This window comes from Bos indicus x Bos taurus, chromosome 20 (genome assembly GCF_003369695.1).
Source record: "Bos indicus x Bos taurus breed Angus x Brahman F1 hybrid chromosome 20, Bos_hybrid_MaternalHap_v2.0, whole genome shotgun sequence".
Taxonomy (NCBI): domain Eukaryota; kingdom Metazoa; phylum Chordata; class Mammalia; order Artiodactyla; family Bovidae; genus Bos; species Bos indicus x Bos taurus.
This window is the reverse complement of record NC_040095.1, coordinates 40,866,601-40,938,689: the sequence shown is the minus strand read 5'-3', so window position 1 is coordinate 40,938,689 and position 72,089 is coordinate 40,866,601. Positions and strand designations below refer to the sequence as shown.

At 42.6% G+C, this 72,089-nt stretch overlaps 1 protein-coding gene across 1 annotated transcript; it reads left to right on the top strand.

Moving 5' to 3' along the window:
* Positions 1 to 45,805: 45,805 nt before the first annotated feature.
* SUB1 (SUB1 homolog, transcriptional regulator) lies at positions 45,806 to 67,756 on the top strand. The gene is made up of 5 exons (XM_027520027.1): positions 45,806 to 45,911; positions 48,473 to 48,545; positions 52,018 to 52,140; positions 62,959 to 63,067; positions 64,744 to 67,756. Exons 2-5 carry the CDS (start codon positions 48,474 to 48,476, stop codon positions 64,821 to 64,823), a joined length of 384 nt encoding a protein of 127 aa, XP_027375828.1. The 5' UTR covers positions 45,806 to 45,911; position 48,473; the 3' UTR covers positions 64,824 to 67,756.
* Positions 67,757 to 72,089: the final 4,333 nt, after the last annotated feature.

Genomic DNA, 72,089 nt, shown 5'->3' with positions numbered 1-72,089 from the left:
GGGTAATATCTCAACCCTCAAAGGCTTCTGAAACCCAACGCTTTTAAAAAATTTATTTTATTTCATTTAACTTTTCATTTTATATTGTAGTATAGCCAATTAACAACATTGTGATAGTTTCAGGTGGACTATAACAATTTTGTGGTAGTTTTAGCAAAGGGACTCAGCCATATACAAACATGTATCCTTTCTCCCCCAAAACTCCGCTCTCATCCAGGCTGCCCCCAAACATTGAACAGAGTTCCCTGTGCTATACAGTAGGACCTTGTTGGAGAAACCCAACACTTTGAACCTTCTCCACCCAAGAAGGGGCACGTCCTTTGTCTTAAGGAGGCAGTTCCTCTTTTGGAGTTGGAATTGTTTCATGTCCTACTTCTCACTTTACTATGCCAGTAACTGCAATCTAAATACAGCATGGCCTGGAGTGGAGCAGGGTGGGGCAGACAGGATGTGAAATGAGCCAGGAAATGATAATAGAAAATGATGAGATTTAGACAGATGAGGTTGCTCAGAGCGGGAGTTGATGAGTCCACAGGCTCCACTCACCCAGCCCCAACCCGACCAGGGCAGGGAACACTAGCTCTACATGCTGGGTAACCCGTTGCTTATTTACATTTTAAAAAGTCCCAGTGATGCTTCAGAGAGTGGATTGGAGGGTGATTAAACAAGGGTGATGGAATATAGTGTTAGTGTGGGCCAATATGAAGCTATGAAGTAAAGTATTTGATGCAAGTGGGAGAAAAATGGTTTAAAAGGACAGATTTAGCAGCAGTTAGACATGGGAAGTAACAAAGGAGGAAAGGTCAAAGACAACTAGTTTTCTAGTTCAGGGGACTAGGTAGATGATGGTCCTAGTAACTTTAGGAAGGACCACAACATTTCCTTCTTTTTTCCTTTCTTGGCTTTGAGGTGTGGCTTGCAGGATCTCAGTTCCCTAACCAGGGAATGAATCCGAGTCAGGACGGTGAAAGCTCAGAATCCTAACCATTAGGCTACCAGTGAGCTTTCTAATGGTTTTGTTTCTTTTCTTCTTCTTTTTAATGAAGGGTTTTGCTTTCTTTCTTTCTTTTTTAATGTATTCATTTACTATTATTTTTTTGGCTGCACCAGGTCTCAGTTGTGGCCTGTGGGATCTAGTTCTCTGATCAGGGATCAAACCTGGGTCATCTGCATTGGGACCTCAGAGTCTTAGCCACTGGACCACCTGGGAAGTCCCCCTAAGAGTTTTGCTTCTAACCAACCAAGTTTTGGGTGCATGTGTCATGGAAAGATTAGAGGCCAAGAGACAGTGGAAAAACAGTCTGGATATCTGGTGGCAATTCAGATGGCACATAATCACTGCTTTCAATAGTGAAAACAAATTAAATATTGGTAATGGCTGGCCTAGTAGGAATAACATGCTACTCTTTGTAACACATTAGCTAAGACTCTTGACCCAGTGATAAGGAGCATCATGGTGCAAATGATGAATTTGCAGCATTTCACCTACTTATTTGCCTGACGATTCCTTGAAATCAGTGACTTCAACTTGCAAGATAATTGGATAGGTTGGGTTTGGGACCAACATCCAGAATGATGTCACATGTTGATTTCTGGATCCTTCTCCCTAGCTTCAGTTGCAGGAACCTTCCCCTTCTTTGCCTAAATGTCACAAAAATCCCTCTTCCCCAAGTGTGTGCTTGTGTGCTAAGTCGCTTCAGTTGTGTCCGACTCTTTGTAGCCCATAGCCTGCCAGACTCCTCTCTCCAGGGGATTCTCTAGGCAAGAATACTGGAGTGGGTTGCTGTGGCCTCCTCCAGTGGATCTTCCTGACCCAGGGATTGAACCCTAGTCTCTTAGGTCTCCTGCACTGGCAGGCGGGTTCTTTACCACGAGCCACTTGCCCTGAGTTTCACAGGACAATTTGCAACCACGTTCTTTTTCAAAAATGTTTGTTTATTTTTGGTGGCGCTGTGCTCCTGCTTTTTCTTGTTGTGGCAAGTGGGAGCTCCTCTCTAGTTGTGGAACATGGGCTTAGATGCCCAGTGGCATGTGGGATCTTCCTGGACCAGGGATCAAACCCTTGTCTCCTGCATTGGCAGGCAGATTCTTAACTACTGAGCTATAAGAGAAGTCCTACAACCAGGTCTTAAGTTGTATCTATGTTAAAAGAAGACATGTCATATCCTCCCTGTTGTTTTCTTCTTCCAAACCCATAGCCTCAGTCTAATTCTGAGAAGACATCAGACACATCCAAACTGAGAAGCATTTTATCAAATACCGGGTACTCTTGAACACTGTTGAAGTCAAGAGAAACAAAAAAAGAAAGAAACAAGCAAAAAAGACTGAGGAACTGTTACAGGCTGGAGGAGACTAAGGGGACATGACAAATGATGCAAAGTGGGATCCTGAAATGGATCCTGGAACAGAAGAAATGATTCTGTGGGAAACTGAAACAAATGGTTGTTTAGTTAATAATACTGTTCAGTTCAGTCTCTCAGTGGTGTCTGACTCTTTGCGACCCCATGGACTGCAGCACATGGATTGTAGTCATGTATGGATGTGAGAGCTGGACCATAAAGAAGGCTGAGTGCTGAAGAACTGATGCTTTCGAATTGTGGTGTTGGAGAAGACTCTTGAGAATCCCTTGGACAGCAAGGAGATCCAACCAGTCAATCCTAAGGGTAATCAACTTTGAATATTCATTGGAAGGACTGATGCTGAAGCTGAAGCTCCAATACTTTGGCCACCTGATTCGAAAAGCCAACTCATTGGAAAAGGCCCTGATACTGGGAAAGATTGAGGACAGGTGGAGAAGGGGACTACGGAGGATGAGATGGTTGGAGGGCATCACTGACTCTATGGACATGAGTTTGAGCAAGCTCGGGGAGATGGTGAAGGACAGGGAAGCCTGGTGTGCCAAGTCCAGGGGGTCGCAAAGAGTTGGACATGACTTAGCAACTGAATACCAACAACAATCATGGTATGTAAGATGTTAACACTGAGAAAGCTAAAAGAAAGCCCAACATTTGATGTAATAAAATAAGTAAGATGCAAGGGTCGCCTAGCTTCTGGCTGGTGAACACTTCCTACCTTATGAATAATGAATACAGCTCAGTCGTGTCCGACTCTTTGCTACCCCATGGACTGTTGCCTACCAGGCTCCTCTGTCTATGGGATTTTCCAGGCAATAGTACTGGATTGGATTGCCATTTCCTTCTCCAGCGGATCTTCCTGACCCAGGGATTGAACCCGGGTCTCCCGCTTTGTAGACAGACGCTTTACCGTCTGAGCCACCAGGGAAGTCCACTTCCTACCTTAGTTCTTAGTAAATGACAAATCCTGACTTTAGATCCTAAGTTCCACACTACTTCTTTGATCTTATCTTGGGCCATCTTTCCTTGGATCAACTCTTCTCCAGCCACCATGGCCTTCTTCTAGTTCTTGGGACATTTTGAACCTGGTTCCACAGCAGGGTCCTTGTGCTTGCCATTTCCTTTGTCTTTTCCTCCCCTTTTTTGCAGGACTGGGTCCTCTCCTTCAAGTCCCAGCTAATGTCTCCTTCAGCTTAATGTCCTTCAAGGAAGGAGGGGGTCGCTCTTGACTGCCCCTCCCATTAATCTCTGTCTTGGCTTCTTATGTATTTTCTTCATTGCCCTAATCACAGTCTATAAGGGATTGGTTTATTACTGGTTTTCTCTCTTCCAGAATGTTGCCTTCGTGAGGACAGAGACCTTGTCTACCTTGTTCTCTGTTACATGCCTTGCCCCCTTGTGTGGTGCCTTGCCTATAATAATTGTTCAGCAAATACTTGTTAAATGAATGCTGAAGGATGTCCAAGAGTTAAAAGCATGACTGTCATCAAACATATAGTGAACATGTGTGATATATATTTAACTCATTCAGTGAAGGAAACGGCAAAATAGTAAAGCTAGTCCAAGGAAAATTCTAATAACAGTGGGTTATAGAGATCAGGAGCTATGATGAGATAGCTTTTGTGTGTGCTAAGTCACTTCAGTCACGTCCAAAGATTTGTGACCCTATGAACTGTAGCCCTCCAGGCTCCTCTGTCCATGGGATTCTCCAGGCAAAAGTACTGGAGTGGGTTGCCATGCCCTCCTCCAGGGTATCTTCCCAACCCAGGGTCTCCTCCATTGTAGGCAGATTATTTACCATCTCCAGGGGATGCTATCCCTTCTCCAGGGGATCTTCTCCACCCAGGAATTTAACCGGGATCTCCTGCATTGCAGGTGGATTCTTTACCATCTCAGTTACCAGGGAAGCTGGTTTAATGTTAGGACACCCTGTTCCTATTGTAACCCTTGCTTCCCAGCTTATATTTTTGTTTTGTGGATGTACACGAGACATTATCTGGGGATTCCCAGAAATAACTGAAGTGGGGTAAGGATGAGACTTTGAAGTTGAGAGTCTGTCCCTGCAAACAACAGATGAGGGCCGGGCAGAGGTCAGGGCAATGTAAGCAGAAACATAAAGACGTTTGTATCCCACCAGGGAGACCAGCGGCACGCTGGTTGGACAGTATTAGAACTGCTTCCTCTCAGCTCTCTTGGTCCCGTGAGATGCTACTCTGTGAAATGGGTCCAGAGGTTAGCCTCACATGTGTATGTTTCTCTAGCTTTACCGTTAATTTTTTTCTTTTTTCAGCCACACCATTTGATATGCGGATCTTAGTTTCCTGACGAGGGATTGAACCCATGCCCCTTGCAGTGGAAGCACGGAGTCTTAACCATTGGACAGCCAGGGAAGTCCCCCTTCTCTAGTTTTAAAATTGACTTTACTTGGTGTCGGGAGGGGGGTTGGTCTAACAGTTTTAGGAACCAAAGTCCTGAGCATTGAACCAGGGACTATCCTAAGAAGAAATCAGTTCCAAGGCAAATAATGATTCAACCCTAAGCTGAAAACAGACCCCTTAGTACCTCAGAAGGGATCTTTTGACAAGTGGCATCTTGCCAGGGAATTGACTCAAAACAAATCTCTAGCAGCCCGGAGGTGCTGGAGAACAGTTTCAGAAACAGCACAGAGAGGGCTGTGCAACAGCTTACTGGAATTGCCTCACTCACGCTTTGATGTTCATCCTCTGCAGAGCTCTGCTCATCTCTGCAGCTTCGAAACCACACACAGGACGCAGAGCTGCTGACGTCAGGAGACCTCAGAGACCCGCTATCGCATCTGTTTCATTGTACAGGTAAGGAAGCTAAGTTACAGATTAAAGGATTTGCCCAAAGCTACAGAGCAGAGGACTATGAGCAGAACCCAGATCTCTTGTTTCCTAGTTCAAATATCTCCAATCCGTTTATCTTATATATTATTTAGGTAGAAGGTGTGGCAACCACATGGATTTGGTTTGTTGCTCATATATATCTCTATTCTTGGTGCAAAGCTCAAGCATCAAGCAACAGTGGGAAGAGACAGATGTGGCCCCCATGTATGGGAACAGCATGTGACAGTGTCAGCACAGACATGATTTAAAGCAGTGCCATGGCAACCAGCATTCACTCTGGCCCCAGACAGTTCTGCAAGCTATGGAATGTAACTGAAAATGGCTTCTCGCTTGCTGAGCCCAGAGCGCAAGCTTCTGCTTCTCTGGCCGTGAGTGACTCTAAAATAGAGCAAACTCTGAGTGCAGAAGCAGGGCTCGTCCAGTTCCTTTACCAAAGTTTGGGGGTTTCTCACAGGAGAAATAAACTCAGCAGCCTTGGGAATCCCCAAGAATCACTGTTTCTGGTAGTATGGTTTTGCTTCCTTTTAGAGCAAATGCATCATTTCAAAGTGGGTTCTTAGAACACCAACGTTCCAAAGAGATGCCCTAGATGATGAGGGAAAGGTAAGGGGGAGGGGCACCACTGCTGGTATCTTTCTTACACACTGAAAGTTCTGCTGCTACCAAAAAAAAAAAAAAAATTCATAAATCAGGGCAGCAGACCAGGAGAGGTCTGGACTGCATTTAACTCTTGATTTTAATTTGAATGTGCCTGTAATCTGTCCACAGAACTCCTGAAACAGACAATTTGGTATCCCATGATATGTGATCCCTTTTCTTTTTCTGAGTTTGTAACTGGGCACCTTGGAATTAAGACGTCCAGCTTCTCCGACACGTAGTAGGTATAGCCCCGTGACCAGTTTTGACTGTTGCTCTGTGAGTGGAAGTTCGACTTTCCAGACGGTGCCCTGATCTTGGGACCTGTCCCTCTTCTCTTTGGCTGGGTACTTATTTACTCATATTTTGGCTGAGCCAGGTCTTTGTTGCTGTGCGCCAGCTTCTCCTTGCGGCCGCTTCTCTTGTTGTGGAGCGTGGGCTCTAGGGCACGTGGGCTTCAGTAGTGATGTCTCATGGGCTTAGTTGCTCCGTGACATATGGGATCTTCCTGGACCAGGAAGCAAACCTGTGTCCTCTGCATTGGCAGGTGGTTTCTTAATCACTGAACCACCAGGGAAGTCCCCACTTTGGCTGATTTTCCACTGCAGTGATGATAAGTCATGTGCGCCATGAGCATGAGAGCAATACCACAAAAATGGCAGATCAATAAGACATGCTTGAATGATAGTCAAAAAACATTGCTACTTATTTGATCAACACTAAAAGTAAACTAAATGTGAGGTACTCAATATGCTAGATACGTGAAGGTGAGTTCTGGGCAAAGCTCTTGAGCATGAACTGTCCTACCAGCTCCCTCTGTATATGTATTTAAATTCTTTCTATGTTACAGTGGAACCAATATCCTATAATATCCCTACCTAAACTGCCATTGCTAATGCTACAAATATTATTTCGGATGCTTTCGGCCATAAGCAACAACCAGCCTTGTTGAAAAATAGCTTAAAAACATCAGAATTTAAAAAACGAGGTCATTTCACAAGAAATCCAGAGGTAGGGAGTTCCCAGGGTGGGCTCAGTGTTAGGTTGTTGCTGACAAGTTGCTGCTCTGACAAATTGTCACAAACCTGATGGCTTAAAACAACCAAATTTATTCTCTTACAGTTCTGGAAACCAGAAGTCTGGAATCAGTTTTACTGGATTCCAGTCAGTTGGCATGGCTGGATTGTTTTCTGAAGGTTTTAGGGGAGAAGCTGTTTCCTTGCTTTCTTTAGCTTCTGGAGGCCTGCTGCTTTCCTTGGCTCATGGTCCCTTCCTTGAATCACTCCAACCTCTTGCTTTCTATTTCTGTACTCAAATCACCCTCTGCCTCCCTCTTTTAAGGACCTTCATGACTGCCTTTAGGCCCTGCCCAGATAATTCAGGATAATCTCTTCATCTTAAAACCTGTAACTTATTCACATCTGCAAAGTTCTTCTCCTTACCTAAGGTAAGATTTGGCTTCCCAGGGGTCTCAGTGGTAAAGAATCTGCCTGCTAATGCAGGAAATGCAGGACTCGTGGGTTCCATCCCTGTGTCGGGAAGACCCCGTGGGAAAGGAAATGGCCACCTACTCCAGTATTCTTGCCTGGAGAATCCCATGGACAGAGGAGCCTGGCTGGGTGCAGTCCCTGGGGTCACAAAGAGTCAGACACAGCTGAGTAACTGAGCACGCACGGATGCACAAGGTAAGATTTTCAGGTTCTAGGTATTAGATTATGGGCATCTTAAGGTCATTTCTCAGTCTATGACAGTTTGTTAAGCAGTCAGGCTCTTTTATTTTCTTGCTCTGCAATTCTCAGGATTTTGGTGATATTTGCCTTCATGGTTTTAAAATCACTTCGGGCTCTGAGCATCATATCCTTACTAGTCCTTTTCTCCAGCAGCAAGGCAGGGGGCTTCCCATCCTCTCTTCCATCATTAAGATGGACCTGCTTTCTCAGAGCATCTCAGCAGGAGCCACAGCAGGTCCCAGGAGCCAAGACAGGGTCACCTGCCTGTGATCTTGCTGCAATCAATCCTGATAATTTGTTGGTCTGGCATTTTTAACATCTACTGCAGGACACAGATGCTGCTGCCAGAGGGAGAATGCCAGCTAGGGAGGCAATGACTCACTCTTGAAGGCCCTGTGTGAGATTCCACCAAAGCACGAGCACCAGCATAGAGCCCTCGTCTCTATTTTTCAAATTAAGTAATTAAATTAAAAAAATTGGCCACACCCTATGGCATATTAGATCTTATTTCCAGACCAGGGATCAAACATATATCCCCTGGATTGGAAGGCAGAGTCTTAACCACTGAGTCACAGGGAAGTCCCATGAGCCCTTGTTTCTAGGCAGCCATAAAAAAACACCTGTGCTAAGAAGATAGCTATGTTTACTGCATTTATAAAAGAGTTTTCTATTTAACTCTAAACTGTGAATGGAAGAAAAGATGTTTAATATTTGTGTGTGCGTGCAAAGCACAAACATAATATCTAACAATTTTGGTCATGAAACACAAGGATAATGTGGGACAATTGAGTTGTCCTTTTATTTATTCAGTTGACATTTGAATCACCTTCTCTGTGCCACACTTCTTCATCCAGGGCTGAAGTTACAAATATGAATAAAAAAAGATCCCTGGTGTCAAGGAGATCCTGGATCCTTGTGAGAGAGACAGATACTTTCACTGAAGGAGTCATGTAGCTCCGATGGAGACAGAAGATGCTGGGATGATGCACAATGATACTTTATTGAACCCAAGGGCTGTCAGACTTCAGGAAGTGTGGAAGCAGGACATGAAGTATCCAGGGCCAGGACTGGGTGGTCATCTCTTATTTTCCCATTTCACAGTTTCTTCCCTCTGTGCCTTATTTCCTTTTCTCTTTCTCTATCCAGCGACCTTTCAACTAATGGGCCCCCTACAGTGGGCTGTCCCACTATAGTGCGTGAGGTCATACTATAATAGAGATGCTGCAGCCGAAACAGGAGGCTTGAAAGGCACCCACAGGTACCTCTGAGAGATGATAAAAGGGAAGAGCAAGTGGGGGGCAGGCAGAGGACAGTGGTTGTAATCTGGGTCACTTAAGTTAGCTGTCTGTACCCAGTTTCAGAGAGCTTGCTTCACTTCTTTGAGACTGGGAAAGAGGGAACAAAGATCTTGCCGGGTTTGGAGGCAGGAGGAGCCACCCACTGCTTTCTCCAGGGAGACACTGGTGCAGGGGCTTCCCAGGTGGCACAGTTAGTAAAGAATCCGCCTGCCAATGCAGGAGGCACAAGAACCACGTATTGGATCCCTGGGTCAGGAAGATCCCCTGGAGTAGGAAATGGCAACTCACTCCAGTATTCCTGGCTGGAAAATTCCATAGACAGAGGAACCTGGAGGGCTACAGTCCATAAGGTTGCAACAAATCAGACACGACTGAGCACACACACACACACACACACTGGTGTACGCTGCCAAGTTGAGGCTCAGGGCAAGTGTGGAGGTGCAGGGCTGGCATAAAGGCAGAGCCTGTTGTTTTTTTAGGACTGAGTAGGAGAAGTTCCTGCCCAGAAACCATAGAGACTGGAGAATGTGGAAGGGGGGATTTTCTCTTACCTTCAGGATGTTTCTATCTTCATCCTGGCCTCGCTCAGGAAGGAGGAGGTTGGGTCGCCGTTGCCACTAGCAGTCACTGTTATTCCTGGAACGTGAGCACAAGTTTCACTTCCAGGACTGATTACAGGGCAAGTGCTTTCAGTAGGCATTAGTCTTTTGGGGGGTAGATATTTCAGGTCGCAAAGGCCCAGAATGGTTAGGAATGCTGACCTTTGTCACTGAAGAAGGTGAGAGGGGTAGAAATGGGGACGCATCATCTTTGCTGTGATTAGCTGGCGTTTTTCCCAAAAGATAACACGGATTTCACCTTGACTTCATTAAAAGCAACCTTGGTGAGAATACTTGGGAAGTAGATGGGAAAGCTCAGTTTATTATTTTTTTAATTGGAGGGTAACTGCTTTACAATGTTGTGTTAGTTTCTGCTGTACAACGAAGTGAACCAGCTGGAAGTATACATATGTCCCCTCCTTGAACCTCCCTCGTACCCCCTCCATCTCACCCCTGTAGGTCATCACAGAGCACTGAGCTGAGTTCCCTGTGCTACATAGCAGCTCACCACTGACTATCAGTTTGTTTTAATGAGGAAACATTGCATCCTTTCTCTGCAGGGCCAGGAGCATCTCAGGTCCGCTTCACCAGGGAAGGTGTTCACTCAGACTTCTCTTCTCTCCAGGGAGGGAAGGTCAAGCTGTGTGTTTTGAAAAACTGGCTTCTCCCTTCCCTGGGAGGAAGTGGGTCAAGGGAGAAGTGCTGTTTCTCCCCTGTTGTTTATGATCTTTATTCAAAAGGGTTATGGAGGTTGTTCCTACTGGGCCATTAAAGGCAATTTTGAGGAAACTAAAAGAAAGAAAGAGAGAGGGAGGGAGAAAGAAGGGAAGGAAGAAAAAAAGAAGAAGAAAGAAAGAGAGACTTTCCTGGTGGTCCAATGGTTGAGACTCTGTGCTTTCCCTGCGGAGGGCATGGGTTCGATCCCTGGTCAGGGAACTAAGATCCCGTGCACTACTCAGAATGACCAAAAAAAAAAATGGGGAAAAAAGAAAGAAAATAAGACATTTGGGGAGCAAAACTGGGGATTCTGAAGTGAAAATTTGGAGGTAGTGGGAAGAGGGGTGGCTGCCTCAGAGGTGCCATGTGAGGGGCCCTAGGAAAGGGTCATTTGGAGGCTGTTTTTGAGCTAAAATCCTATCAGCCTTCCATGTGGCTTGCACAGTGTTTGGTGCGCATTCTGGCTTTCTTTATTTTCTATAACAACTTGATTCCAAGTGCCTAATCCCCTGGGGCTTCACCCTTCACACGCCCCTTCTACTGGCATCTGCCATTTGTTTGAGTTGAATCTGCATCTGCAGGACTTGTGAGACCCAAGGCGTGGTGGTGGTGGCAGTGAAGGCCGGGGTGACCCTCCAGGCCTGGGTCTGGTAGGTGTCCACCCGAACTGTGCCTCCTACACACGGGTTCAGGCAGGCTGCCCCGGGACACCCCTTGCTCCTGTCCGCTGGGTTCCTTCACGTCCTGGGGCCATGCTCTTCTAGGAGGGCACAGGAATCGCCCGAGATTGGTGCTTCCTCTCTGCCCTGGTCAGGGCTCACAACCTCAGTCTCTGGGCCTCAGGGACATCTGTCCAGTGGCATCTATCTGTCTCTCCTTTCCCCTGGAATGAAGCAATGTTCTTTTGGTGTGGAGCAGTCTCCTTTTCCCCCAAACCCACTTCTAAGCATTCAGTGCCACCCTGGGCTTTAGGTTTTCAGAAGCTGCTGTCTGGGATCAGTCTGTCTCTCTCATTTTCTTTTTCTTTTTTTTCCACTTTATACTCATGGATCAGCTTTATTGTCTATACAGAGTAAGGCACAGCAACAGACTTGGTGGCTTGGCTGGTAAAGAATCCATCTGCAATGTGGGAGACCTGGGTTTGATCCCTGGGTTGGGAAGATCCCCTGGAGGAGGACATGGCAACCCACTTCAGTATTCTTGCCTGGAGAATCCCCATGGACAGAGAAGCCTGGCAGACTGCAGTCCATGCGGTCACAGTCAGACATGACTGAGAGACTAAACACATTGCACACAGCAACAGATGAAGAACACAGGTTGATAGAAGTCCAGGATCTTAGGCACGGACTCAACTCTTCCACTGCTGTGTTGCCCTCTGCTCTCACACTGCTGCTGGCATGCGTGTGAAATACTTCAGTAACAGAAAGCCCCTAAGACTGCTCCTGATCACATAGGTGCATTCTAACCATGATGTTTGTGGTTGTTTAGTCGCTGAGTCATGTTGGACTTGCTAAGTTGTGTCTAACTCTTATGAACCCATGGACTGCAGCCCACCAAGCTCCTTTGTTTATGGGATTTTCACGCTGGAGTGGGATGCCATTTCCTTCTTTTCCAGGGTGTCTCTCTCATTTTTCTATAGCTGTCCGTTATCTCTCCTATCCCTGCCAAAAGACTACAGGCACAAAATTGATTACTTGCTGGAAATGGGGAATGGGCAAAGAGAAAAATAGGTGGACAAATCAGTTAAGGCTTCAAAATATTATTCTGTACACAAGTAGCGGGGAAGCTCATGTCAACTGCCCAAGACTAAACCAGTTGAACATCTGGAAGCAGCGTCATCTACTCCTGAGTTGTGCTTATTCTCAAGCTGGTTCTGAGCACCATTTAATGTGTGTTCAAATCACACAGGTATCTTGTTCAGTCGGGTGGTGGGACTTAAGATTCTACATTTTTCACGAGATCTGCTGGTGGTTGGAGGACTGCACTTTGAGTGGCCAAGGTCCTCTGCAGACCTGTGAGGCCGCCCTGAGACTGCTGCTCCGGTTTCTGGTGATTGTGGTTCACCGGCGCTGAAACTGGACATTGCTGTACCCTCATAGGGTCTTCCCAGGTGGTGCTAGTGGTAAAGAACCTGCCTGCCAGTGCGGGAGACAGAAGAGATGGTGATTCATTCCCTGGGTCGAGAAGATCCCCTGAAGAAGGAGGTGGCAACCCACCCCAGTATTCTTGCCTGGGAAATCCCATGGACAGAGGAGCCTGGCGGGCTATGGGTCATGGGGTCACAGAGAGTCAGACGCTACTGAAGCGACTTAGCACACACATATGGACACTGTCATGGACACTGTGCTTTGTGACCCAGTGGTCATCTAAACCCACTCTGCCTCCCGGATCCCCCTTCTTCTTCCCTCCCCAGCCGCCTACTCCCACCCTCACTGCTACCTCTTCTCTGCCTTACGGGACAGTTCCACCTGTGCCCTCGTCTTCCTCAGCTGTGGGGCTTCTCTGACAGTAGATCAATAACTGGACAGCTCTAGAGAATCTTTAAATGTGCTAATACGAAAAAAGTCCTTCTTCCTTCAGAGAGAAAAGAGGAAGTGAAACTTGAGCAAACAAGTAAGGGTGAGTCAGGAGTTCTTTTTACTCTCTGGGTACCTTGTCAGTGGAAAAAAACACTGCAACTTTCTATACTAGCCTTGACTTTGAAAGAAGAACCGAGCCTGTGGGAACTCCTGCCCTTTTCTGATAGGCGGAGGGAGGAGGGCGACTGACCCTATACTTGCTTGCATGGCCAGTGTTTGTCCCTCAAGTTGTTGGGAAGTGGTGAGCAGAGAGTTACAGAGTAGAAGTGGTGAGTTTCTTTTCTGCAGCCCTGGGAAGTTTCTGGTGTTCAAACTAGCCTGGCTTTAATCACTGTTACTTAGTAATAAGAAAGCAGGTCTAAAGTAGAGGAATATGGTAAGACTGACCTGGACTGTAATGCCAGTGGATCCAGAAAGCGACCCTTGACCACGTGGTTGCTGACCCGTGACTCTGGACCAGAGTGAGAACCCATAAGGCCTGAGGAGCAGGGGAGCCATAAGAGTCACTAGCTCTGTGGCCAGACAAAGACACCATTTCTCACACCAATGGCACCCAGACTAAGGTCTTCTTTTTTTTTTTTCCAGTAAGTTTATCTTTGCTCTTAGCTTTCCATGTCCCTGGTTTATGCAGTGAATTTTTTTTGGCCTTGTGGCATGTGGCATGTTAGTTCCCCAAACAGAGGTTGAACCTGTGCTCCTTGCATTGGAAACATGGACTCTTAACTACTGGACCTCCAGGGAAGTCCTCCAGACTAGGATCTTCAGAAAGCTCCATCACCATCATCTGGGGAGATTTGCTAATAATGACCTCAATGCCTATCCTAGAGAGGCTGATTCAGCAGGGCCCAGTGAAGTGTATTTTAAAAAGTACTGTTGGGCAATTTTTGACATATAGTCAGTCAGTGCCTTAGCATATGATTTGCCAAATTTTTGCAGAAAAATTAATTTACTAGACAAATACTTATTGAACAACTACTGTAAGCCACATATTGTTCTAAGTCCTGGGCAAGCTGTGAATAAGACAGATTACTAGAGCTTCAAAATATGAGACAGATAAAAGTGAGGAATGGCTTTTTTGGGAATTGTTTGGCAGAAAAAGCCTTTTTTTTTTTTTTGCTGAGCCTCTGGAGCACCATCAGATTCTGTGGCATGGTTCTGAGAACCATTGCCATGGAGACTTGGGAAGCAGATTGGACCAGTAAGACTAGCCCAGGCTTCAGTTTCCAGGCAGTTAGGTGGGGACACCTATGGTCTTACTTTGTGCACATAAAGCATGGGGTACATTAGGCTTCCAGAGGGCCCTCGTGGTGTTTATGTTCTCTTTCCCTTCTCTTTGCTTTGGGGCAGGTTACCTGATCTAGCCGGAAAACAGGAGGAGGAAACAAGAGCCTAGAACCTGGAGGTGTGTTGTAAGAGGGATCTGCAGATCAGGTGGGGTAATGAGGAGCACAAAATGCAGAGGCCAAGAAAGGGCCCAAGCGCTACCATGGCAAGGAGTACCCACAGTGCCGAATGGTGCAGCTGCTGTGGGAGACAGGGAGTTCCTCAGAAAAGTGAAACACGGCATCGCTGTGTGACACATCAGATCCAGTCCTAGTCACAGAGGCAAGAGAAAGGAGGACACATGTCCACCCGAAACCCAGCAGTATTCAATGTAGCCCCAAAGTAGACACAAACTAAATGTCCCTCAAGTGATGGATAGATGATAAATATGACACTTCATATAGTGCAATAGTATTGAGCCATAGAAGGAACAAAGCACTCATTTATGCAACAGCATGGATGAACCTTGAAAACACTGTGGGAAGTGAAAGAAGCCAGTCACTAAAGACTAGATGTTGTATGATTCCATTTAGATGAAATGTTCAGAATAATAAAATTGAGGGAAACAGAAAATGGATGCCTGGTGTTCAGAGGCTGGGGAAGGAAGGGAGGGGGAATGACTACTACTGGGTATAGGCTGCCCTGGGGCTTAGCTGTGCCATGAAGGATCTTCAGTTGTGGCTCCTGGGCTCTTTAGTTGAGGCATGTGGAATCTAGTTCTGCGATCAGGGATTGAACCTGGGCCTCTTGCATTGGGAGCATGGAATCTTAGCCACTGGATCATTAGGGAAGTCCCTGGTCATGGGGTTTTTGGTGGGGGGGGGCGGGCGGTGACAAAAACATTCTGAAATTAGTAGTGGTGATGGCTGCACAGTCTTGTGTATATACTCAACCCCCCTGAATTGTATACTTTAAAAGGCTGAGTTTTATGGTATACAAATTATATCTCAATTAAAAAGAAGAAAAGAGCAACTGCAGAGAACAAAGACAACTCACATTCTATGGCTAAAAACTAAAAGGATGGGCAGAACCTTTTGTACTGCTGCGAGAATCCACAAGAGACTGCAGAAAAGGACCCAGGGTTCAGAAGACAAAACTGGTCGGGCCCAAGATTGCCTTTCTTTGCTGGAACTTGAAGAATGTATCCATGTCTCAGAAAAGAGGGATCAGCAATTAACAAAACTATGCCTGTTATAATACTGGGTTGACTGAAAAGTTCTTAAGATCTTATGGGAGAACCCAAATGAACTTAAAAAAAATTATGTATTTATTTTTGGTTGCACTGGGTTTTCATTGCTGCCAGTGGGCTTTCTCTAGTTGTGACGTGTGGGGCCTCCTCTGTTGTGGTGCCCAGGCTTCTCACTGTGGTGAGTTTTCTTCTTGGGGAGCACAGTCTCTATAGTGGGAGGGCTTCAGTAGTTGTGGCACACAGGCTTAGTTGCTCTGTGGCATGTGAAATCTTCCCAGACCAGGGATGGAACCTGTGTCCCCTGCATTGGCCGGAAAATTCCTATCTACTGCGCCACCAAGGAAACCCCCAAATGAATTTTTTGGCCAACCCAGTAATTATCTGGAGTGGGTGCAGCCTACGTTGATCATTTTGGGCTTCCCTGGTGGCTCAGTGGGAAAAAAAAAAAAAAATCTGCTTGCAATGCAGATGACATAGGAGACTTGGGTTCGATTCCTGGGTCAGGAAGATCCCTTGGAGGAGGAAATGGCAACCTACTCCAGTATTCTTGCCTGGAGAATTCCATGGACAGAAGAGCTTGGAGGGTTACAGTCCATGGGGTCGCAAAGAGTCAGAGATGACTGAAGTGACTGAGCACCCATGCTGAGCACATTGATTGTTTACATATGTTGGCATTCCAGCTATTGGAAAGCACTGTTAATTTTGAAGTTTTAATTTTTCAAAGACAAAGATTTCAAGTACTTAATTTTTCAGAAATTAAGATTGTCAGGAGAAAGATCAACAACCTCAGTTAAGCAGATGATACCGCTCCAATGGCAGAAAGAGAAGAGGAACTAAAGAGCCTCCCGATGAGGGTGAAAAAGGACAGGGAAAATGCCGGCTTAAAACTTAACTTTCAAAAAACTAAGATCATGGCGTCTGGTCCTATTGCTTCATGGCAGATAGGGAAAAAGTGGAAACAGTGGCATATTTTCTCTTCTTGGGTTGCGGATAGTGACTGCAGCCATGAAATTAAAAGATGCTTGCTCCTTGGAAGAAAAGCTATGACAAACCTAGCCAGAATATTAAAAAGCAGAGACATCACTTTGTCAACAAAGGTCTGTCTAATCAAAGCTATGGTTTTTCCAGTAGTCATGTGAGAGCTGGACCATAAAGAAGGCTGAGTGCCAAAGAACTGATGCTTTTGAATTGTGGTGCTGGAGAAGATTCTTGAGAGTCCTTGGACTGCAAGGAGATCAAACTGGTCAATCCTAAAGTAAATCAACCCTGAATATTCATTGGGAAAACTGATGCTGAAGCTGAATCTCCAATACTTTGGCCACCTGATGTGAAGCGCCAACTCATTGGAAAAGACCCTGATGCTGGGAAAGATTGAGGGCAGGAGAGAAGGGGGCAGCAGAGGATTAGATGGTTGGATGTCATCATTGACTCAATGGACACGGGTCTGAATAAACTCTGGGAGAGACTGAAGGATAAGGAAGCCTGGCATGCTGCAGTCCATGGGGTTGCAAAGAGTCAGACACGACTTAGTGAACAACTTCAACAACAACTTAATTTTTCAAAGACTAGTTCTAGAAGCCCATTCAGATTGTTAGAGAAATTTAACACTGGGTCTGGTGTAGTGCAGGGTGGCAGTCTTGGGGACTAGACAGAAACTATCTTTTTTTTTTGGCTGCATCAGGTGTAAGTTTCAGCATGAGGTTCTTTAGTTGGGGTGTGAAAACTCTTAGTGGCGGCATGTGGAATCTAGTTCCCTGACCATGGATCAAACCCAGGCCCCCTGCATTCAGAACATGGAGTCTTAGCCACTGGATCACCAGGGACGTCCCTACACATAATCTTTTATGTTAGCTCACCAGATGACAGCACACAGAACTGCTTGAAGAAGTCTCACGGGCTCCTCCTGGGAGTATTATTATTTTTCAGGAGAAGCAACTTGAGATTTACACGCTGTATGAAAATGCATTAGGGGGATGGACGGTATTTTAAGCATGAGGCATTTGGATCACGGATGGGAATAAAGGCCTGTTAGTGAATGGTAATTCCACTCTCCGGCTCCTGATTGCCTTTGGGTTCTTCCCGGTGAATGGTTCTGGCGATCCATTTTACTGGATGTGTCACTGTCACTTCCGAGCTGCTGCACATGCTCTGCTGCACATCTGGGATGACTGTGTCAGGTTTGCGAAACTGATTAAACAAAGAAATCCTCTCAAGTTTGCCTTTGGTGTTCTGCAAGGAGCGTCCTCACCATCTGTTTGTTTATATGCTCTTGTGATTGTTTTGCACATTATCAATGAGTAGCATGAAATTACATCATCATAACGGCAAGTAGTAAACTGAATTCCCAGCAGGGCATTTCTAGGGGAAGAGATGTACAGTCCTAGTGCCCTGAGGAGACTCCTCCGTTAGACAAGCCAGTGGCTCCAGGGAGATGAGGGCCCTGCGGTCAATCACTGAAGCCTGGGGTATGCTGGCAACCCTCATCAGGTCATTAGGCAGCAAATCTCAAAGGCTGATGGGGCTGCCAGGCTGAGGATTGCCAAGAAGACCTGTCTAAACCTCTCTGCATTTCTTTCTTTTTTTTTTTCTCTCTGCATTTCTGATCCAAATTATTCAGGATAAACCTCCCTTCTGGAACTGATGCTGAAATAAAATGATCCCAACAATCCAGATATAATTAGAATCTCATTTGTTCATTCATTTTAAAAAACAGCTCTATTGAAATATAATTCACATACCAAAAGAGTCGCCTTCTAAAGAGTATACTTCAGTAGTTTTTAGTAGCTGTAGTTTTCAGTTTTAGTAGTTTTCTGAACCTCTGGAAACCACAAATCTACTTTCTGTCTCTATGGATTTGCCTCTTCTGGACATTTTAGATAAACAGAATCATACAATATGCAGGGTTTTCGTTATTGTCTTCTTTCAGTTGGTCTAATGTTTGCAAGGTTCATTCATACTGCAGCATGAATTAAAAATTTTATTCATTAAAAAAATTCATTCATTAAAATTTTTTTACGGTTATGGTAAAATACATTTAACATAAAATGTACCATTGTAACCATTTTTGTGTGTAGTTAAGTATTGTTAAGTGCTTTCACATTGTTGTACAATCAATCTCCAGAAGGCTTTTCACCTTGCAAAGCTGAAAATCAATACCCATTAAAAAACAGTTCTCCATTCTTCCCTCCTCCCAGCTGGCAACCACCAGGAAAAACCAACTACCAGAAATCATTCTGCTGTCTCCATGAAAATGATTATTCTAGGTACCTTAAATGAGTGGAATCATCCAGTATGTATCTTTTTGTGACTAGCTTCTCTAACATAGCATAGTATCCTCCAGTTTCATCCATGCTGTAGCATGCATCAGAATTTCATTCCTTTTTTAGGGCCGAATAATATCCCATTCATTCATTCTCAATGGCCATCTGACATGTCATGCTAGATGAGTTGGGGGGGCGGCGCTGTCAGAAAAGAAAACATGTAAGCAAGATAGTAAACATACTCTTTGCTTCAGTCTTTTAATAAAAATTTTTTTTAATTTTAACTACTTGGTTTATCTGGGTCTTGGTTGTGGCACAAGGAATCTTTGATTTTCTTTGAGGCATGTGGGATCTTTAGTTAAGGCATGCATCTTTAGTTAGCTGCCACGTGTGGGATCTAGTTCCCTGACCAGGGTTGGAACCCAGGCCCCCTGCACTAGGAGCACAGAGTCATAGCCACTGGACTACTGTGGAAGTCCTGATCCTTGCTTCAATCTTAGAATCCATTTAGGGAAGTAAGATAGTAATTTCAACTTCAAGATTTTAAATTAATTACTATGTGCCAGACACTGTGCTCAGTTCTTAGTGCGTTTTCTCTCGTTTAGTCCTTCCAACAGTCCTGTGAGGTAGATACAATCGCTGCCACCTGAGAGGGCAGGAAACTGAGACATGCCAGGGATTTACCAAATATGTCCAGGCCAGAGTTCAAAGCCCAGGTGAGCTACCTTTCATTCTGAAGCCTCTTTGTTAATCGGAGGATGAAGTTAACCTGATCTTGCAGGGCTGGAGGGACGGGCTCCACTTTCAGAGGTAAAGGACAGACAATGCCAGGGCCCGCATCTGACACATTAGTTATCTTCTGTGATACACTTTTACTCTGCTATCTAGAACTGGCGCAGGATTTGTAAGTAGGAAGGGACACAGAATTCACCGAGATGCCTTCCATCCTCTCCATTGCTATTTTCACAGAAGAGGGAAAAAGTAACCCAGACCTCTAGCTTGTGTCTTAACAAGCACTGTACAAGGAGACAGGAAGAGGTGGGGGCCAGGATCAGAAAGTTGGCCTATTGACGAGGCTGATTCTTGCTTAATCTAGGACTGTATTGCTGATTCATGCTTCTTAAGCACTAGACCACCAGGAAAGTCCCTGACTTTTTGGTCAGCTAGAGGTACCCAGAGATGGACTGTTATGGAACCCATCTCCCTTCTTCAAGATGAGACTAGGGTTGGGCACATGACCCAATTCCAGGTGAGAAGATATAGGGGAAGTCTTTTGATGGGCACCTGGCAAATTTTTTTCCTTGAGAAAAAAATTGGAGCCTATCTTGCAAAACTCTTTTCTTTCCTTATGCCTTCTACTTTCCTTCTCAGTGTACTAGTGTGAAGATATACAGCTTGGAGTTGTAACAGCCACCATGTGACTGTGAGGTGACAAACTTATGGATAAGAGGCCAAAAGGATGTTAGATAGAGGCTGTGTCCTTGAAAAGAGTGGATATCTCTGAAACCCAGAACTGGCTCCAGGACTGTGGACCCCCAAACTTCTTGAGGTTGCAGATAAACAAAGATCTAGGGGCCTTAAGCCATCATTGATCAGGAATTCTGTTTGCAGGCAAATACATCCTAACCAGTTCATTACCCAGCCAGGTTTTAAATGTCCTGAAGTCAGGATACTGTATTTAATATCTTTGTATCTGTCCTAATACCACAGAAGGTTCTCGTCCATAGAGTAGGCACAAATTTATTGAAGTAATACATGAATAGGTAGAATAATAAATAATAGCTGTCCACAATGCTCCCTCTTAAAATATGGGTCAGATTGGCCATGGATTAGGTGGAGCGTCCTGCAATCAGAGACCACATGCCAGTAGGCTCATGAAATCAGAGTCTTAGAGCTGGAAGAGACCATTGCTAGATAACTGGGTGGGCTTCCCTGGTGGTTCAGACAGTAAAGAATCTGCCTGCAATGCAGAAGACCCAGGTTCTGTCCCTGGGTTGGGAAAATCCCCTGGAGAAGGGAATGGCAGCTTTGAACAAGATGGCAGTGGAGAAGGCACGAGGCTTCTTGCACTGGCACTGCAGTAATTTTTGGACTAGACCCAACTTGAAGGCTGAAGCTCACCCTCCTGACTTTGAATGAGTGATGAAGACCAGCAAGCAGTCGGGAGCAGCCTTGAACAAGATGGCAGTGGAGAAGGCATGCGGAAGGCAGAGCCTCTCATTAATCTTCAGGTTCCCCATACCCAGACCATTTCAGAAAGACTCCCTAGAAACAGCTTGCCTGTACTTCAGCTCTGATTCAAGTCCCATTGAATCTAGTCCTATTCCACTAGGTAGGAATTTAGGAGTGCCCTGATGTTCAGTCTTATGTGTCAACCTAAATAGGTCATGTCTAGATGAAACACCAGTTTAGATGTTGTTCTAAAGGCATTTTTTAAGATGTGATAAATGTTTAAATTGGTTGACTTTGAGAGCATCAGATTACTCTCCATAATGTGGGTGGGCCTCATCCAATCAGCTGAAGGCCTTAAGGGCAAAGACAGAAATTCCCCAAGAAAGAGGGGATTCTGCCTGCAGTCTGCCTTTGTACTCAAGACCGCAGTATCAGCTCTTCCCTGGGTCTCTAGCTTGCTTTGCAGATTTCAGACTTGCCATCCCCTACAATCATGTGTGCCAATTCCTTAAAATAAATCAATCTCTCTCTCTTGCTCTCACTACACCCTCTCTCCCTCCCTCCTGCTCTCTCTCCACACACACACACACACACACACACACACACACACACACACACACACACACTATTGATTCTGTTTCCTTTGGAGAACCCTAATACAACTACCCTTAAGTCCAAACATACATGGCCTTTCTATAATTTGGTGTCAGCGAGGATATTTATAGCTGGTGGGGGTGGCTTTGCTCTCAGGCCTGATCTCATTGAGGATAAGCCTGCAGGAAAAACCAACAGGAGGCATGGGAGGAAATACAATGCACACTGATAGCCCAGTTTAAACAGTACCAGGAACCTTTATAGCAGCCTGCTTTGAAAGAACCTTTTTTAAAAAAACTGTGTCCTTTCCCCCATTATAGCTTTCTGTCTATTCATCCTTCTGACACTGTTTGTTTCTCCCACTCTTGTGGGGAATCTGCGATATAGCAGCCCACCTCCCAGACTTATTCATGGGGTAGATGGTCAAGGCAACAACAGCCCATGTCTGTTCTATACCAGAGCTCATCACCAGGCCAGCTGTATGGGAGGCAGCAGGGGAAGTGCTATACGGATGCTCAGAGGCTGGCTTAATGCAATTGAAATTGATGCTCCTGAGAGGAGAGAGCCGCAGAGCTGGAGCTGCAGATAGAATCAGTAGGGGAGGGGACTGGGCTAGAACAGGGACAGAGGGAGAAGGTGGGCCTGGTGGGCCAGGGCCTCCTTTTGAGCAATGTGATTACCTTGAAAGCCATGAGACAGGACATAAGGGCTGCAGAGAGGGATAGGCTGACAGGCAGTTTCTCCCCTTGCACATCCTCTCTGGTCACAGAGACAGTTAAGGGACCATTATCCCTAAACCATCATAGATGCCAGATGCACAAGACATGCTACTAATCCCTTTCCTGCACCCAGTGAAATGACTATGTGGAAGCACTTGAAGCTGTACTAACACCATCCATTTTACTATTATCTTTGGTACCTATAGGTGGGTTGCCATAGCAACATACAAGCAATAGCATGCTTAGTTGCTCAGTCCTGTGCGATTCTTTGCGACCCCAAGGATGGTAGCCTGCTAGGCTCCTCTGTTCATGGGATTCTCCAGGCAAGAGTACTGGAGTGGGTAGCCATTCCCTTCTCCACAGGATCTTCCTGACCCAGGGATCGACCAGGTCTCCTGCATTGCAGGCAGATTCTTTACCCTCTGAGCCACCAGGGAAGCCCAATACTATATATATCTCCTTTGCCGAACTATATGTATGTGTATATATATATGTATTATTTTTGCTGAACTTCTTTGCTGAACTATATATATATAATTCAGCACTTTAAAAAATTACCATCTATGGTAATAAAAAATTACCATCTATAAATCATCTATGATGATTTTCATTGAAATTCCCTGAATTATAAATTTTAAAAGATAATTAGTTGTAGCCCTTGACATCACTTTTCAGACAAGAAGGACAGGATGAGGGGACGTTTGTGGGTGAGGTTTTGTGGACGGAGAGTTATGTGGTGTTTGGAAGTCTTTGTGAAGGGTATAGCAGGGCCTCTCCATCCTTCCTCCTTACTAAGTCAGAGATCTCATATAATATATAAAAATAAACAGTTGTAATATTCTTTTAGATATCATTTTAGGATGACTAGAATGAGTTACTATGCTGTGATATGTCATGGAAAGAATACTTTCTTCTCATTCAGAATTCACAGGAATGTCCTATAATGGGCAAGTTACTCTGCTTAAGTCAACCAAATCCTTGGCAACCCCCCAAAAGTGGAATTCTCAAGCAGAGACTACTTACCCCCCCTCACCGCAGGGGGGTGTTTGGCAATGTTTGGAGACATGTTTTGGTTTTTGTGACTCTCTGTGTGTGTATACTCAGTCCTGTCTGCCTTTTGTGACCCCATGAACTGTAGCTTGAGAGGTTCCTCTGTCCATGGGATTCTTCAGGCAAGAATACTGGAATGGGTTGCCATTTCCTTCTCCAGAGGATCTTCCCCAGCCAGGGATCAAACCCTCATCTCCTGTGTCTCCTTCACCCCCGAGCCACCCGGGAATGCACCACTCAGGACTGGGGGAGGGATGCCACAGTGAGGAGAGACCAGAGTTGCTGCTAAATGGCCAGCAGTGCACAGCCCCCACAGCAAAGAATTATCTGGCCCCATATCAACACTGTCAGGGTTGAGAAAACATTCCCAAGAACAAATTCTTCAGAGGGGCCCCTCTTCCCAGCCTTGTGGAAACATGAACTTAAGGTGTAATTACAAACATCCCTGGCTTCTCTCTTTCTCCTGCATTCTTGGCCCCTCTTCTCCTTTCTCCAGGACAGCCTCCTCAGGAGAAACGGCACGTTTTTAAAAGGAATAAAAACAAATACTCCTATTTAGACTTTGCTACTTTTAACCCTTGTCTTTCCAAGCTTGCTCTGTTTTGCCCCTGAATCAACCAATGAGCTGTGCACAGGCAGTCCAAGGGGTCAAGGTCACACGGGTGTGTGAATGGCCAGGCTTCCTACATGCCTCCTTTGGTCCTCAGAGAGATGTGTGCAAGGCCCCAGTTCGGGGAAGACTCCATCAGGCTGGGGCTTCCTTTTACCTTTTTTTTTTTTTAAAAAGGCACTTGAAATTTAAAGAATGTGAACTTAAAGCAAATGGCAGGAGACATCCAGCTTTTGTTTGAGGGCTCCCCTGGGTGAGGGGATGCCTTGCCTCATCAAAACTGTCATTCTTGCTGTTCAGTTGCTCAGTCGTGTCCGATTCTTTGCTACTCCATGGACTGCAGCACACCAGGCTTCCCTGTCTATCACCGACTCCCGAAGCCTGCTCAAACTCATGTCGGTGATGCCATCGGGTCGGTGATGCCATCCAACCATTTCATCCTCTGTTGTCCCCTTCTTCTCCTGCCTTCAATCCTTCCCAGTATCAGGGACTTTTCTAATGAATCAGCCCTTCACATCATGTGGCCAAAGTATCAGCTTCAACATCAGTCTTTCCAGTGAATATTCAGGGTTGATTTCCTTTAGGATTGACTGATCTCCTTGTAGTCTAAGTGATTCTCAAGAGTCTTCTTCAGCACCACAGTTCAAAAGCATCAATTCTTCGGTGCTCAGCCTTCTTTATGGTCCAACTCTTCACATTCATACATGACTACTGGAAAAACCATGGCTTTAACTATATGGATCTTTGTTGACAAAGTAATGTCTCTGCTTTTTAATATGCTGTCTAGGTTTGTCATAGCTTTTCTTCCAAGGAGCAAGCCATCTTTTAATTTCATAGCTGCAGTCACCATCTGCAGTGATTTTGGAGCCCAAGAAAATGAAGTCTGTCACTGTTTCCTTTGTTTCCCCATCTATTTACCATGAAGTGGTGGGACCGAATGCCATGATCTTTGTTTTTTGAAAGTTGAGTTTTAAGCCAGCTTTTTCACTCTCCTCTTTCACTTCCATTAAAATCGTCTAGACTCAGAAATAAAGGTGTCTGTCAGGAGTCAAGATGGAGGAAGTTTGATAAAGTACACTGCTTACAATATCTTTCTTGATGTGGCTTAGGCCTTGCTGTACTCCTCAGAGCCTAAGCAAGCCTTGCTTATCTAGAAGCTTCCAGAGCTGAGACTAAAGTAAGAGAGAGTGGTTTGCTCAGGGCACAAAATTCATGGAGACACTCACTCTCAAGGTCCTGAAAGCTCAGGTTCAGGGCAGCACCTGTCTGAGAGTGCCCCAGGCAACTCTTGTTTCATTCTAGTCCTGACCCTGAGATTGCCCAATCCTCACAAGGGCCTGGAGCTGCCTCATGCCATTGGCAGGACATAGGAGGATACAAAACGTGAAATTCCCCAGGATTGTGAGTGACGGCAAATGTCCTTTTGTCCAGCTTTGGAAATAAACCCTAACAAGGTCTCTTAGCCTCGCATTCTTCTTCTCAGCTCTCACCGAGCCTATTCCAGGATTATTTTATGTGGTTCTCTAAGTTGTCTGTACTATCTTTCCATTTCCAAATCATTTATATACTCCTCTTTCTGACTATACAAGCAGTATCTTTCTTTTGACCTTCTGAATCCCTGTAGTGCTCAGTTTGTTCCTTATTTAAGGTACTTGCCAACGCTGTCATCCTCTTTTTCTTGGCACATTATTAATTTCTAACTTACTATTTGTGGTAGGTTAAATAATGGACTGCAAGGAGATCAGACTTGTCAGTCCTAAAGGAAATCAACCTTGAATATTCATTGAAAGGACTGATGGTGAAGTTGAAGCCCTGATACTTTGGCCAACTCACTGGAAAAGACCCTGATGCTGGGAAAAGATTGAGGGCGAGAGTAGAAGGAGGCAACAGAGAACGAGATGGTTGGATAGCACCACCGACTTAATGGACATGAATTTGAGCAAACTCTGGGAGAGAGTGAAGGACAGAGGAGCCTGGTGTACTGCAGTCCATGGGGTCACAAAGATATGGAAATGACTTAGCAACTGAACAAGAACAACAAAATAATGGCCATGTCCTAATCCCTGGAACCTGGGGCTTTTACCTTATGTGGTAAAAGAAGGGATTTACAGATGTGATTAAAGATCTTGAGATGGGAGTTTATCCTGGATTATGCAGATGGGCTCCTAAGATGATCACAGATGTCCTTATAGAAGGGAGGCAGAGGGAAATTTGACTACAGAAGCAGGAGATGATGGAAGCCAGAGGTTGGAGTGATTTGAGCAGGAATTATGAGCCAAGGAATGTGGGCAGCCTCCAGAAGCCAGAAGTGAGGAAAACAAGGAAACAGATTCTCCCCTCAGAGACTGCAGAAGGGAGCTGCCCCGTCAATACTTTGACTTTAGCTCAGTGAGACTGGTTTCAGACTTCTGGACTCCGAAGCTACAAGAGACGACATCTGTGATTTTGTCTTTAAATTTTTATCTGTTTTTAGCTGCACTGTGTCTCCGTTGCTGTGCGCGGGTTTTCTTTAGTGGTGGTGAGCAGGGGCTACTCTCTGGTTGCAGCCAGTGGCTCAGGCTTCTCATTGCGGTGGCTTTTCTTGTCGCAGAGCGCAGGCTCAGTAGTTGTGGTGCACAGGTTTAGTTGCCCCATGGCGTGTGGAATCTTCTCGGACCAGGGATCAAACCTATGTCCCCTGCATTGACAGGTGGGTTCTTAACCACTGACCACCAGGGAAGTCCCGATCTGTATTGTTTTAAACCACTAAGTTTATGCCTATTTTTTACAGCAGCACCAGGGAACCAATACACAATCCTTGTAGTTTAGTAAATAGTACACATGGTGTTCTAGACCACGTACTCCGTGAATCAGTGTAGCCCAGGGTTAAAAGTACTGGTTTAGAAGCAACCAAACCTGGGTTCAAATTCTGGCTGACCCATGTAATCAGATCAGATCAGATCAGATCAGTCGCTCAGTCGTGTCCAACTCTTTGCGACCCCATGAATCGCAGCACGCCAGGCCTCCCTGTCCATCACCAACTCCCGGAGTTCACTCAGACTTACGTCCATCAAGTCAGTGATGCCATCCAGCCATCTCATCCTCTGTCATCCCCTTCTCCTCCTGCCCCCAATCCCTCCCAGCATCAGAGTCTTTTCCAATGAGTCAACTCTTTGCATGAGGTGGCCAAAGGACTGGAGTTTCAGCTTTAGCATCATTCCTTCCAAAGAAATCCCAGGGCTGATCTCCTTCAGAATGGACTGGTTGGATCTTGCAGTCCAAGGGACTCTCAAGAGTCTTCTCCAACACCACAGTTCAAAAGCATCAATTCTTCGGTGCTCAGCCTTCTTCACAGTCCAACTCTCACATCCATACATGACCACAGGAAAAACCATAGCCTTGACTAGACGGAACTTTGTTGGCAAAGTAATGTCTCTGCTTTTGAATATGCTGTCTAGGTTGGTCAAAACTTTCCTTCCAAGGAGTAAGCGTCTTTTAATTTCATGGCTGCAGTCACCATCTGCAATGATTTTGGAGCCCAGAAAAATAAAGTCTGACACTGTTTCCACTGTTTCCCCATCTATTTCCCATGAAGTGATGGGACTGGATGCCATGATCTTCGTTTTCTGAATGTTGAGCTTTAAGCCAACCTTTTCACTCTCCACTTTCACTTTCATCAAGAGGCTTTTTAGTTCCTCTTCACTTTCTGCCATAACGGTGGTATCATCTGCATATCTGAGGTTACTGATATTTCTCCCTGCAATCTTGATTCCAGCTTGTGTTTCTTCCAGTCCAGCATTTCTCATGATGTACTCTACATATAAGTTAAATAAACAGGGTGACAATATACAGCCTTGATGTACTCCTTTTCCTATTTGGAACCAGTCTGTTGTTCCATGTCCAGTTCTAACTGTTGCTTCCTGACCTGCATACATATTTCTCAAGAGGCAGATCAGGTGGTCTGGTATTCCCATCTCTTTCAGAATTTTCCACAATTTATTGTAATCCACACAGTCAAAGGCTTTGGCATAGTCAATAAAGCAGAAATAGATGTTTTTCTGGAACTCTCTTGCTTTTTCGATGATCCAGTGGATGTTGGCAATTTGACCTCTGTTTCTTCTGCCTTTTCTAAAACCAGCTTGAACATCAGGAAGTTCACGGTTCATATATTGCTGAAGCCTGGCTTGGAGAATTTTAAGCATTACTTTACTAGAGTGTGAGATGAGTGCAATTGTGCGGTAGTTTGAGCATTCTTTGGCATTGCCTTTCTTTGGGATTGGAATGAAAACTGACCTTTTCCAGTCCTGTGGCCACTGCTGAGTTTTCCAAATTTGCTGGCATATTGGGTGCAGCACTTTCACAGCATCATCTTTCAGGATTTGGAATAGCTCAACTGGAATTCTATCACTTCCACTAGCTTTGTTCGTAGTGATACTTCCTAAGGCCCACTTGACTTCACATTCCAGGATGTCTGGCTCTAGGTCAGTGATCACACCATCGTGATTATCTGGGTTGTGAAGATCTTTTTTGTACAGTTCTTCTGTGTATTCTTGCCATCTCTTCTTAATATCTTCTGCTTCTGTTAGGTCCATACCATTTCTGTCCTTTAGCGAGCCCATCTTTGCATGAAATGTTCCTTTGGTGTCTCTGATTTTCTTGAAGAGATCTCTAGTCTTTCCCATTCTGTTGTTTTCCTCTATTTCTTTGCATTGATCGCTGAAGAAGGCTTTCTTATCTCTTCTTGCTATTCTTTGGAACTCTGCATTCAGATGCTTATATCTTTCCTTTTCTCCTTTGCTTTTCGCTTCTCTTCTTTTTACAGCTATTTGTAAGGCCTCCCCAGACAGCCATTTTGCTTTTTTGCATTTCTTTTCCATGGTGATGGTCTTGATCCCTGTATCCTGTACAATGTCACGAACCTCATTCCATAGTTCATCAGGCACTCTATCTATCAGATCTAGGCCCTTAAATCTATTTCTCACTTCCACTGTATACTCATAAGGGATTTGATTGAGGTCATACCTGAATGGTCTAGTGGTTTTCCCTACTTTCTTCAATTTCAGTCTGAATTTGGCAATAAGGAGTTCATGGTCTGAGCCACAGTCAGCTCCTGGTCTTGTTTTTGCTGACTGTATAGAGCTTCTCCATCTTTGGCTGCAAAGAATATAATCAATCTGATTTCGGTGTTGACCATCTGGTGATGTCCATGTGTAGAGTCTTCTCTTGTGTTGTTGGAAGAGGGTGTTTGTTATGACCAGTGCATTTTCTTGCCAAAACTCTATTAGTCTTTGCCCTGCTTCATTCTGTATTCCAAGGCCAAATTTGCCTGTTACTCCAGGTGTTTCTTGACTTCCTACTTTTGCATTCCAGTCCCCTATAATGAAAAGGACATCTTTTTTGGGTGTTAGTTCTAAAAGGTCTTGTAGGTCTGCATACAACCATTCAACTTCAGCTTCTTCAGCACTGAAGCACGTAATAGACTTTTGCAAATAACTTGCCTATTGGGCTTTTGAACTTTCCTCCTTTATAAATAAGCAGACAATATTAGGTGTGCACTTTCCACTTTCCATTACAAACAGAGCTCTGATTTTGTATATGGTGGTAAATGTGACTATCTTAAGAATCAGCACACTGCATGGTCTCTCTCAAGGCTACAAGCAGCCATGGATACTTCTTGCCAGTGGTCATTTCTGGGAGAGACTTGAGAGAAGGCTCTTTAGAAGAGAAGTTGAGGTTGATTTATCTGGCATGCTCCTTTGTCCTTGGACTTATCTTCTCAGAATGCCACATACTAAGAATGGTGGGGGGAAAGGTAGACTTACCTTGGGTCCCTAATGGAATCATAGAGTGTTCTAGCCCTGATCTGCTTACCTCTAGTCTTCTTGCTTTGTGAGAAGAATAAGCCCCTTCTTTGGTTAAGCCCCTGTTTTTTGTGCTCTGTGTTTCGTTAATCCTATGATTCATTGTTGGCTCCATTCTTGTGGGACTTGTTCTATCTTTGATTCTAGTATTCTAGTACACTGTGCCTGGATCTCTCATTGAGTCCTAAACAACCTGAAGGGGTATGTTACCAAGTAACAGCACAGGCTCTGGGGTCCAGTAGACCTGGTGTGTTGGTCAGGATGAGTGGTGCCAGGTAACCCAGCAGATGGAACTCAAAGTCTCTGTGGCCTCACACAATAGAAGCACGCTGTCATTCAGGAAACTAGGTCCTTACCATCTTCTAGCTCTTTACAAATGCCTAATCTCATTAGCCCTGGAGGAGTGCATGGCAATCCACTCTAGTATTCTTGTCTGGAGAATCCCATGGGCAGAGGAGCCTAGTGGGCTACAGTCCATGGGGTTGCAAAGAGTCAGAGATGACTGAAGTGCCTTAGCAGTCTCATTAGAGTAGTTTTCTGGTGTATGTAATTATGAACTTGGACAGATAGAGGTACTTATTAGATTCAGCTCTAAGAAACTGACATTTGAACAGAAAAGTAGTCTACAAAATAGCAGTTTCATGTGATTCTACCTAATTTTGATTTTAAGCAAAAGACTCTACATCCATTTCTTTAGCTATAAAATTGGATACTAATACTCCCTCCTTTTAGGGAGCTTATGAAGATTCAATAAAAGGACTTTGCATAGTATCCAACATACAGTAGGAGGCTCAAAGAGTTAATATTTTTTACCCAGTTCCTAGCACAGTGTCTATGGCACATACTAGCCACTCCTTAATTACCTTTAAAAAAACTGAGATCTGTATAATTCACATACCATAAAATTCACCCTTTTAAAGCATACAGCTCAGTGGTTTTTAGTGTATTCATAAAGTTGTACAGAAATCACCACTAACTCCGGGGCATTTTCATCATCCCACAGAGAAGCCATATACCCAATTAGCAGTCACTTTAATTATCTTTTGAATGAATAACCTTTATCTCAGAATGGCTGAGAATATCTGGCTCATAGGACCCACTCAGTATTTATTGATTTTATTGGCCCTTACTATAGAGAAGCAGTCCTTGTTTATTCAACAATTTGATAACCTAATTTAGTATGAGGGCGTGCGCATGATCACTGGCGTCCCACATTTAAGCTCAGGATGTCAGCTTCCCCCACCTGAGAGTAATAAAAAGGCAGAATAATAACAAGCACCATAATGACGTTGGTAGTAATCCTGGCTGTGTATTGAAGACGACACGAGGGAGCTGTTGTGGAGTGGTGAGGCTGTGGGGCTCTTCTCCAAGGCCAGGAGAAGATTCCCTGGGGAGTTTGGGAGGCGGAGCTCCGATTTCCACATTCCTCTCACCTGCACTGACCTCCTTCTTGTTCTCCTGCTGGCAGTCGCTGCAGCTCTTATGGCTGCAAGAGAAGAAACTGAACCAGTGTTCAGGAGGGTGCCTCGAAAGCTCCTCACTTGTATTAATCGTTTACTTCAGAACATTTTATAAATAGCTCTATTTTGGGCACATACAAAGAAGGGCAAGTCAAAGTGAAAATAGCCTACTTCTTCTTCTTGGCTAAGAATGCCTACCTTCCACACCTGTCCAACCGGATGGGATGTGTCATAGGGGGAGTTGGTCTGATTCTGTTCAGATTGACAGCTGCAGAAGCAGATACATCTTTGCCTACTTTACATTCTTAAAGAAAGGTCATCCTGGAAGACAGCCCAATTTAGTATTTGTGTTACTCTGCTTGGTTCATTGTTTCAAAAGATTAATCACGGTACTGTATTTATTCTGGAGACGGTTCATTGCTCTTACGCTGAAACAGTCCAGTTCTCTTTTGCACCTGCTGTGGCTACGAGGGCATCCTTCCGGCTTGGGTCCTTCGTTAAGGGTGCGGACTGCTGTCAACTTAGAAGGAACAAGAAAGAGTGTGCACTGCATCAAAATCGAAAGATAGGCCGACCTCAAGAGATATTTCATGTTCAGTTCCAGACCACTGCAATAAATTGCATATCGCAATGAAGCAAGTCATGTGAATGTTTTGGTTTCCCGGTGCATATAAAAGTTATGTTCACACTAAGTGAAAATCACTCAGTCATGTATGACTTGTTGTGACCCCATGGACTATACAGTCTATGGAATTCTCCAGACCAGAATACTAGAGTGGGTAGCCTTTTCCTTCTCCAGGGGATCTTCCCAACCCAAGGATCAAACTCAGGTCTCTAGCATTCAGGCAGAGTGTTTACCAGCTGAGCCACCAGGGAAGCCCAAGAATACTGGAATGGGTAGCCTATCCCTTCTCCATTGGATCTTCCCGACCCAGGAATCGAACTGGGGTCTCCTGCATTGCATGCTCACATTATACATAGTCTATTAAGTGTGCAATAGCATTATATCTAAAAAAGTACATACCTTAATTTAAAATACTTTATTGCTAGAAAAAAATGCTAACTATCTGAACCTTCAATAAGTTGTAACGTTTTTGCTGGTGGAGGGTTTGAAATATTGTGAGAATTACCAAAACATGGCACAGAGACATGAAGTGAGCAAATGTTATTGGAAAAGGGCATTGATAGATTTGCTCAATGCAGGGTTCCCACACTTCAATTTGTAAGGAATGCAATGTCTGCAAAGCACAATAAAGTGAAATGCAACAAAACAGGTTATGTCTGTAGTTCCATTATTTTAACACCTGGTGCCTGAGAATGAATAGATACAGAAAAGAGATGCTTAATTGTGGATGTAAGTAACTCAATGACAAAACGTTAAAAAAAAGAGGAACAATCAAAATAAAACTTGCTGGCAGAATAAAGAAACAAAAATGAAAATAAAAACAGCCCATTGGTTACAATTGGTTACACAGTTGTCTTGAATCACATGGAATATTTAGTCCGACCTTTGACAGAACAGGAAAGTGAGGGTCAAAGAGGTGAAATGACTTGCCCCAGCCCTTTTCTGGTCAAGACCACTTTTGGCCTCTGGTCTCTGCTCTTCAGCATTTTTCTGTCACTCTATATAGTCCCCCACATATCAATTCTGAGTGACAATAATAGAGTTCGGGCACTTCTAATCCTTCTTTCTCTTCACATATAAGTGATATTTAATGGTATTTGTCTTTCTCTTTCTGATTGACTTAGTTCGATAATCTCTCGGTCCATCCACATTGTGCAAATTGCATTATTTCTAAAGTAGCCTTTTAAATAGGGCGAGAAAAAGTATTCATTCATGTTTTTCATCAAAAATAAATAAGACAGAAGTGATGGTGTTGATTTCTTCACTTTGCTATGTCCCTTTGTGTGCAGGTCATGTTTTCCTCATTGGTTTTATACCCTAGTCGGACTTATACATGACTTAGACATACTTACACATGACTTTCCAAGTTCAGCATTACTGGGGATATAAAACTAACAATAGCCTGGACCCTACTGTGGAAGAGCAAAACTATTTAGTTCTTACAGTCTAGGCCTGATAGTCTAGCAGAAGTCACTGAGGGACAAGCATGTCACATATAAAAAGTGTTACTAAAAAGTAGGCCTTTTAAAAAACAGAGACACCAGAAGCGATGTACTTGTCTTCCTTGGTTAATCATAGTTGAATTTTTGAAACTGAAAGTAATAAGCTGATTTTTTTGAACAACATGTTTACTAAAGAGACTGTACTTTGAAAAGACCACAGTTCTGAGTGAGGGAAAGTGGCGTTGTCATCTTGACCCTCAGCTGTTGGTTTCTGTGATGGTCCAGAGTCAGACATCCTGAACTCCAGTATTCTAAAGTGTTGCCTGATTGTTCTTTTTTTTTTTTTTCTTTTTTGAGTTTTCTCAACACAGGCATCATTTAGGTCTTGGGTTAAGTGTCTTTAACAGGGCTGTTGGTGGGTTGAGTTCTTGTTTCAGCAAAGACCTTGACAGATTGGATTGTCCTTCTAATCACTGTGACTAACGTACTGGTTCCTATATTCGATAGTTCACGTGGTGCTTCTGAACAGTCTCCCTACGGATGTGACGGTTACCCAGCCAGGTAAAGTCTTGCATCAGACCCCAGCTAAAGAGGAGAACGCTTGGATTAGATTTTCATATTGGTTTCATATGCCACAGGCATAGCAACATAGGATGCATGTTAAGTTATGAGCAGTCCAAAAAATTTACCTAAGCAAGATGATACCTTTATGTACTGTCTGCCATAGCAGTCTCCTTGGGAGGTGATGCACTTGTTCAAACAGTAATAACATATTTACACCCACCTCTTTTTTTGAATTGTCACTAAGGCAAATTAGTGATCCATATAAAGACTTCATTTTATAAATGTCTTAATTACTCATCCATCATGAATCTGAGACTTTTTTTGGTTTTCACAAATAGAAATTGACCTCACTTGGACTTCCTTGGTGGTCCAGTGGTTAAAACTCTGCACTTGCAACGCAGGGTTTGTGAGTTTGATCCCTGGTCAGGGAACTAAGATCCCACATGCCCTGTTGCATGATCAAAAAAGAAAAAGGGATCATACTGTCTGGTTTTTGTCCTTCTTACTTCTTCATCTTGGCGTTTGTTGATATGTTCTTTCTTCTGTCCACTCTATTCAGATCAAGGCTGGTGAGATCTCTTTGTCAGGATCTTCTGGCTGTTGGTGCCACATCTTTGCTACTCTTGGCGAGTGAGGAAGATATCCTGCTGAGTGCTACAGCACCCCGAGGGGTTCCAGGATTCAGCGAGGCTGCCTTAGGCCTGCCATCCTTGACGCGTCACATAGACATTTCCACGCACACCCTGGGGGTGCAGAGGACCTCCGAGAGGGTGCCCATCTGGAAAGATAGGCAATGATTTGCTTTGCTCCCAATCCCCAAACTCTCTGGGGATCTTCCCCCAGGGCTGGCCTGGGGACAGAGAACAACTGCTTCTCAAAGGCACTAAAGACATTCCATTTCTCTTCTCTCGCAGACTAGGGAAAATCTGCTAGTGGGAGATTTCCCTAGTGGGAAAATCTCCGGTGGGAGTAGGGGCAGACAGGTTAGAATGTGACTAATTACATGTTATTTTAAATCTATAATTTATGCCTGGAATCCTAAGATTTTGAAAGCTGAAAGCCAAGAATCCGACCCCCTTGCTCTGCTCTGACATTCTTCTCTTTGTGGAATGATGGGAGTGAGAAAGTGGGGGTGGGGGAGAGAGGGTCAGGAGGGAGGAAGTGCTGGGAACTGGAGCCAAAATGGGTCATGTTTCAATATAATATCCTGCTGCTTGTCTAAATCTTTTCCTGAAGTTTTGGGAGGAATGAGTAATAGAAGGTATTAACAGTGCAATGAAGTGTGAGGAACCGTTTGAAAGTTTCCCCAAACTCTCTAGCAGGTTTCTAGGAGTTTCTTGATAGCCGTCTCTTCCTCAAGTTCTGGTCTTCCGTGGTTACTAAGTGCTTTCCCTAGCTCTTTTCCTTCTCCTCTCAGCTCCCCAAACCGCCTCCCTTTCTGGTCTACCTATGGATACTCCAATTTCAATTCATTTCCTTAGCCTTCTTCTCTTTCTTTTGGTGGCACCACCAGGCATGTGGGATCTTAGTTCTCCGACAAGGGCTCGAACCCAAACCCCCTGCACTGGAAGTTAGAGTCTTAACCACTGGACCACCAGAGAAGTCCCTAGCCTCCTTTTTTTGTTTTTTAAAATTTTAATTTATTTACTTAGTTTTGGCTGGGCTGGGTTCTCGCTGCTGTGTGGACTTTTCTCTAGTTGTGGTTAGTAGGGGCTACTCTCTAGCTGTGGTGCGAGCGCTTCTCATTGCAGTGGTTTCTCTTGTTGCTGAGCTCAGGTTTAGGGAGCAAGGGTCAGTACTTGGTGCCATGTGGTCTCAGTAGTTGTGGTTCCCGGGCTTGGTTGATCTGAGGTAAGAGGGATCTTCCCAGATCAGAGATTGAACCTGTGTCTCCTGCATTGGCAGGCAGATTCTTTACCACTGTAGCACAAGGGAAGCCCCCTGGCCTTCTTTTTGCATTATCCACTGTTTCTAGACCCAGACTTGAACCAGGAACTCTAGTCCTTTCATATCCAAAGATTCCCTCTAGGAATTTTTTGTGAAAGGAGCAACTCCCATCACCATCCTGTAGAAATACATGCAGGTTTTGGAAGCAACTGCAATCCTATTTTGCTGTAAATAAAATTTCTCCTTTCTCTTTTACTCAAATGTAAATTTTTTTGACATTATATTTACTTAAAAATAATAGAAATCACTTCTGAACAAAGATTTCCTAATAGTTTTGCCAGGAACCACAACCCAGGAAAATGGAACCAGCTACATTTGCATGCAAAGCATCATATCTCCCTGCTTCTAAAAATTCATACTTCCTTAACCATTCTCCACCTCCTGAGGCTCAGAGAAATGAAACCCAAACCTACCACAGGCACACCACTTGGTCCCCTCAGTGACACAGACTGAATGAAAACTTCTGTTAAAGGGACAAGGGATGGAGGTGCAGAGGATTCTATGTTCATTTATGCCTGCTTGGTTTACCTGGAACATTAAGCATGATTTTGAAGGAAAACAAATATGTCATCCCAAAATATGCCTTAATATTGACATCAACATTATTTTGAGCTAGAGGCACTTAAAAAAAAAAAAGAAAACAGCAAGTACAAGAAGGATGGATTTCCCTGGTAGTTTGGTGGAAAAGAATCCTCCTGCCAATGCAGGAGACTTGCAGGAGACAAGGGTTCAATCCCTGGATAGGGAAGATTCCCTGGAACAAGAAATGGCAACCCACTCCGGTATTCTTACTTGGAAAATCCCATGGACTGAGGAGCCTGGCAGGCTGTAGTCATGCATGGTTACTTTCAGTTCAGTTCAGCTCAGTTCAGTTGCTCAGTCGTGTCCGACTCTTTTCGACCCCATGAATTGCAGCACACCAGGCCTCCCTGTCCATCACCAACTCCCGGAGTTCACTCAGACTCATGTCCATCGAGTCCATAATGCCATCCAGCCATCTCATCCTCTGTCGTCCCCTTCTCCTCCTGCCCCCAATCCCTCCCAGCATCAGACTCTTTTCCAATGAGTCAACTCTTCGCATGAGGTGGCCGAAGTACTGGAGTTTCAGCTTTAGCATTATTCCTTCCACAGAACACCCAGGACTGATCTCCTTTAGAATGGACTGGTTGGATCTCCTTGCAGTCCAAGGGACTCTCAAGAGTCTTCTCCAACACCACAGTTCAAAAGCATCAATTCTTCGGCCCTCAGCTTTCTTCACAGTCCAACTCTCACATCCATACATGACCACTGGAAAAACCATAGCCTTGACTAGACGGATCTTTGTTGGCAAAGTAATGTCTCTGCTTTTCAATATGCTATCTAGGTTGGTCATAACTTTCCTTCCAAGGAGTAAGCGTCTTTTAATTTCATGGCTGCAGTCACCATCTGCAGTGATTCTGGAGTTTCATAAAGTATGTTTTTTTAAGGAATTAATTTGTATTTTTGCCTATATTTTTAAAAAAGTCAAATAGCACTAGAAGGGTGAAAAGAGTTTCGGGAGGGATGTTTTCACATTAATGCTCAGACTTTGACTCCATCTTTGGTAGTCTATTTTTTCCTTAACTCTTCACACAGACCCTCTCCTTCTCCCCCAAAAGATTTAACTGCCTTCTCCTCCAAGGGTGGGCTGGATGTGCACCATGGATCTAATTGCTCCATTGTTGTTGTTCAGTCACTAAGCTGTGTCCAACTCTGTGACCCCAAGAACTGCAGCACGACAGGCTTCCCTATCCTTCACTCTCTCCCTATACTTGCTCATACTCACGTCCACTGAGTCAGTGATGCATCCAACCATCTCGTCCTCTGTCGTCCCCTTCTCCTCTTACTGGAGAAGGGAGCTTCAGCTTCCACATCAGTCCTTTCAATGAATATTCAGGGTTGGTTTCCTTTAAGACTGACTGGTTTGATCTCCTTGCAGTCCAAGGGATTCTCAAGAGTCTTCTCCAACACCACAGTTCAAAATCATCAATTCTTTGGTGTTCAGCCTTCTTTATGGTCCAACTCTCACATCCATACATAACTCCTGGAAAAATTGTTCACCTTTTTTTTCACCCCCCCACCCCGCACCCCAAGACTTCCATGCCATTTCAGGTTTGTATTCTGAACTCTTCAGGATTCTGCTTCTATTTTGCCAAATCTCTGAACATCCCTCCACTTGTCCTCCCTCTTCATATTCTGGACTTCTGCACCCCATACATTCTCTGCCATAGTGGCCCTGAGAGGACTCTTCTTGGACCACTTGCTGCAGGGAGTGAGATGGATCCAGGGCCTGCTGATCACTGTGGAATGCTGTTTTTACCGAGTGTCATCCTGCTGGGCCCATGGCCTCCTTTCTCTCCTAGGTACATGTCCTTTCCTGTTGCACATTGGGACCTAAGAGTTTATTTTTGGTGGCCACCTTGAGACCACACAGTTCCACAACTGTGCAATAATCAGTGGCAAAGAAGGAAGGTTGCCTCTCTCCTCTCTGCATTCAGGCAAATGAATTTCAAAGCAGAATTATCTGGACCCAGCGGTTTAAGTTTAGAAGAACAGACCTTCCTTTCCCTTATTACTCCTAGTGCTCCCTCTGTTGGACCTGGACAGGGGCACAGACAGCTCAGCTGGCATGCATGCGTGCCAAGTTGCTTCAGTCAGACTCTTTGCAATCCTATGGACCATAGCCTGCCAGGCTCCTCTGTCCATGGGATTCTCCAGACAAGAATACTGGAGTGGATTGCCATGCCTTCCTTCAGGGGATCTTCTTGACCCAGGGATCGAACCTGCAACTCTTCCATCTCTTGCATTGGCAGGCAGATTCTTTACCACTAGGGCCATCTGGGAAACCCATCAGCTCGGGCCACGTGCAAATGAAAGTGACTCTGATATTCTAGGAATTCATCACATCTTACCATAACAGAACCACCTCCTCTGTAGAGTGTCTAGTTTCCAGTTCTTTCTTCTTTTTTCAGCCTATCAAGGAGGGGAAATTTCCCCCCTGTTCCTCTTGGTTCTTCTGGCTGGTCTAATAATTAAATTGACACAAGACAGATTAATAGGAGAAAACCAAATTTAATTTGTATGTGCAGGAGCTTATAGAATAGGAGATTTAAAGAAGTGACCAAAGCGGGCAATTTCTTTAATCCTTTTTAGACAAAGGAAAAATAAATTTGTGAAGAACTGACAAGACAAAAAAGTTTGGGCTTGGGAATTAGTAAAGAAGTAACAAGGTTTTTCCTCCAACTTCTTGGCCTTGAAGTCCCTGTCTCTGGTGATAAAGGATGCCTCTCTATCTCTTGCTCCAGGGAGGGTACTTTTCACATGGGAGATTTATTTCCTGCTCACAAGTGGACAAAGGAGGGTCAGAATGTCCTTCATGTATTAGCTGTTTCTTAAGTTATTTTAACTTAAAGTAATCCATGCAACAAAGTGGCACATTTTAGGGCTGCCTGCCCTGAACCCCAAACCGCATCTCAGTCCTTTCTTTTACCATGTGACAAAATCCAAACTCCTTGCACTTCATTAAGGGCCCTCTGCCATCTGGCTTCACTCTGCTTTTCCAGATGAATTTCCTATTGTTCCTCCATGCTCTCTTTCTACACTGATAGAATCCACTGCTCATAGCCTCTCAATGTACCTTACTCATTTCGTGGTCATACCTAGCTCAGAGTCTTCCTCTATTCCCACTTCAAAGGTTCTCTCTCCTCTCCCTTGGTCAAGCTTAAGGCTGTTTTCCTCTTCAAAGCATTCTCAGTCTATTCCAGTTCAGAGGCCCAGGTCTCTGTGAAATTTTATAGTATTTGTGGTTGTAGCTTTCACTTGACAGTTACACGGAGTCTTGTACCGTTTCATGTATGTGAAGCGAAAATTGCTCAGTTGTGTCCGATTCTTTGCAACCCCATGGACTATACAGTCCATAGAATTCTCCAGGCCAGAATACTGGAGTGGGTAGCCGTTCCCTTCTCCAGGGGATCTTCCAAACTGAGGGACTGAACCCAGGTCTCCTGCATTGCAGGTGGATTCTTTATCAGCTGAGCCACCAGGAAAGCCCAAGAATACTGGAGTGGGTAGCCTATCCCTTTGCAGGGGATTTTCCTGACCCAGGAATCGAACTGGGGTCTCCTACATTGCAGGCAGGTTCTTTACCAGCTGAGCTACCAGGGAAGCCCATTTCACATACACTGATACCTCAAAGAACAAACCCTTGGCTAACACAATCTATTCCTCTGGGCACAGAACCCACAGGAGGGAAGCTTCGGGATTCCTTGGTGCTAATTAAGAGGAGTGATGAGTGAGGAGGAAGAGGCAGTGGTGCCGTCTTGGATCTTCGAGAAAGGCTAGAACTGGGCTCTGGTGACTCTGCAGAGCTGGCATTTCCTGGGGCTTGGGCAGTCCTGGCATTGAGCCTGGGGAGCTGCCGTGTGGGCTCCCCCTCTGTACAGCCTATGGTCTCAAGTGGGGTTCTACGTCAGGAGAATATGCTGTTATTTAAACTCGTCTCAACCTTAGGGCCTTAACACATGCTGCTTTCTCTACTTCGAACCCCTAGCACCTAAATTTTAGCCTGGTTGTCTCTTTTCATTAGGGTCCCTGCCTGAATACTCCCATTTCACCCCTTTCAGGGTCTAAATTAACTTCACCCCAACACTCTTTACTACTTCATCTTGTTTTTCTTTTATTTTTTATAGCACTTATCTGAAATTACCATCTCTATTTAATTCTTTATTTGCTTATTGTCTGCTCCATGAGTTTACAGTGAACCAGTCAGTTTTGTTCATTCCTGAATTCTCAGCACAGAGCAGTTCTGGCATATGGTAGATGCTCAATACACAGTTTATGAAATGAGGGAATAAACTGGGGAAGGACCTTTGGGCAGTTTCCTGAACTTGAGTAAAGAGAGGTGTAGCTCTTTCTATCTTGGAGGAATGTGTGCATGCTAAGTGACTTCAGTCTTGTCCCACTCTTTGTGACCCCATGGACCATAGTCCCCCGGGCTCCTATGTCCATGGGATTCTCCAGGCTAAGACAGTGGAGCAGGGTTGCCATTTCCTCCTCCAGGGTATCTTCCAGACCCAGAGATGGAACCTGCGTCTCTTATGTCTCTTGCATCACCTGGTGGGTTCTCTACCACTAGTGCCACCTGGGAAGCCCGTCTTGGAGGGGAGGGAACAGATACCGTGAGTCAAATGACTCCACCCAGTTTCCTGGACTCTGTCTTTCCATAGCCAGAGAGAACCATATCCATAGCTTTCAGCGCCCAGGCCACCCAATGATCCTCTAGTTACCCCACTACATAAGCTCAGTCCAATCAAACACCTCCTACAAAGCCCCAGGGCACTACTGGCCCCAAGGGAACTCTAGTTGGCTGGTCATAGTCAGTGAGGGTGCTTCCCTAACTACCTTTGGGTGTGTAAACTCCAGGCTTGCAAGCTACCATGCTGGAACAGTGGTTCCTGAGTGAGTTTCATCTTTTTACAGTTTAATTTTCATATTTTTATTTTTGACTTTTTCATTTTTCTCATTGAAGTCTATTTTATATATTGTAAAATACCCAAGTATCAAATGAAATTTTACATCTGAATGGGCTTCCCAGGTGGTGCTAGTGGTAAAGAACCTGCTTGCCAATGCAAGAGACAGAAGAGATGGAGGTTTGACTCCTGGGTTGGGAAGATCCCCTGGAGGAGGGCATGGCAAACCACTCCAGTATTCTTGTTGGAAGAATTGCATGGACAGAGGAGCCTGGTGGGCTTCAGTCCATGGGGTTGCAGAGTGGGACATGACTGAAGCGACTTAGCATGCATGCGTGCATGCATTACATCTATATATGCCTATCTCTTGCTGAGGGTGAAAGAGGAGAGTGAAGAAGCTGGCTTGAAACTCAACATTCATTGTACAAGTTTCCTAGAAGTCTTTGTGCCTTCACAAAATAGAACAGGGCTCATTGGCTTTAAGAGACTGTAAATGAAAGAAATAATTTGAAAAGCAGAATGGAAACAGACTACAGCAAGACTCAGACTCAGCAAGATGCACTGAGAGAAAAATAAGCTACAATAAAACATCGTTAATTAAAAATTCATTATGGCAAGGCAAGTTTGATTAGGTGAAAAATGTTCATAAATTAAAAAAACAATTTAAATCCTCCATTAAATATGTGTGTATATCTATCAGGTATAAAGCGCAAATTCAGTGCATCTAAATAAAGGTGTGGCCACATAAAGATCGTCATGGAAGGTATTTTAATATAATTGACGAGAGTGATTAGAAACTATGCATATCAAGTGGAAAAAGGGTGATTTTTAAAAAGCATTTAAGTAGTTCAGACCCATCAGGCTTCCTTATGTACAATTAATTTGCTTTAGCAAACTCTTCAACTTTAAGTCATTATCTTCAATTCCAGGAGGAATCAGTGAGGTTTTACTGTAAAAGTAGAATAACATTTCAAATGATAAAGAGTCCAGCATCACCCATACCAAAAAATTAGTCACGAATCTTCAGTTTGGAAAGCTATTACTATACAATATAGCAAGAACCAAATATTCACACAGCTGGAAGCAAAACCAGGTAAGTAGCAGGAAATCCTCACAGTGTTGTACCTCTGGTTCCTTTACTCAGTAGAAATACAACTGCAATTTACAATCAAGCAGTAGAACCACTGCTTATTAAGAGGCACTAAATTGTAAGCATCTCAGTGGGGAGACAGAGGAGTATTTTTGAACGCAGTCACAGTAGGGAGCTGTGGAAATGGGGTTAGGTAGGATTCAACACGACACATTAGGAGCAAGATGCGTCTGCACTTTAGGTTTCTGAATGATATGATTACAGGCACAATCGAGCAAATAAAAACCAGAACAACCAACATATGAACCCTGAGCTTCCACATACCCCTTTCAGGTGAGACGCTGACACAGACCATCATTATCTAGGAGAATATGGCTTTCATTAAATCTCAGTGTGTCTCCCAAGTGGAGTGCTTATAAAATAAGTTCTTCTAAACCATGTACACGTAACTTTGAAATGGAGACACACAGATACATGTAAACATCAAAAGAATCACTCTGTTCCACGTCTGGGTCCAAACCAGTCCAGGCTTGGTGGAATATTAAGAGGCTGGGGCCTGATTAAACAATGAGGATGCAGGAGCTCAGACGGTACTAAATAAATCATTAGGAGACAATCAAGAAATGGCTTGTACATTAAACCATTTCAGAAAACCAAGTTTGACTAAATACTTTCAAGTTTGTCTTACTTTAGAAAAGCAGAACATTTAAAATCAAAATTATCTGAGTGTATTTAAAATTGCCACCCTAGTTCATAGTAATTTTCTATTTTATTACTTTTGGGCTAAGGATTAAATATTTTCTTAGGCAAAAATCTTTTCTATGTTCTCAATTATCATGCTGTGAACAATTTTTGTTTCATGGTTCTTTTGTTTTTTTTTATTACTTACAGTTTTGTTCATCTTCATTGAATTTCATATTTGAGAGACTCTTGTCTTGATTGAAACAAATTTGCAGGACCATTGCTTTCCTCTGGTTTGGAGATAAGACTCTTACATGGCCTTGTGGACCGCCTAGAGATCACGGTGCATTGACCTCCACCCTTAGATTGTAGTAAAGGGGAGAATGTGAGCCCTTACTTTCTCAGACTTGGGTCAGGGAGCTCAGCAGGGCCGTGTCTTTTTGACTGACCCCATAGGGACTTCATTGTTTCTTTATGACTTCAAGAATAGGGATCCATTTTGTAACTCCTCAGAGGAACTGTTCTTTGGCTCATAACTTGTCCTTTTCTCCATGGATTAATTTTCTTGCCTTAATTTCACAGGAATGTAAGCTTCAGGAGCTCTGTAAGGGCTGAGGTTTTTGTCTGTTTTCTCTTCTGCTGTATTTGTACCACCAGCATCTGAGTCAGTGGCTGGTGTACATAGTAGGTGCTCAATAAAAATGTGTTCAATGAATTTCTAAAAAAAAAAAAAGTCAACATTAAAAAAAACGAACAGCATGGCATTCGGTCCCATCACTTCATGGCAAATAAATGGGAAAAAAGTGGAAACAGAGGCAGACTTTATTTTTTTGGGCTCCAAAATCACTGTGGATGGTGACTGCAGCCATGAAATTAGAAGATGCTTGCTCCTAGGAAGAAAAGGTATGATAAACCTAGACAGCGTATTAAACAGCAGATACATCACTTTGCCAGCAAAGGTCTGTATAATCAAAGCTATGGTTTTTCCAGTGATCACGTACACATGTGAGTTGGACCATATAGAAGGCTGAGAGCTGAAAAATTGATGCTTTTGCACTGTGGTGCTGGAGAAGACTTGAGAGTCCTTTGGACAGCAAGTAGATCAACCCAGTCAATCCTAAAGGAAATCAACCCTGAAAGTTCACTGGAAGCACTGATGCTGAAGTTGAAGTTCCAATACTTTGGCCACCTGATGTGAAGAGCCAACTCATTGGAAAAGACCCTGATGCTGGGAAAGATTGAAGGCAAGAGGAGAAGAGGGCAGCAGAGGATGAACTGGATAGCATCAGCGGCTCAATGGACATGAGTTTGAACAAACTCCAGGAGACAGTGAAAGACAAGGAAGCCCGGAGTGCTGCAGTCCATGGGGTCACAGAGACGGACATGACTTAGCAATTGAACAGTGCTCATCTAATTACTACCCAGACCAAGATATATTCAGCATCCCAGCAGATTCCTTCATACTCACTCCAAGTGATAGTCCCCTGAGGCTAACCTGACCTAGATCGCTATGGATTATTTTTGCTTTTTTTGTGCTTTGCATAAAAGGAACTAGACAGCAAGTATTTCATTTTTAAGAAGTAGTCATGTAGCCTGATGTTGCATGCATAGAAGTGGGCTAGAGTGTTTGAGGTCTCCCTCAGCCTGCAGCATCCACGGTTTGACTCATGACTCATTCTCTGTATCACCTACAGCAGAACTCATTTAACCTTGTAAACCCTTGGTTTCTTTATAAAATGGAGAGAACAATCATTTCTACACTGGAAAGTGCTTATTAGGACGAGTGTTATATGTGAAGTGCCTCACTGCAGTGCCTGGAACATAGTGGATGCTTGATAAATGTGTGTTGAATATGTATTCTTGGCTATAATAGGCATTAATTAAATATAGATTCAAAGACTCTATGAGTCATATTCCTGCTTATGGCACGGATATCTCTTGCCTTCTGTGAACTCACATTTGCAGAACTTCAGTTTAGGTACATTTTTTTTTTTTGCCCCACAACTTGCAGGATCTTAGTTCCCTGACCAGGGATTGAACTTCAGGCATCTGGCAGTGAAAGTGCCAAGTCCTAACCACTGGACTTCCAGGGAGTTCCCAGAACTTCAGTTTAGGAATAAGTGTGTGGGTGTGTGGTAAGGACTTCTGGGAAGACTTTTTTGCACTTTCTGGAATTAAACGTTATGACTGTGGCTTCCTTCCTTTGAATTCTACCAGCCTGGATCAAATACCAGAGTAGGGGGTAGTGGGCAAGGATCATTTCTTGGAAAATGGGCCAGAAGTGTTGTACTTTTTCAGATCTTTTTTCAGACATTTCACTTTAATACAAGAAACATGTACGGAACAAGTGCAAAGCCCGGTGCTCATCAGTTTAGTCGCTCAGTCATGTCGGACTCTTTGCCACCGCATGGACTGCAGCACGCCAGGCCTCCCTGTCCATCATCAACTTCCGGAGTTTACTCAAACTCATGTCCATTGAGTCAGTGATGCCATCCAACCTTCTCATCCTCTATCGTCCCCTTCTTCTCCCGCCGTCAATCTTTCCCAGAATCAGGGTTTTTTCAAATGAGTCAGTTCTTCGCATCAGGTGGCCCAAGTATTGGAGTTTCAGCTTCAGCATCAGTCCTTCCAATGAGTATTCAGGACTGATTTCCTTAAGGATGGACTGGTCGGATCTCCTTGCTGTCCAAGGGACTCTGAAGAGTCTTCTCCAACACCACAGTTCAAAAGCATCGATTCTTCGGTGCTCAGCTTTCTTTATAGTCCAACTCTCACATCTATACATGACTACTGGAAAAACCATCGGTGCTCGTCATTCATGTTTAATTCGTCCCCTCTTTCACTCACAGTCAAATCCAATCTCCGCTGCATCTTTCCCGGTGTCACTTCAGGATGAGGGGTGGGCCCTTTAAGGCCCTGGAAAGGGTTTCGGTGTCGGTTTTTGGCGAGGAAGCCACGCCCCATCGCGTGTGCGTAATCTCAGCGGGGCGGGGCCGGCGTCTCTCTGCTGTCGTCACTTCCGTTTCTCTGTCAGTCGCTAGTGAGAGAGCAGGAGGCAATTCGGCTACTGGAGCGGAGCGTGAGTGCACGGGACCCCGCCCCCACTCCTACCCGTCGAAGCACCGCTCAGCCGACCCCTACCTTCCCAGCTGGGCCGCTATCCGCCTGACGCCCGGGTTCCTTGTCGGCTACGGCCGCAGGAAATGGCGGCGCTGCCTGATCGCCCCCTTCCCTTCCGCGGCCTTCCCGGACCCTCTCCTCCGTCCCCGACTACGAGCCCCACACATTTCAGGCCCCTTGGCGCCTGAAGCTGGCTCCCGGGAACGGCCCCTGGGTAGCGCGTGAGGCGATCTCGGGCGGCGGGTGCGGCCGGGCGGGGCCGAGGAGCCATGGGAAGGGGCCCGGGGCGCCCCCGGGACAATGCAGCAGCGGCCCGGTCCCGGGCGGGGGCGCGTGCGGGGCCTGCGTCTCTGGGGTCCTCATCCTCTCCCCGGAGCAGGGACGCTCTAGGGGCGGGAGGGAGCGGACCGGGTCGGAGGAGGCCGGGGGTGCGGCGGTGGAGTCCGGGGGTGGAGGAGTGAACGGCTGGTGTGTTGGGGGGCAGTGAGCTCTTCGAGGGAAGAAAATGGCGCTTGGTGCAAGTCCCTCCTCTTCCCACTCCGTCTCCTCTGCATTTCGCCGCCTCCTACGCCCCCTCCGACCAACCTGTCTCCCACCGCCCCAGCCATCGCCAGTCCCGGGGTTCGGGCGGCTTGTTGGCATCCCGGGACCCGCTTCCCCCGTTTGGGTGCTTACCACCCTCGTGTTGTACCGAATTCTAGTGCCCTTTAGTTCTGGTTTATCTTTACCTCTTATTTTCTAATCCTTCTTCCCCCAGGCCTTTATCAAAGATCGATTTCCTTTTTTTTTTTTTTTTAAGCTGTTTTTGTTATTTCTGTATATTCCGCACGAGCGCTTTCGGTGTTACTTTGCCTGAATTACGAGCCACGCCGTCCCCACTCCCCGCTCCCGAACAGTAAAGGCTCATTAAGTAAAAGTGAAAATATATTTTGTTAGTAGTTCAAAGAATAGTTTAGTTACCACTACCTGGTTTTCATGACGGAGGGACTTATTTGGGTTAAACACGAGGTGGTTCTTTGAAATGATCTTAGCCACCCCGGGCACCTTTAATGAGCAGATGGTGTAGTTATGCTTGACCGTTTCAAAGTGAAAAATAGGTTATGTTCAATTTAATTACCTTAAAAAAAAGCTTCTTGGCATTATTAGCAGCTAGCATACAGAAACGACTACATTGATTTTGGAGATGAGGCTGTAAAGTGGAGCAGTAACTGGATTAATGTATAAAATGTGGTTGTAAACGTTGCTGGCTCTCCTCTGAATTTACTCTTCTTGTTGTCAAGAAATTGCCAGTTAAAATCAACATGGCTGGGTGGCATGGTTTGAGCTTTTTGAATTTAGTGGCTAGAGTAGGGATGGCCCATTTCTTTTACCTTGACCTCCTCTTGTGAGACACATTGAATGCCATTGCTATGCAAGTTTAGTCCAAAGTTGAATTATTTATAGTTGTTTGAAGTCTTTTTTTTTCTCATTTATTCAGCAAACATTTACAGTGTCTGTTGTGTATATTGGGCCCTTGAGGGCATATAGAAATTAATAGGGCTCAGTCTCTTCTGAATTGGAGGTGTAGGGAGCAAAAGATACTTGCTATGAAAATATATGGAGTTTTACCACTTGGTATTACAAGTGCTTTGAAAAGAGGTACAGCATGAAATTCCTTGAAATTTGGGAAACATAGAGGCACAAGACTCTGCTTTAGGTTCAAGCACTCTGTAAACTCCACAGGGAAGACACTAGCCTATGTACCTCTGTCTGGGGGGATATCCAAAATCTAGGGAACTAGGGTCATAGAAGGAATTGGAGGAAAGGATTTACCCCTCCCGTAAGCAGGTTCTTCAAATTTTAGTTATATTTCAGAGTAGAAAATCAGTGTGAAATGTAAGTGAACATTAATTATGTATAACTTTGAATCAGAACTTGCTCGTTTGATTGGAATGGTCAAAACGAAAAAATTAACCTATACAGAACATGAAAAGTATGATTATAATGGTAAAACTAATTAGATACAGACAGCTATATAGTACAGTTGTCCACCATGCTATGTGTACATTGGGATTAATTCCTGCAATGAATAATTGTATGTAAGTCTCATTGGTAGGAAATATAAAGCAATACTGAGAATTGTTCATATTTCTTCCTGGTTTGACAATGATTGCTGTCAGCTGTCTCTTTGCAATTTACTCTATCTGTAAACATCTAACTCTTATCCATAAGCATCTAACCCTGCTAAAATGAAGTATGAAAAGACCCACTGACTTTGAGAAAGAAAGAGATGTAGGAGTATGAGATGTGTATGACATTTAGTTCCTTGCTGGGTTTAGAACTCTTCCCTCTGCATGTTATTTTCAACATGGAAGAGCTTTAGATTAGAGCATAACTTCTATAGCATGTGCTCAGTGTAACAACTCCAGTGCCACACAGTGGTGGAATGAACTGTGGAACTTCTTGACTCTTTGGGGGAGAGTTAAGTTGAAGGTAATGAAAAAGTTTATGAATTATTTACATAATGTATTTTTCTTTCAGAATGCCTAAGTCAAAGGAACTTGTTTCTTCAAGCTCTTCTGGTAGCGATTCTGACAGTGAAGTTGACAAAAAGGTGACTATTACTACACCAGGTTGTTTTTGTGATACTTAATTCAGCAGTATTGGTTCTGAAGGACAGCAAAGTGTATCGGAACCCTAAAATGAGAGCCTGGATGGATGTTTCTGAAAGTGCAGGTGGCCCCTGACCCACTTGACTGAAATGCCTAGATGCTTGTGGTATACATGCAGGCCACGCCCTGAAGTCAGACTTGAGCAAGTTTTCTGACTTCAAAGTTTCCTGTTGAGGCTTTTTAGGAGCCTTACAACCACTACCTTAGACCCCGGGGGAATAGCACTAAGTTTAGGCCAAAGCCACTATTAGCTATTGCTTAGTAGGCTTCTTCAACTGTAGGTATTCTTTATAGTGCTTGTGCATTCTAAGTCATGTCTGCCTCTCTGCAACCCCATGGACTGTAGCCCACCAGGCTCCTCTGTCCATGGGATTTCTAAGCAAAAATACTGGAGTGGGTTGCCATTTCCTCCTCCAGGGGATCTTCTCTACCCTGGAATCAAACTTGAGTCTCCTGCATTCGCAGGCAGATTTTCTACCTGCATTAGCAGACAGATTTTCTACCTGGGAAGCCCATTCTGTATAGTAGTTGAGCCATATTATATGAACTTTTTGAAAACAGGTATCGGTTTGATAGTCTTCTTAGCCTTGTTTATCCAGCCTCTGAAGATTACATAAAATTTGGCTTGGTACATTTTAAATTAGAATGTTATTTACTCTGATCCTCTCCTTTTAGTTAAATCAGCACTCAGCAAAGCTAGCATGAAATTACCCATTTTGATAGAAAAGAGTTTTTCTGCATTAGATGATAATTGTGCTGTAAGCTTAACTGTGCATTCTGCTTAACTGAGCATCTCACACTGTAGTGAGGGCTTCTTCCACACAGAACTGTCCTTTATCTTCTAGTAGCTTACATAGTTGTGTTCTGAGCTCAGTTAATAGTATTAGTTAAAAGAGAGCTTCTATGAGAATCTTGAAATACATATCATAATTTCGCTTGGAAGATTGAAAAAAGCTTCAAAGAGCATGCATAGCTATATTTGAGAAGGAAATGTCTTTTAGTTTTTAATTTGCACACAGTATATCATTTGAACACATTGATTTAACAGATTCTTTACTGAGCTTTTACGTGCAGGGAATGCACCAGTCTACAGGGACTATACAGAACTGATAAAAAGAGTAATTGCTTAGTGAGCTAATTTTTGCTATTTATCCCAAATAGTACCATTAATCATGCAAGTACTTCCATTAGATGAATCCACTCTTTAAGTTTGTGTACATAAATATATACATTTTATTTTGCCTAGTATCATATAATTTGGTAAAACAGTAATAATTTATACCTTCCACTAAGGAACTAAGGAGCTTCCCTGATAGCTCAGTTGGTAAAGAACCTGCCTGCAGTGCAGGAGACCCCTGCATTCCCTGGGTCAGGAAAATCCACCTGAGTCTGGAAGCTCCACCAGCCTGCAAAGGGATAGGCTACCCACTCCAGTGTTGGGTTTAGGGAACGAGGGGGTGGCTCAGCTGGTAAAGAATCTTCCGCAATGCGGGAGACCTGGGTTCAATCCCTGGGTTGGGAAGATCCCCTGGAGAAGGGAACAGCTACCCACTCCAGTATTCTGGCCTGGAGAATTCCGCAAACTGTATAGTCCATGGGGTCCCAAAGAGTTGGCCACTTTCACTTCACTTCACTTCAAGGAACATGACTGCCCTCTACTGTTTGAATTGGGAACTCTATCGATTTTCATGGACTGTTGGCTCTTTTTGAGAATGCTGCTGCTGCTAAGTCGCTTCAGTCGTGTCCGACTTTGTGCGACCCCATAGATGGCAGCCCACCAGGCTCCCCTGTCCCTGGGATTCTCCAGGCAAGAATACTGGAGTGGGTTGCCATTTCCTTCTCCAATGCATCAAAATGAAAAGTGAAAGTTAAGTCGCTCAGTTGTGTCTGACTCTTCGTGACCCCATGGACAGCAGCCTACCAGGCTCCTCCGTCCATGGGATTTTCCAGGCAAGATAATGAGTCTATCAGATCAGATCAGATCAGATCAGTTGCTCAGTCGTGTCCGACTCTTTGCGACCCCATAAAGCGCAGCACGCCAGGCCTTCCTGTCCTTCACCAACTCCTGGAGTTCACTGAGACATCCATCGAGTTAGTGATGCCATCCAGCCATCTCATCCTCTGTCGTCCCCTTCTCCTCCTGCCCCCAATCCCTCCCAGCATCAGAGTCTTTTCCAATGAGTCAACTCTTTGCATGAGGTGGCCAAAGTACTGGAGTTTCAGCTTTAGCATCATTCCTTCCAAAGAAATCTCAGGGCTGATCTCCTTCAGAATGGACTGGTTGCATCTCCTTGCAGTCCAAGGGACTCTCAGGAGTCTTCTCCAACACCACAGTTCAAAAGCATCGATTCTTCGGCTCTCAGCCTTCTTCACAGTCCAACTCTCACATCCATACATGACCACAGGAAAAACCATAGCCTTGACTAGACGAACCTTTGTTGGCAAAGTAATGTCTCTGCTTTTGAACATGAAAAGCTTTTTATATAGACTCATTTTTTTAAAATAATGAGTCTATATAAAAAGCTTTTACAGTAATGCTGCTTTTAAATGTTTTGATTTTGAATGCTGGTCTAACACATTGCTGTCTAAAGTGATTTTTTTGTGATGAGGAAGTTTTGTGATGAGTTGTTGACCTCTGGTCTCCAGTACAAAATAGCTTTCTTAGCTTTCCCTACTCAAACTCCCTGAACCAATTTAAGTCCCTTTTGGTTTTCTCATCCTTTTTTTTTTTTTTTAAAGTATTTTATATATTTGGCTGCAGTGGGTCTTAGTTGTGGCACTTGGGATTTTCTGTCTTCCTGCGACATGCAGAATTTTTTCTTCTTCTTTTTTTTAGTTATGGCATGTGGGATGGATCTAGTTCCCTGACCAGGGATTGAACCCTGGCCCCCTGCAGTGGGATCACAGAGTCTTAACCACTAAACCGTCAGGGAAGTCCCAGTCCCTTTTGGAATAGGCAGGCATAAATAATCATAAATTGGTTGTTGTCTTTCTAATTAGTATGTTTTTCTTTGTAAAAAATAACTAGTAGACTTGTGGTTTCCAAAAGTTTTAAGTGCATTTAAAAGCAACAGTAGCCCCCCTCAGTCTTTTTTTCCTCACAGAGAAATATTATGTGGGATCCCAATCTATAATATAACTGTTGGTCTGGTGAATACCACTCTAATGCCTGAAGTATCTTGGTTTTCCAAGAAGCCCAAAAGTTTGAAAACATTGTACTAGATAACAGTGGTATGTTAGTTGCATAGTTCTGTTGTCAGGGAAAACTTAAAACTTGCCTGTGTATATATTTATGATTTTTTATTAAGGTAATCTTTTGATCCTCTAAGTCTTAAAAAGTAATGCAATCTTCTGAAGCTGAGATACGTTTTGTTCTTATGCAAATTTTAACCATATTTTTGTTTTTCTTTCAAGCTAAAGAGGAAAAAGCAAGTTGCTCCAGAAAAACCTGTAAAGAAGCAAAAAACTGGTGAAACTTCCAGAGCGCTGTCATCCTCCAAGCAGAGCAGCAGCAGCAGAGATGATAACATGTTTCAGGTAAAACTGGTATTTCCTTAATCCAGAAGAAGTGTTACCCAACTTGATCTGAAGAATATGAAAAATACCTCATCTAATAATGCCTACTAATCTCTTCTGTATATTATTCTCTCGACTAAGGATAGTCCTTGAAATATAAGAAGAAGTTGGTAGAAATGAAAGCAATTTATATGATGCTAGATTTTTGTTACGATCTAGAGTTCTGTGGTTTTTCTGTATTTAAAACACAGGGAGTTTAAAAGTTAGAGGAATCAAAAAAATAAAGATTGAAAACTGCACATTTATAGAGCACATTGGAGGAGGTAGGTCTAGCATTGGGCTGTGCAGTGTGGATAGGACATTACTAGAGGGGAGACTGCAATATGACCTGCCTAATTTTGGCTTGATAACAGAAAAGGTAAATGAGAAAATGAGCCTTCTGTTTATATATTGGGTGGGGTGGGGGGTTAGAAATAAGGTTGAGTAGTGAGGGAAATGCATTAGAGGGCTTTGATGAAATTACTGATACAGCTTTTTCCCTTGGGTTTCTTATCTTGTTTTAGGGAGACTTGTTATTGGCATCGTGGTACAAGAAGGATTTATGGGAGAGGCAGTGATGATAAATTGATGTGAGGTGATAAGGGCTTAGATGGTTTTCCTGGCAGATGGAATAGTGATGATTAAGAGAGCTAGTGAGGAAGAGTGGACTGGAGGAATGAAGCAATCAGTGAAGACTGGTTTCAAATTTGAGATAGTAGAGATGGTTTCACTGACAAATGGCAAAGGTGGTTAAGTTTGGCCTTTGGGACCTGATTATAAGTGTGGTAAAGTGTCTTTCCTTCACCACCTGGAGCATTTAGTTGGGAAATGTTCATGTGGGAAACATTAGTATGGTTGACTGAAGCCTTCCACTGAAGTAAGCATAAACCAGAGGGGGAAGAGGAGGGGATTGAGTACGTGTCTTGTGATAACTTAGGATGGAAGGAAAAAGAGGATATAGGTAAGAGAAGGTGAAGGAAAGTAAGAAGAGTGTGGTAATGGGAGCAAGAAAAAAGTAAGTGCTTTGTGGGAACATAAAAAAGATAAGAAGATGTTAGTATTAGTTGAAGCCAGAAGGTTGGACAAGATGAGAATGCAAACATGTTTTTATTAGAAAGCGAGGCTTGTGTGTGTGTGTGCACTCTTTTGAAAAGTTAGTGATGTCCTTGAAAGACAGAGTACCAGGTTTAAGGTGAGAATGGGAAACTAGAAATTGGATGTTTTTATTCAGTTTTGCCTTATTATATGTCTGGATTAAGAAATAAGGCACATGATAACTGTACTTAACACTGTATTGAATATTTGAACTGTACTAAGTGGATTTTTCACTCCAGTACTCTTGCCTGGAAAATCCCATGCACGGAGGAGCCTGGTGGGCTGCAGTCCACGGGGTCGCTAAGAGTCGGACACGACTGAGCATCTTCACTTTCACTTTTTACTTTCATGCATCGGAGAAGGAAATGGCAACCCACTCCAGCGTTCTTGCCTGCAGAATCCCAGGGACGGGGGAGCCTGGTGGGCTGCCGTCTATGGGGTTGCACAGAGTCAGACACGACTGAAGCGACTTAGCAGCAGCAGCAAGTGGATTTTCAGATGTACCAGTCATGCAAAAAATGGTAATGTGTTAGCCTGAATATACTAGTAGTTTTTTCACTCTGAGTGTCTGAATATTGAATCAAATTGTACATTTTAAATACATACATTTTAAAATTAAAAATTATGTAAAAAAATGACAAAGTGCAGATTATTTACTTATGGGCTTTAGTCTTCTGACTTTTGTATATTTTAGAGGTACTAGGAGTAGACTAATTTGATAGAGAACATAAATTGCTGTTTGTAAGGAAGAATTATGAAAGGGCCCTCATTTATTTGAGTAGATAATATGATTAAAACTATGATAAGGGCTAAGAAGTTAAAAGTGCAGATGATTATGAGTGAGAAAATGCTCAGAATCTTTCCTGAGGAAGTGACATTTGAAGCTTACGACATAAAGGAGCAGCCAGCTGTGCCAAGTGTGGGGGAGAGGAAAGCATTTTCAAAGTAGAGGGCATTGTGCAGATGCCTTGAAGTGGGAAGGAGCTTGGATTGTGCAGGAAGGTTGGTTGAGAGTGTAGGTAGGAGGTCTAGTTGGTAAAGAAGGTGAAGGGTCAGCTCTTGCAGGGCTTTCCAACTGGGAGGCCGTTTTTAGGAGTTGAACTTTCTCCTAAGTGCACTGGAAAGCTATTTTAAGGGGCAGAATGAAATGTAAAATCTGCAAGAGCGTATCACTTCCTTTCATAGCCTTTCCTCCTGTGTGGAATGAAGGACTACTTTGGAATATTTCAACTTAATGTTTATACTAAAGATACAGACTTCTTTCAAGTATTTACTTGGCAACTATCTTGGGCTTTTCTCTGATCAGTTCTGTTAGCTATATGCCTACTTGTACTTGGATAATAATAGAGCCTCTGTAGCCTCTTAGTGGATTTTATCTTGTCTACCTTACCCTTGTTTGTACAGATAAACTAGTACCCACGTTTAGAGATTTTATTCTATTAGAGCAGGCTGGGGAAACTAGTTCTTTTATTATGGGGAGGTTATCTCACCAAAAAAAAGTGAGTTCACTTCTTAAACCTTCATTTGAAAGGGCCTGGTGGCTCAGAGGTTAAAGCGTCTGCCTGCAATGCAGGAGACCTGGGTTCGATCCCTGGGTCGGGAAGATCCCCTGGAGAAGGAAATGGCAACCCTCTCCAGTATTCTTGCCTGGAGAATCCCATGGATGGAGGAGCCTGGTAGGCTACAGTCCACGGGGTCGCAAAGAGTCAGACACGACTGAGCTACTTCACTTCACTTCAAGCCTGAAAGGCTATTTATAGACTCCTCATTCTTTTGAAAGTGCCTCTGGGAGGGACATAGGCCTTACTTTCAGAGTGACTTTTCAAGATCTAGTCTGTGAAAGTAGTCTGTGTAGGCATTCTAAGAATTGTTATTGTTCAGTTGCTAGGTCGAGTCTGATTCTTTGTGACCCCGTGGAATGCATCACACCAGGTTTCCCTGTCCTCTCATCTGTCTCCTGGAGCTTGTTCAGACTCCATGTCCATTGAGTTGATGCCATCTAACCATCTCATCCTCTGTTGTCCCCTTCTCCTCCTGCCCTCAAGTTTTCCCAGCATCAGGGTCCTTTCCAATGAGTTGACTCTTTCATCAGATGGCAAAGTATTAGAGCTTCAGCTTCAGTCCTTCCAGTGAATATTCAGGGTTGATTTCCTTTAGGATTGATTGATTGAAGAGATAATACATTTAATTTCATTGCCATTAGAGCTTTTTCCTTGAAGTGGTATGTTTGGTGGTTAATACTGACTTTTAATTTGAATCCAAAGCACGTTAGAGTGAGTACATTGGTTATATAAAATGAGGACTTTATTAGTAATAATGGTTTGATAATTTATTAGAAAGGTGCAGGATGGGGTTTTTAAAAGGAAAATCAGTTACTCTCGTATTTTGTAAATTCGTAATGTTTTATTTAATTTTAAAAATAGTACTGTATGTTTTCTATATTTTTCATTTACCAAGAAAATGCCTAGAAAATAGCTTCCAAAGTGGAACTTTGTTAGAGATTGCTAGAATCTTCAAGGATCTGGGTTATCAGGTACACTTTACCAAAGACAAATCTAAAATCTAAATTAAAATTGTTTGGAGTAGCCATCAGATCAGATCAGATCAGATCAGTTGCTCAGTTGTGTCCGACTCTTTGCGACCCCATGAATTGCAGCACGCCAGGCCTCCCTGTCCATCACCAACTCCCGGAGTTCACTGAGACTCACGTCCATCGAGTCAGTGATGCCATCCAGCCATCTCATCCTCTGTCATCCCCTTCTCCTCTTGCCCCCAATCCCTCCCAGCATCAGTCTTTTCCAATGAGTCAACTCTTTGCATGAGGTGGCCAAAGTACTGGAGTTTCAGCTTTAGCATCATTCCTTCCAAAGAAAGGAATGATCTCCTTTAGAATGGACTAGTTGGATCTCCTTGCAGTCCAAGGGACTCTCAAGAGTCTTCTCCAACACCACAGTTCAAAAGCATCAATTCTTCGGTGCTCAGCCTTCTTGACAGTCCAACTCTCACATCCATAACATGACCATAGGAAAAACCATAGCCTTGACTAGACGAACCTTTGTTGGCAAAGTAATGTCTCTGCTTTTGAATATGCTATCTAGGTTGGTCATAACTTTCCTTCCAAGGAGTAAGCGTCTTTTAATTTCATGGCTGCAGTCACCATTTGCAATGATTTTGGAGCCCAGAAAAATAAAGTCTGACACTGTTTCCACTGTTTCCCCATCTATTTCCCATGAAGTGATGAGACCAGATGCCATGATCTTCGTTTTCTGAATGTTGAGCTTTAAGCCAACTTTTTCACTCTCCACTTTCACCTTCATCCAGAGGCTTTTTAGTTCCTCTTCACTTTCTGCCATAAGGGTGGTGTCATCTGCATATATGAGGTTATTGGTATTTCTCCCTGCAATCTTGATTCCAGCTTGGGTTTCTTCCAGTCCAGCGTTTCTCATGATGTACTCTGCATATAAGTTAAATAAGCAGGGTGACAATATACAGCCTTGACAAACTCCTTTTCCTATTTGGAACCCGTCGGTTGTTCAATGTCCAGTTCTAACTGTTGCTTCCTGACCTGCATACATATTTCTCAAGAGGCAGATCAGGTGGTCTGGTATTCCCATCTCTTTCAGAATTTTCCACAGTTTATTGTGATCCACACAGTCAAAGGCTTTGGCATAGTCAATAAAGCAGAAATAGATGTTTTTCTGGAACTCCCTTGATTTTTCCATGATCCAGCAGATGTTGGCAATTTGATCTCTGGTTCCTCTGCCTTTTCTAAAACCAGCTTGAACATCAGGAAGTTCACGGTTCACATATTGCTGAAGCCTGGCCTGGAGAATTTTAAGCATTAGCCATAAGACAAGATTAAAAAAAAAATACTAAATACTCATTTTTTGAGAATAGGTCACTAATTAGAAATAGGTCACTAATAGAATAGGTCTGCTCATTAGAAAACTAGTAGAATTAGTTTTCTCTGTGTGTAGTGTGAGGTAGTTGTTGAGACTCATTTTTCACCCCTGTACAGATAATCTAGTTGTTCTATTACCGTTTGTTGAAAAGACTGTTCTTTTCCTGTTGACTCACCTTGGATATTTATAAAGAAAATCAGTAAATATATAAAATACCTATTTCTAAACTCTGTTGTATTCCATTGATCTATATGTCTGTCTTCAGTACCACACTGTCTTAATTACTGTACTTTTATGGTGAATTTTGCAGTCAGGTAGTGTAAGTCCTTTAACATTGTTCTTGTTTTTCACCTTCAGAATTATTATTAGCAAACAATAATAGCAAAATTATTATTTTTGCTATTCTGTGTATTTTGTATTTACATACACATTTTATAATCAGTTTGTCAGTTTTTATCAAAAAGTCTACTGGGATTTTGATTAGAATCGGGGAAGCTGAAGAACAGTTTGGAAAAAATCTACAACTTGATCATATTGGTATCTTTCTCCATTAATTTAGATCTTTTTGAATTTCTGTTTTGTAATTTTTCTGGTATATCTTCTGTCAAATTTATTCCAAAGCATTTTGTGTGTTTTGATTCTATCTCACATGTATTGTTTCCTAACATTTTCTAGTCATTCGTTGCTAAAAATATATGTATTACATAATATATGTAAATTATAACATTCTATATTTTATAAATGTTAAGTATATATTTTTTAATGATGTGTTAGAATTTTCTCTGTTGATGATTTTGTTTGCTTTTATATCATCCATTTCTTTTTCTTACTTTATTGCTATTACTTCAGTATTGAAATAATATTCAGTATTTCAGAACAGTATTGAAAAGAAATGGTAAGAGCAGACACCTTTGTTTATTCCTGATGTCAGGGGCAAGGTGTTCTCTCTTTTCCTGTAATGTCTATCACTTAAGCTCTGGAATGAATGTGTGCACTGTGGATTTGCTGCTTTGGACTGGGAGAATGAAAAGTTACAGAATAAACACAGTGCAGATTTCTGTAGGGTCCATCTTTATTTGGAGATTTGTGTTAAAGTAGACGCTGGATTTATTAAGGGAGAGTATACAAAATGCACAGTAAGTTTTGGTTACAGTAAGTTTCAGATTTTGGTGGAGCAGTGTCATTCTGTGTCATCAGGCTTTCTTTTCCTTTTCACCCGCACAGTTCTTTGGTGCTGGTGTTCTCTGAAGCATTTTTGCCAAATTTTAGTATCAGTTTATTAATCTATACTTTTTCCCTACTTTAAATAATTTATTTATTACAATCACAAGTTATTTGAAAAATATTTAGGGACTTCAAATTGTAAAATCATAAAGGTTTAAATATGTGATGGTCAGCCATGTTTGGGAGGAAGAAAATACCTCTTTAAGTTCATCTTTGGGCTTCCCTGGTGGCTCAGAGGTTAAAGCATCTGCCTCCAATGCGGGAGACCTGGGATTCCTGGGTCGGGAAGATCCCCTGGAGAAGGAAATGGCAACCCACTCCAGTATTCTTGCCTGGAGAATCCCATGGACCGAGAAGCCTGGTAGGCTACGTCCATGGGGTCACAAAGAGTCGGACAGGACTGAGCGACTTCACTTTCACTTTCACTTTGGCAAACAAAAAACGATTATGCACATCATTGAAATTGTGGATGAGGAAGCTTATGAGAAGTTTCCAGGGATCGAGGTAGAAGTTAGCGTAGCTAGCCAACAGTGTGTAGTGTGAACTGTATTGTACCATGCTGTTTACATAAAATAACGGAGTATTATTATTATTAATTTGACTGTAAAATGCCATTCATATACTTATATTGTCTCTTTTTAAAAGTAGATTGCTTTTGGTCTTGATCTTTAACTTTTTTTCCTAGTGAGATTTTAAAGTTGTAACCGTTTTCTACATCAGATTTCTCAGTAATATAAGGAAGATTTGCAGAAAAGGTGATGTTATTCTCCTTTGTTTTTCTTTCTTTTTTGGTTCTTATTCCAAAGACCTATATAAAGGCTTCAGAACTATCTTACTGGCATTTCAAGTCCTTTTCAGTATTCGCTCCATCTATTCAGCCTATCCTTGAATCTCATCAGTATTGTATTTTCTCCTTTCCTTTGTCTATTTCATCACTTTTTCCCTAATTAATGGCTTGTAGTTTTTCAAGGTCAGATTCCACCACTTGCAGTCTCTTCTACTGCTCAAGCCCACACTGAATGCAGAGTTGACTTACCCAATCAGTATTAATTTTGGAGGTTTTTAGTGTATTTTAATTATATCTATTCATCTGTCACATGGGTTTACCACAAAACCAGAATGAAATGATGTTCACTTCAGTGCTATAGGTGCCTAAGATGACTTTACATTTAAGTCAATTCGTTGAAGTCAATATTATAAATCACTATTGAGAGTTTCACTGTGATAATTATTTTGGTCTTATTTCATTCATCCATTAAAACAGTTTGTTGGGAACCCAATATGACAGGCAGTAGGGATACAAAGAGGACTAAAAAATAAGCCATTAATACTGACAATAAGATCACTGGTAACTTTAGAAAGGGAAGACAGAACATGTTTGGAAATGGTAGATATGAAACCAATGGAAAGGGAAAGAATGTACAATACAGTGCAGATTTGAACTGCCTGGGTCCAGTTATACATGGATAGTTTTCAATACTAAATACTTCATGGTTTGTGGTTGGTTTAATCCTCAGATATGGAGGGCCTGACTATAATTTATGCTTGGATTAACCCCCCTGCGTTGTTTCAAGAGTCAACTATATATGCAAGAAATGGGATACAAAAGGTATAGAACTTATGAATTCATGATGATGTGGGTAAGAGATTTAAGGCATTTAACCATACTCAATGGATTGTATTTTCTCCACAAATCATGAGACATACCCTGAAAGTAGGGGTCACACCAACAGGACAAGAAACTTATTTGAGAATGAAAAACTAAAGCAAAATGAATAAGATCTGAGATAAGAAAAAGCAGCTTGAGAGGATCATAGGCAAGATGAAAGCCATAAGTGTGTACTTGTGTTAGCACAATCCCAATAAAAGGGATTAATAATGAAGGGAGCCAGGTTTGTAAGGAAAGGAACTTTTTGATGTGTCTTAGGCACAAAATCATTGCTAGTATTTTATTTAAGTTAGTAAGATTGAAGAGTAGGTTTAAAATGGGTAAGAGGTAGGTAGAGATAGTAGAAGTTTTGATTAGAAAGTGTAATTTCTTAGCTTAAGTGCTAGACAGTACATTACAGCAGCATAAGATACGTTGGAAGGTGCTTGTAAACGCTGTGGAGTAAAAGCTTTTCCTTCCCTGTGCCATTTGTAGTTAAGCAGCAATAGAAGATTTTTGAAAAATAGTTTTCTATGAAAAGTTCTAAGTTCTCAGTTTGAGACTGTAAGCAGAGTGTATTAAAATGTCATTTGAAATGAATGTCTAAAAGAAAAAGCTCTCTTGTTCCCATTGACTGGAACTCTGGATTCTTACATTTAGAATGGTTGCTAAACCAGTGTAGCTGGCTGAGTCTGTGGATTCCTACGGTTGTAGTTTGTACTAGATTTTGCTTTCTCATGATTTTTATTGTAAAAAAAATACTTAACATAAAACTTAACCATCTTCCCCATTTTTAAGCATACAGTAATGTTAAATATTTTCACATTTGTTGTGAAACAGATTTCCAGAGCTTTTCATCTTGTAAAACTATTACATAACAACTCCCCCTTTCTCCCTATCCCTGCTGCTAAGTCGCTTCAGTTGTGTCTGACTCTGTGCGACCCCATAGATGGCAGCCCACCAGGCTCCCCTGTCTATGGGATTCTCCAGGCAAGAACACTGGAGTGGGTTGCTGCCGGGGTCCTGCCCCGGTGGATTCAGGGAATTCGAAGGGGAGACGGCATCAGCAAAACAATAGCTTAATTGAGTATTAATTAGAAATATAAAGTGTGGTTAAATAGGGATAGCTCAGTGAGAAAATTCAGTGGAGCAAAGAGGCTGAATAACTTGGTTTATGCGGAAAACCAATAAAACTTCAAGACAAGAAGTTTGCACCACCCACGTAGGCCACAGGCGTCTTCCCGTTCTCCCGAGGGAGAGGAGACACTAAGGCCTCCCAGGTCAGATCTTAGACGCCCAGGCAAAATTAGTAGGCTTGGCGGGCCTCCGCGCTCCAGATGGAAATTCAGCCAGAAGGTGAAAGAAAGAATTACATGGGGAGACCAAGCTTCAGTGAGCAAGGCCCATAGCTTTATTTTCAACAGGGGCTTTTATACCATAAGTTGCACATAGAGGATAATAGGGGGTGTGAAATCATGCAACGTCATCAGTCTTTGATCCTTATCGAAACCAGGGTTTCTTTTCTGCAAACTTATCGTGTATAAATGGTTTAGGTGATTTACATCATCTTCTGGCCAGAAGGCCTGTTAACATTTTATGACTCTGACAAAGGTTTGTCAACCATAAGACTTATTTTCTCTAAGAGTAATTATTTTAAAGTTTGGCGCCGTCCTCCAAAGGTGTTAGATAAAGTTGCATTCCTATAGGGCAGAGGTGCAGTGGGTTTACAACAAAGGAAAGAATTTATTACCTTAAGGGTCTAAAGTTGCTAACACCAGGGCCACTACTTATTTTTTCTACATACCAACTATATTAATTAATACACATTCAAGGATACAAAACGGGATGTGGAAACTTGGCAGCGAGCACTGGCTCATCGATGAAATCTTCTACTAGTTTTATTCTGACAGCTTTTAACTCTCTGAGAGGCTCTAAGCTATTTGAATATCTTAAGCTTCCCGTGCCTCTCGCGGTTGGGAGACTGTAAACAATCCTATGCATAGCTGTAGGAGTCCGGGTAAACTTGTCAGGCAAGTTAGAGAGTCATCTGAGGGGTTTGGATTTAAACACTCCTATTATGCCCAGGAACGTTATTAACTGGAGCTGTAAGTTAACTCTTTTTCAGAGACAGCGAGATGGTGGTGGGGGACAGCCCCCCGTAAAGTCAGAGGTGAGAGCACAAAGCAGTAAAGTAGGCAGACTCTGGTTTTGGGGGTAGATGCTCGAGAATATCCAGGGGGACTCCTGAGGCTCTATCCTGCCTTTGTGTATGCCGAGCCTCCTTCCTCATGACCTTTGCCATGGGCGGAGTTCCTCACGCTGGCTCCCGGCCGGTTGCCATTTCCTTCTCCAATGCATGAAAGTGAAAAGTGAAAGTGAAGTCCCTCAGTCTTGTCCGACTCTCAGCGACCCCATGGACTGCAGCCTACCAGGCTCCTCCCTTCATGGGATTTTCCAGACAAGAGTACTGGAGTGGGTTGCCATTGCCTTCTCCCCTCCCAATCCCTAGCCCCTGGTAACCACCATTCTACTTTCTATATGACCTGACTGCTCCAGGTAGCTCATATTAAGTGGAATCATCCAGTATGAAGCTTTTTGTGATGGGCTTATTTCACTTAGCATAAGATCTCAAGGTTCATGCATGTTATACCATGTGGCAGTATTTCCTTCTCTTTTGAAGCCAAGTAACTTGATTAATGTATGTCCCACATTTAATGTAAAAATGATTGGAAATGTGAGATGTACTTTGTTTCATCTTCTTAGAAAGATTTCTTTTTGAACAGTGATAGCTCCTTTGATGTAGTGTTGATATTGAGAACTGTAATTATTTTTGTGATTAAAAGTAGAGTGAGTGTGCAGCAAGTGAGAATATAAATATGGATATCATTGTTGAACAGCTGTTATATGGTTTGTTTTTTTTTTCTATTGTAGATTGGGAAAATGAGGTATGTTAGTGTTCGGGACTTCAAAGGGAAAGTCTTAATTGATATCAGAGAATATTGGATGGATGCCGAAGGTGAAATGAAACCAGGAAGAAAAGGTAAGGTTTAATTTCCTAAATTTGGTCCTAATATTGGAATTATGTAAGCTTGAAATTGTTTGGACTTTATTTGAAGTTGAAATAATGTTGGCAGTGAATAGGTTGGCACTGAAAGATTCTCAAGTTGATTCTCTTTGTTTTCTGTAGCCTTTTTGGACGTGACATTTAACTTACTTTATGAGATGTCTTAAATATAGCTGTTGAAATACCTCCTCCTCCCCCAGTAATACCCCTAATATCACTTCAGTTGGTTGCCACTTTACTGTTAATTTGAATGTATCTTTAAGAAGATTATCTCAGTTCCTAACTAGAGTGGGAACATTGGGAAAGTTTAGCATCAGGAATGGAAAATCCTAATTTACAGTGTTGACTTCTGATTCATCTCCAAAGGATATTCTAGGGTGATATCCTTTAACCACTTTGTCCTCCATTTGTGCTTCATCCAGTCCCAAGCATGACATCATCACAAAAGCACACTTTCTTTCACGAAATAGCAAGAGAACATTTGTGTACCAATAGAAATCCTTATATTTGGCTAGTTAGCTGCTTTAGATTGATCCTTAGCTAATGAAAAATGCCTCCTTATTTTTTTCTATTTTGCCTGCATGCCATTTTGAAAAGCACCATGTTTGCCTCATTGAATTTTGACTTTATTAAACTTAAAACCTTAGTGTTTTCACACCCTTTTCTTCTTCAGGCCACTTTTGGATTGATCATTCAAGTTGCCCCAATGTAGCCAATGGCAAATTTCTTGTTACTGTAAACATTTACTAAAGTGATTGATTAATCCTCAGTGTCGTCCCAACACATTCTCCTCCCTCTTCTTAATTCCACAGCCTCCTAGCAGTTTTCTGAGAAATTTATTAATTCTTCCACTTCTAGTTTCTCTCTTTATATGTGTCAAAGAATAGAACACTAGAAGTTTAAAGTACAAAGTACTTTCTGTTCATACTTTTTATCTTAAATAGGAACAACATGTCATAAGCTAATTTTTAAAATGTTTGTCAGGTGATACGCTGAGATTTTATTCACATTGGCGAGTTTTTCACAACAGCTATTTGCGTTATAAGCATCTTTTTACAGGTGAGGAAACTGAGGTTTAATGGAGTTAGTGTCAGTGAGGCTGGTATTTGAACCTTGGCAGCATGACTCCAGAGTGCACTCTTAACCTAGTATGCGTGGTCTAAGAAGTTGTGTTTGGCCCATGTCTCAGGGACTTTTCCAGAGTGAAATGAGTGCTTCTGGAAGAAAGCACAAAGTCATTCATGCTGAATTCCTGTGGAAATTTTGAGCAAATGTTGGAAACAGCTGGTTGTAGAAATGGGGTGTCACAAACCAAATATAATCTTGGCCATGTATGGCTAGCTTACAAACTAGCCAAAAAATGCTAGTTTGTAAGCGTTTGTGAGCCAAATCTTCAGATCATTATTTATTCTCACTGGGTGTAATAGGCATTATGTAGGATGTGGTGTTGAAAGTAAAACTGGATAGAAGGATGACCTACAAAGGTAATTGTGATGAATATGACAAATAAATGTAAGAGATTTGATTCTTGGTGTGCCATTGTGCCATTTGAAATGGCAGTTTTGATAAAACAGTATTTTAGTTGGAAGTAGAAAATCCTCAAGAAAGCTTAAGTAGATTTTTCAACTTTTGATTTTTAAACATTTTTTTAGGTATATCTTTAAATCCTGAACAATGGAGCCAGCTGAAGGAACAGATTTCTGACATTGATGATGCAGTAAGAAAACTGTAAAATCAGAGCCATATAAAACCTGTACTGTTCTAGTTGTTTTACTCTGTCTTTTTACATTGGCTTTTGTTTTCTAAACATTGTTTTCCAAGCTGTTGTATATTTGGATTGCAGAACAATTTGTAAGATGAATACTTTTTTTTAAATGTGCATTATTAAAAATGTTCTGAGTGAAGCTAATTGTCAGTTTTATTAAGGAGGATTGCTTTTGTGTCCACCACCTAGTGTAAAATAAAATCAAGTAATACAATCTTAACTGTTGTGGCCTTCTTTGATCAGAAGAGTTGGTACTGTTTAAGGCCAAAAATAACAGTTTATCTACCTTTTAGTTTTAGCTCAGCCTTTCCATTCAAAAGGGTTTGCTTTGCATTGAATATATCAACTTTTGACTTGTGAAATTCATAGTTGATCTGTTCTAATCAGATGTCTGGACTTGTTTAATTTTTTTTTTCCCCCGACCTCAGTGATATTTCACTTTCCCCCTTTTTCTTCACTTCTGTTTCTTTCTAATAACTATCTTGTCATGTTCAATTTTCATTTTGCCTTTGCTCTTTCTCTTGAATATGTTGTGCTAATTTGGAAAGTCTGAAGCTGTCAAAATGTTAGTTATCTCAATAAGGTACTTGTAAGTAAAATATATGAGAACTACAATCACTAATTCTACTGTATTAAGTATTAGGAGATATAGTTTGATAAACAACATGGCTTGTTTGAAAACTCTGAGCAAGTAAATGTATGTCATAACCTGTAGTATTCTGTGTAGTTATCTTATTGCTTAGTCTGCAGAAAATAATAACTTAGGTGTCTGATTTGCTTTCACTTATTATACATACTCACCATGGGATGATGTCTATAAAATCAGATATTGTTACATTAGACTAGGATTTAATAGAAATTATGAAAGCTTACTGGCCTAACATTTTATAACATTGAGTATGGATTATGGACAGCCAGAGATACCACTGAGCTTAACTGTCATAGTAAATGTCAGTTTTTAGGGGAAAGAGCATATTGAGCACATATTTGTGATTTTTGGCCTTTGCTTCAGTAGACTTGGTTATTTTGCAGTTCATCTACTGGACAATGGCATTCTAGACTTAATGTTAACTAAGTTTTAGCAGGTACTCTGAATTGATTTTCATTGAGCCATAATGATGAAGCAGAAATAGGCTGAGGCACAGATTTCAGGGGTTTTGTAGCAATAAGTAGGGCATGGTGTGCCTTAGAATGTAAAGGAACTGTAACAGATTAAGGGGGCAGTGAAGAGGAAGGAATTCTCTTCAGCCTAGACGATGACATACTGATATTTTAATCTCATTGACAGGACATAGTTCTAGATAGAACAGTTAAAAAGAAAGGTTTAAAGACGTGAAAAATTGTTTCTGACATTTGGTAGCAAATTGCAAAAGGTTACTGCCATATCAGTGAGTTGCACTATAATACCAAGTTTGATTACTACGTCTAAAACATTTTATAGTAGAATTGTCAAGGACTTATTTCAAAAACCATCTGCCAGGCCACATGGAGTTACTAGTTTTTTTTATGGCAGCTATGTTTCTTTGACATTTTAAAGATATTTTTAGAAATGTTTTAAAGCAGTAACCCTAATATGTGCATTAATTGAGGAAATAAATCCTCCTTTCTGATATTTTAGCCTATATCACATAATAGGTACCAAAGTGTTCAGAATACGTATTTTAGACAAATCATACTTGTTTGAAAACTTCCCCGTCATTTGGGAACAGAGTAACTGAATTGGGTAGATTTGTAAATTCTTTATTATATATACAGAAAGGGTAGTTAGAACATATAACTCTGATTTTGGTATAAATGAAAAGGGAATAATGAGTAACTTTCCTAGGTTTATGTGAAATTAGGAGGTATGTGCATTTTGAAACAATCTGCTAGTACAGAGATGGTGCTGAAATCTGTTACCTAGGCATTTTCTAGCTGTTTAACATTGTCATTAACACTTTCACCTAAGGAGTGTTTCTCTGGCAGATTTTTGGTAAGGTTCTTGGTAAATTCATTTTGATATATTACTGAATATATAATATACAGAAATTATCAATCTTGTGTGTGTTTAGAAAGGGATGAGAACTGGGTTAAAAGAAGAGAAAATAACTTGTGCTGGAAAGAAAAGATAGGCTAATGTTTTCTGTTTCAACTTTACCTTCTTGGTAAAATTTCTTCCAGGAAGAAAGGATGGCATTTTGAGGCAATGGTTTCTTACCTAGTGATGCCAAAATTAATTGAATTCACGCCAGCCCTTGAATGTGTGCAGTGGTAGGGCCTCTCTAATGAATTTTTCTTCTATGTCTTTTTAAACTACAAGTAGCATCTGACCAATTTCCAGGGCTCTTGGCATTTTATTTAAAGAACAACCACTAGAAAAAAACTCTTATAATTTTGTTCTTGTTTTGCTTCATAAATGCCTAAGAACTTCTTTTGAAAAAAGAATGCTCCTACCTCATTAGCCAGTCAAAATGCTGTGATGATCAGCCTATTCTGCATAACGTGTTTAGGAAGAAAGACAGGAAAAAAGGGTACATCCTGGCTTGGCTATTGAGGGGAAAAGTGAAAGAACTGAGTATTAACTATTATGTGTTCCTGATGGGGGTATATTAGAAGAGTACTATGAAATTCTGAAATTTAAAAGTGCTAATACTTGGGATGTCTCCTGAAATTATTTGCAGCTCACTTTTTATGGAAATTCAGAGAAACACTCAAAACACTTTTTGCTTTTTTTTCTTTTTTAAAGTGGTGTTTTTCTAGATAAACTCTAGTGGTAAACGTTCACATGGTTAACAAATATGTAATCCTGTACTTGTGGAATACCTGTCTGCTTTGTTTGGTACATCTTCCATGGAGATGTCAATGAATATAATACTGCATCTGTGAATATTTTAAATGTTGAAATAAAAACAAGAAATGTGCCCTCTGTGTCATCCCAGTTTCACAGACCCGAAGGTGAATGGCTAAGTTATCTGTTGAATAGGTTTTGTTAACTAGGACACCTTTTCTGTGTGAATGCTTTGGAATGTGAATTAGCCTTTGAGTGTTAAATCTTCTAAGGACCTCTGGGACTGGGTGGTAAGGTCCTTTCTGTTTTCATTTACTTGACCCAAATGGAAAAATGAAAAATATTAAGGTGTACATGGCTTCTTTTACCTGTGTGAGTGCTTTGTGGTCTGATTATTCCTTATTATAATTAATTTATAAAGACTGTTTTTCCCTTCTTGATTAGTAGTTTTGCTTAGTTAAGATCTCTCATTGTTTAAATTTCCATTTAGAGAAACTTACACTGGGATAGAGAGATCCATGGAAGATTACTTATAACTCTTGAAGGTTCCACTTGATCAACTGTAAATTTTAATAAAACATTGACTCAAAAATCCAGTCAGGAAGAAAATAGTACTTGGAATCTACACAGTTAATCACTGACCTTGCAGTTTTGTGGTATGGCTCAAAGCAGTTATGGTATAGACAAGGAGTTTGAGAAACATGAAATGTTAAAATATCATGCAGAATTATTTACAATATAGCAGTTTATTCAAGACTTGCGGCCCTCTGTGTCAAAGATCTTGCTACACAGGACTCCCCCTGACCTCATGTCAGTTCATCACAGAGTTCATATCTTCCCAGACCTCCCGTTATAGCCATTTAGTCCTGGACTAACAAGGACTACTGTTTTTGCCTCAAATGAAGCATTCCTTTCTCTCCTTATTTCACTGTCTGGCTCTTGATAGTTTGAATACTTTTTTTGTCTGGCAACTTATTTTAGCTTGGAAATGATTTAGGCCACTTACTTTTAAAAACTCTGGTAGAAAATAAGTACTTTCCCTGAGTCGCAGCGGTTGGATACTATATCCTACCTTGATAACAGAATGCTGTATGCGAGGGGCTTCTACCCTCCAACCCAGAACTTAGCTAAAATACTGTGTATTGTAGCTCCTGTGTCTCATAAGTGATGTGAAGTTCCAGTTTGGCCCCCTTCTAATTCCCAAATAAGTTATTGCAAGAACAATACAGAGAATTCTCATATATCCCTTCACCTAGAGATTGCATTCAAATTTTGCCAGTTGTTCCAATAATGTCTTTATAGGAAAAGCTTACAACCCATTTGGTTGTTAGTCTCCACTTTGACACAGTTCTTCACTTCCTTCACTTTTACAACATTGACATCTCTGGTGATTTGGTAGTTTGTAGGTCCTGAGTGATGTTCTCAAGGGTGCACAAGGCCTAGAAACCGGTTGACTGAGGCGTTGGAGACAGCTTGGTTGTGAATGAAAGATGGAATGGGCGGCTGTGGAAGCATGTGAATCAGGGGCAGATGTGTGACTGAAAGTGTGTGCAGCATCTGATGTGCAGAGTTGGCTGGTTTCAGTGCATGTTTGAATTGACCTCAGCTGCAATTTCAGTTACTTTCCACTTTTGTTTTCTGGTGACTTACTCCTCAGTGCAACCTTAACTGTGAGTACTTTTAATAATTTTAAAGAAAAAATTTGTTATGTACTTCACCCTGTTTTGACATCAGAAATCTGATCATTTTGGCTGTCAAACCACTCCCTGCTACTCCCCAACACACACACACCACACACACTTGAGCTTCTCAAGTTTAGACCGTGGACTTGTCCAACACTGTTTGGGCAGTATGGTCAAACTTGATGCATGAGCCAGTCACGAACCTTCGAGGTCTGCTGCCTCTGTTCACAGTTGGCCTTGGAATATAGAAAGCATTTTCATTTATTCACACTTTGAGTGATCCAAAAAGATGAAACGGTAGTGAGAAGACATATATAGCAGAAATCTGAGGATTTTGAGGAATTTAAGAATTTCAGCCCTTGATCTAGGCTCGAAAGTACCTTTTGGTGGTGAGGTTTGAAGACTATTAACTGAAAAATAATTTTAGAAGCCATATGGTTTTCCTTAAAACTTGGTTCAGAAACAAAGGTCTTTTGGTATCTAAGCACTAATAAGTAGATTCTTTTTTGATCTATGACACTTTTTTCCCCCTGAATATGGAGAAATGCTTCTTGCTCACTATAGAGTCATTAACTGGTAGGCAGAGAAAGCTCTTAGAAACAGTTGAGAATATTTTCAATACATTGGAGTCCCATAACAATGGCTCTTGAATTTCTAAGTAGAAAGAAAGCTATTACTTGCTGTAAAAGAAGTATTCAAAGTAGTGTTGTCAGCAAGCCACTTCCACTAGAAAACTGCCTCCAGAAGGTTAATGGGTGTGATAACTTTAAAAGAAATTAAAAAATACATTATAGTCTGTATTTTTGAAACCTTTTTAACTCTAGCAATCTCTAGGCAGCAAAAAAACCTATGGAGTGCTTACATCTTTCCTGTAAGTATTGGAAATTTATCCCCCTTAAAACGTCTCTTATTGTAAACTATCAGTGGCATAACTTCCATTTGTTGAGTGCCAAGATGGAGAAGTATGGACAATGTCAGATACTGAGAATCTAATTTTTCTATTTAATAGTCATCATTCCATGAGGAGTTACTTTTGTTACTCATATTTTATAGGTAGAAATTGAGGTTTCCAGAAAACAGTTGATTTGGTCACAGCAACACAGTAAGTGGAAGAAGCAGAATTGCAATCCACATCTGGCTCATTCCGAAACCTGAGGTTGTGTTTACCTGTGTTCCTGTAGTATAGACCTTGAACGATGGCAGAATTGACTTGTGGGTCATTGATTTAGCAATGGCCCCTCTCAAAGTAACCCTCATCTTGATTTTCACTGTCTTTATAAGGTAGAATTAGCGCCTAACCCAGCACATCTTGTTCAGAGTTTCTTAAAATCATTCCCGACTTCTCTGGTAGGTCAGTGGTTAAGAATCCGCCTGCCATTGCACAGGACATGGGTTCCACCCCTGGTCTGGGAGGATTCCACACGCCTCAGAGCAGCTAAGCCTGTGTGCCCTAGAGCCTGAGCTCTGCAACCAGAGAAGCCTCCTCTTGCCGCAACTGGAGAAAAGCCTGAGCACAGTAATGAAGACCCAGTGCAGACAAAAAAATAATTTCCCCACATTCCCAGCCGCAGTAGAAGGGGCTGTTGTCCACACTTGTGTCCTTAGCACCTGGTAGCGTGTCAGGGTGGATGACTTTGCTGAACCCTTTAGTCAAGATTAAACTCTGAGAAAGTTGGTATTGGTTTGCTCCAGTTAGATGTTGCGCCTAGCCACAGCTCCCCAAACAGGTAGGTTGAATTATTCTTGTGCATGGTGACTAGGATTTCCTATTGGCCACCAACTTGAGGTACCATAGGCCTTGTGATCATGTAGGAAAAACTTACAATTTGTCATGAAGATAGTGGGAAACTCTACTCAATACTCTGTAGACCTTTATGGGGAAATAATCTAAAAAAGTGGATATACGTATAACTTTGCTGTACACCTGGAACTAACACAACATTGTAAACTAATTAAAGATACTGGGAAAGAGGAGAATTATGTAAAATCAGACTTGATTTTCTTCCTCCCACCTTTTTAATGAGCATGAAATTGGAACCTAGAGGCTCTTTACACTGCATGCACTGTCTTCTGGGCACCTTCAGATCCACTCTCCACTCTGGCCCTGGTTGGCTAGCCTGAACGGACATGGCATCAGGCTCCCCTGCTTTCTGGCTCCTGGCTGACTTTGGCCAGTGCAGAACCCCACCAGGAAATTGCAGCCTCATGGACTGTAGCCCTCTAGGCTCCTCTGTCCTCCACTACTTCCCAGGGTTTGCTCAAATTCATTTCCATTGAGTTGGTGATGCCATCTGACCATCTCATTCTCTGCTGCCCCCTTATCCTTTTGCCTTCAATCTTTCCCAGCATACTCTTTGCATTAGGTGACCAAGGTATTGGAGCTTCAGCATCAGCCCGTCCAATGAATATTTCAGGGTTGATTTCCTTCAGGATTGACTGATTTAATCTCCTTGCAGTCCAAGGGACTCAAGAGTCTTTTCCAGCACTACAATTCAAAAGCTTCAATTCTTCAGTGCTCAGTCTTGTTTATGATCCAGCTCTCACATTTGTGCATGACTACTAGAAAAATCGTGGGTTGGTGGTTTAGTCACAAAGTCGTGTCTGACTTTTTGTGACCCCATGAACTGTAGCATGCCAGGCTCCTCTATCCATGGGATTTTCCAAGCAAAAAGACCAGAGTGGGTTGTCATTTCCTTCTCCAGGGGTCTTCCTGACCCAGGGATCGAACCTGCGTCTCCTGAATCTCCTATTTGGCAGGTGGATTCTTTCCCACTGTGCCACCTG

What these genes read in the sequence shown, in the direction of transcription:
- SUB1 (XM_027520027.1), top strand. Translation starts at nt 48,474, where the DNA reads ATGCCTAAGTCAAAGGAACTTGTTTCTTCAAGCTCTTCTGGTAGCGAT. An exon ending in GAGATGATAACATGTTTCAG is followed by an intron (nt 52,141 to 62,958) that starts GTAAAACTGGTA and finishes TTTCTATTGTAG; the next exon opens with ATTGGGAAAATGAGGTATGT. An exon ending in AATGAAACCAGGAAGAAAAG is followed by an intron (nt 63,068 to 64,743) that starts GTAAGGTTTAAT and finishes ACATTTTTTTAG; the next exon opens with GTATATCTTTAAATCCTGAA.